The sequence below is a fragment of the Lolium perenne genome, chromosome 6 (genome assembly GCF_019359855.2).
Source record: "Lolium perenne isolate Kyuss_39 chromosome 6, Kyuss_2.0, whole genome shotgun sequence".
Classification (NCBI taxonomy): domain Eukaryota; kingdom Viridiplantae; phylum Streptophyta; class Magnoliopsida; order Poales; family Poaceae; genus Lolium; species Lolium perenne.
In genome coordinates, this window is record NC_067249.2 from 8357345 (window position 1) to 8429433 (window position 72089).

General features: G+C 46.0%; 2 protein-coding genes and 1 long non-coding RNA gene across 3 annotated transcripts; all 3 read left to right on the forward strand.

Moving 5' to 3' along the window:
* Window positions 1–35818: 35818 nt before the first annotated feature.
* On the forward strand, window positions 35819–38183 carry LOC127308981 (uncharacterized). Its single transcript, XM_051339945.2, has 3 exons — window positions 35819–36192; window positions 36396–37606; window positions 37843–38183. The coding sequence occupies exons 2-3, from the start codon at window positions 36415–36417 to the stop codon at window positions 37872–37874; spliced, it is 1224 nt and encodes a 407-aa protein (XP_051195905.1). The 5' UTR covers window positions 35819–36192; window positions 36396–36414; the 3' UTR covers window positions 37875–38183.
* Window positions 38184–49603: 11420 nt separating this feature from the next.
* Window positions 49604–51999, forward strand: LOC139829712 (uncharacterized). Its single transcript, XM_051339943.2, has 3 exons — window positions 49604–50002; window positions 50195–51429; window positions 51663–51999. Exons 2-3 carry the CDS (start codon window positions 50214–50216, stop codon window positions 51692–51694), a joined length of 1248 nt encoding a protein of 415 aa, XP_051195903.1. The 5' UTR covers window positions 49604–50002; window positions 50195–50213; the 3' UTR covers window positions 51695–51999.
* A 3905-nt stretch (window positions 52000–55904) lies between these two features.
* Window positions 55905–56459, forward strand: LOC127310890 (uncharacterized). Its single transcript, XR_007857416.1, has 2 exons — window positions 55905–56033; window positions 56176–56459. It is a non-coding gene; the product is annotated as an uncharacterized lncRNA (long non-coding RNA).
* The last annotated feature ends 15630 nt before the right edge of the window (window positions 56460–72089 follow it).

Below are 72089 nucleotides of genomic sequence, written 5' to 3' on the forward strand. Positions count from 1 at the left end.
TATTTGGTTTCTCTAAGGTCTAGATAATTTCTAGTTTTGAGTTTGAACAACAAGGAAGACGGTGTAGAGTCTTATAATGTTTTCAATATGTCTTTTATGTGAGTTTTGCTGCACCGGTTCATCCTTGTGTTTGTTTCAAATAAGCCTTGCTAGCCTAAACCTTGTATCGAGAGGGAATACTTCTCATGCATCCAAATACTTGAGCCAACCACTATGCCATTTGTGTCCACCATACCTACCTACTACATGGTATTTTCCGCCATTCCAAAGTAAATTGCTTGAGTGCTACCTTTAAAATTCCATCATTCACCTTTGCAATATATAGCTCATGGGACAAATAGCTTAAAAACTATTGTGGTATTGAATATGTAATTATGCACTTTATCTCTTATTAAGTTGCTTGTTGTGCGATAAACATGTTCACTGGGGACGCCATCAACTTTTCGTTGTTGAATTTTATGTGAGTTGCTATGCATGTCCGTCTTGTCTGAAGTAAGAGAGATCTACCACCATATGGTTAAGCATGCATATGTTAGAGAAGAACATTGGGCCGCTAACTAAAGCCATGCTCCATGGTGGAAGTTTCAGTTTTGGACAACAATCCTCAAATCTCAAATGAGAAAATTATTAATTGTTGGTATATGCTTATGCATAAAAGAGGAGTCCATTATCTGTTGTCTATGTTGTCCCGGTATGGATGTCTAAGTTGAAGAATAATCAATAGCGAGAAATCCAATGCGAGCTTTCTCCTTAGACCTTTGTACAAAGCGGCATAGAGGTACCCCTTTGTGACACTTGGTAAAAACAATGCATTGTGATGATCCGGTAGTCCAAGCTAATTAGGACAAGGTGCGGGCACTATTAGTACACTATGCATGAGGCTTGCAACTTATAAGATATAATTTACATGATGCATATGCTTTATTACTACCGTTGACAAAATTGTTTCATGTTTTCAAAATCAAAGCTCTAGCACAAATATAGCAATCGATGCTTTTCCTCTATGGAGGACTATTCTTTTACTTTCAATGTTGAGTCAGTTCACCTATCTCTCTCCACCTCAAGAAGCAAACACTTGTGTGAACTGTGCATTGATTCCTACATACTTGCTTATTGTACTTATTATATTACTCTATGTTGACAATATCCATGAGATATACATGTTACAAGTTGAAAGCAACCGCTGAAACTTAATCTTCTTTTGTGTTGTTTCAATGCCTTTACTTTGAATTATTGCTTTATGAGTTAACTCTTATGCAAGACTTATTGATGCTTGTCTTGAAGTGCTATTCATGAAAAGTCTTTGCTATATGATTCACTTGTTTACTCATGTCATATACATTGTTTCGATCGCTGCATTCACTACATATGCTTTACAAATAGTATGATCAAGATTATGATGGCATGTCACTCCAGAAATTATCTGTGTTTATCGTTCTACACTGCTCGGGACGAGCAGAACTAAGCTTGGGGATGCTGATACGTCTCCGACGTATCGATAATTTCTTATGTTCCATGCCACATTATTGATGTTATCTACATGTTTTATGCACACTTTATGTCATATTCGTGCATTTTCTGGAACTAACCTATTAACAAGATGCCGAAGTGCCGATTCTTTGTTTTGCTGTTTTTGGTTTCAGAAATCCTAGTAAGGAAATATTCTCGGAATTGGACGAAATCAAAGCCCAGGGGCCTATTTTCTCACGAAGCTTCCAGAAGTCCGAAGGAGAGACGAAGAGGGGCCACGGAGGGGCCACACCCTAGGGCGGCGCGGCCCCCCCCTTGGCCGCGCGGCCCTGTGGTGTGGGGCCCCCGTGCCGCCTCTTGACCTGCCCTTCCGCCTATAAAAAGTCTCCGTGACGAAACCCCCAGTACCGAGAGCCACGATACGGAAAACCTTCCAGAGACGCCGCCGCCGCCGATCCCATCTCGGGGATCCAGAGATCGCCTCCGGCACCCTGCCGGAGAGGGGAATCATCTCCCGGAGGACTCTACGCCGCCATGGTCGCCTCCGGTGTGATGTGTGAGTAGTCTACCCCTGGACTATGGGTCCATAGCAGTAGCTAGATGGTTGTCTTCTCCCCATTGTGCTATCATTGTCGGATCTTGTGAGCTGCCTAACATGATCAAGATCATCTATCTGTAATTCTATATGTTGCATTTGTTGGGATCCGATGAATAGAGAATACTTGTTATGTTGATTATCAAAGTTATGCTATGTGTTGTTTATGATCTTGCATGCTCTCCGTTACTAGTAGATGCTCTGGCCAAGTAGATGCTTGTAACTCCAAGAGGGAGTACTTATGCTCGATAGTGGGTTCATGCCTGCATTGACACCCGGACAAAGGACAGAAAGTTCTAAGGTTGTGTTGTGCTGTTGCCACTAGGGATAAAACATTAGTGCTATGTTCAAGGATGTAGTCACTAGTTACATTACGCACCATACTTAATGCAATTGTCTGTTGTTAGCAACTTAATACTGGAGGGGGTTCGGATGATAACCTGAAGGTGGACTTTTTAGGCATAGATGCAGTTGGATGACGGTCTATGTACTTTGTCGTAATGCCCAATTAAATCTCACTATACTCATCATGATATGTATGTGCATGGTCATGCTCTCTTTATTTGTCAATTGCCCAACTGTAATTTGTTCACCCAACATGATGTTCGTCTTATGGGAGAGACACCTCTAGTGAACTGTGGACCCCGGTCCAATTCTCTTTACTGAAATACAATCTACTGCAATACTTGTTCTACTGTTTTCTACAAACAATCATCTTCCACACAATACGGTAAACTCTTTGTTACAGCAAGCCGGTGAGATTGACAACCTCACTGTTTCGTTGGGGCAAAGTACTTTGGTTGTGTTGTGCAGGTTCCACGTTGGCGCCGGAATCACTGGTGTTGCGCCGCACTACATCTCGCCGCCATCTACCTTCAACGTGCTTCTTGACTCCTACTGGTCCGATTAAACCTTGGTTTCTTACTGAGGGAAACTTGCCGCTGTGCGCATCACACCTTCCTCTTGGGGTTCCCAACGGACGTGCCAACCACACGCATCAAGCAAATTTCTGGCGCCGTTGCCGGGGAACTGAAGAAAAGTTGCACCACAGAGATCTCTAACTCCCACGTCAACTTTGCGCCAGCACCTCTCGATACAAGGTTTAGGCTAGCAAGGCTTTATTTGAAACAAACACAAGGATGAACCGGTGCAGCAAAACTCACATAAATGACATATTGTAAACATTATAAGACTCTACACCGTCTTCCTTGTTGTTCAAACTCAATACTAGAAATTATCTAGACCTTAGAGAGACCAAATATGCAAACCAAATTTTAGCATGCTCTATGTATTTCTTCATTAATGGGTGCAAAGCATATGATGCAAGAGCTTAATCATGAGCACAACAATTGCCAAGTATCACATTACCCAAGACATTAATAGCAATTACTACATGTATCATTTTCCAAATCCAACCATATAACAATTTAACGAAGAAGAAAACTTCGTCATGTATATTATGAGCTAAGAACACATGTGTTCATACGAACCAGCGGAGTGTGTCTCTCTCCCACACAAGCATTTATTCAAACAAAAACAAAAATAGAAACAAACAAACAGACGCTCCAAGAAAAGCACATAAGATGTGATGGAATAAAAATATAGTTTCAGGGGAGGAACCTGATAATTTGTCGATGAAGAAGGGGATGCCTTGGGCATCCCCAAGCTTAGATGCTTGAGTCTTCTTGAAATATGCAGGGATGAACCACCGGGGCATCCCCAAGCTTAAACTCTTCACTCTTCTTGATCATAGTATATCATCCTCCTCTCTTGACCCTTGAAAACTTCCTCCACACCAAACTCGAAACAACTCATTAGAGGGTTAGTGCACAATAAAAATTAACATATTCAGAGGTGACACAATCATTCTTAACACTTCTGGACATTGCATAATGCTACTGGACATTAGTGGATCAAAGAAATTCATCCAACATAGCAAAAGAGGCAATGCGAAATAAAAGGCAGAATCTGTCAAAACAGAACAGTTCGTATTGACGAATTTTAAAATGGCACCAGACTTGCTCAAATGAAAATGCTCAAATTTAATGAAAGTTGCGTACATATCTGAGGATCATGCACGTAAATTGGCTTAATTTTCTGAGCTACCTACAGGGAGGTGGACCCAGATTCGTGACAGCAAAGAAATCTGGAACTGCGCAGTAATCCAAATCTAGTACTTACTTTTCTATCAACGGCTTTACTTGGCACAACAAAACACAAAACTAAGATAAGGAGAGGTTGCTACAGTAGTAAACAACTTCCAAGACACAAATATAAAACCAAGTACTGTAGCAAAATAACACATGGGTTATCTCCCAAGAAGTTCTTTTCTTTATAGCCATTAAGATGGGCTCAGCAGTTTTAATGATGCACTCGCAAGAAATAGTATTTGAAGCAAAAAAAGAGCATCAAAAGGCAAGTATGAAACAAATTTAAGCCTAACATGCTTCCTATGTATAGGAATCTTGTAAATAAACAAGTTCAAGAAGCATAATGCAACAAGCATAGAAAGATAAAACAAGTATAGCTTCAAAAATTTCAGCACATAGAGAGGTGTTTTAGTAACATGAAAATTTCTACAACCATATTTTCCTCTCTCATAATAACTTTCAGTAGCAACATGAGCAAACTCAACAATATAACTATCACATAAAGCATTCTTATCATGAGTCTCATGCATAAAATTATTACTCTCCACATAAGCATAATCAATTTTATTAGTAATAGTGGGAGCAAATTCAACAAAGTAGCTATCATTATTATTCTCATCAAGTGTTGGAGGCATAATATAATCACAACAAAATTTACTCTCCATAGTAGGTGGTACCAAAAGACTACTATCATTATAATCATCATAAATAGGAGGCAAAGTATCATCAAAGAAAATTTTCTCCTCAATGCTTGGTGGACTAAAAAGATCATGCTCATCAAAACCAGCTTCCCCAAGCTTAGAATTTTCCATATCATTAGCAACAATGGTGTTCAAAGTATTCATGCTAACATGTTCCATGGGTTTTTTAATTTTCGCATTAAACCATTCATGTCTTGACTCAGGAAATAGTACAAAGAGCTCACAGATGTTTTCCATTATGCCTAACTAGTGTAAACAAGAAACAAAAAGTTGCAATTGCAGGATCTAAAGGAAATAGCTTCGAGTACTTACGACGCCGGGAAATAGCTTGGTAGCCGAGGTCCGGAGTGTGAGTACCTTTTACCTTTCCTCCCCGGCAACGGCGCCAGAAAATAGCTTGATGTCTACTTCCCCCTCCTTTTCCTGTAGACAGTGTTGGGCCTCCAAGAGCAGAGGTTTGTAGAACAGCAGCAAGTTTTCCCTTAAGTGGATCACCCAAGGTTTATCGAACTCAGGGAGGAAGAGGTCAAAGATATCCCTCTCATGCAACCCTGCAACCACAAAGCAAGAAGTCTCTTGTGTCCCCAACACACCTAATAGGTGCACTAGTTCGGCGAAGAGATAGTGAAATACAGGTGGTATGAATATATATGAGCAGTAGCAACGGTGCCAGAAAATAGCTTGCCGGCGTGTAGTTGATGGTGGTAGTATTGCAGCAGTAGTAACACGTTGAAACAAAGAAACAAGCAGTTGTAACGCAGCAGTATTTAGGAACAAGGCCTAGGGATTAGACTTTCACTAGTGGACACTCTCAACATTGATCACATAACAGAATAGATAAATGCATACTCTACACTCTTGTTGGATGATGAACACATTGCGTAGGATTACACGAACCCTCAATGCCGGAGTTAACAAGCTCCACAATTCAATGTTCATATTTAAGTAACCTTAGAGTGCATGAAAGATCAATTCGACTAAACCAAGTACTAACATAGCATGCACACTGTCACCTTCATGCATATGTAGGAGGAATAGATCACATCAATACTGTCATAGCAATAGTTAACTTCGCAATCTACAAGAGATCATGATCATAGCATAAACCAAGTACTAACACGGATGCACACACTGTCACCATTACACCGTGTAGGAGGAATAAAACTACTTTAATAACATTGCTAGAGTAGCACATAGATAAATTGTGATACAAAATACATTGCAATCATAAAGAGATATAAATAAGCACCTCACTATGCCATTCATCAGTGAATAAGTATTCTGTGAAATATAGCCTAAGAGACCCACACGGTGCACACACTGTCACCTTTACACACGTAGGACAAGGAGTCTCCGGAGATCACATAAGTAAAATTCACTTGACTAGCATAACGACATCTAGATTACAAGCATCATCATATGAATCTCAATCATGTAAGGCAGCTCATGAGATTATTGTATTGAAGCACATAGGAGAGAGATGAACCACATAGCTACCGGTATAGCCCCGAGCCTCGATGGAGAACTACTCCCTCCTCATGGGAGCAGCAGCGGTGATGAAGATGGCGGTGAAGATGGCAGCAGTGTCGATGGAGAAGCCTTCCGGGGGCACTTCCCCGTTCCGGCAGCGTGCCGGAACAGAGACTCCTGTCCCCCAGATCTTGGCTTCGCGATGGCGGCGGCTCTGGAAGGTTTCTGTGGGTTTCGTCGAACGCATCAGGGTTTTCGATCCAGGGGCTTTATATAGGCGAAGAGGCAGCGCAGGAGGGCTTCTGGGGGGCCCACACCATAGGGCGGCGCGGCCCCCCCTCTGGCCGCGCCAGGGTGTGGTATGGGGCCCCCAGGGCTCCCCTCTGGCGGCTCTCGGGTGTTCTGGATGGTTCCGGGAAAAATAGGAACCTGGGCGTTGATTTCGTCCGATTCCGAGAATATTTTGTTACTAGGATTTCTGAAACCAAAAACAGCAGAAAACAGGAACTGGCACTTCGGCATCTTGTTAATAGGTTAGTTCCAGAAAATGCACGAATATGACATAAAGTGTGCATAAAACATGTAGATAACATCAATAATGTGGCATGGAACATAAGAAATTATCGATACGTCGGAGACGTATCAGCCCCCCGTACGGCAGTGCCGGCGCCCCTGTCGGTGACAATTTGGGGGCGCTGATAGCGTTTTGGGGGGCGGAAGCGAAAATGGGCTCGCACCGGTGCGCCCCAAACGGCGCCGACAATTTCTCGAGCCCAATAGAATCACTGGCAACCCCGTGACGGCCCCTTCGCGAAGGGCGTGAATCGGGCGCGCTGGCGCCTCGCGGAACGCCGGTTTTCATGGGTGGGGGCGCCTTGTCAACGAGAGGACGCGGCGGTTCGCATCGAAAACGACGCGGGGAGGTTGGTCATCAGCGTTAATGGCCTCCCGCACGGAAACCCAAACGGTGAGTGTAGGGATTCGTAGCATAGAAAACAAAAATTTTCCTACCGCGAGAACGTAATCCAAGCCAAGATGCAATCTAGAAGATGGTAGCAACGAGGGGATGAACGAGACTAACCCTTGAAGAGTTCCAAAGCCTACGAGAGGAGGCTCTCGTTGCTGCGGTAGACGATCACTTGCCGCTTTCAAAAGCGCGTAGAAGATCTTGACGGTGCCACAATCGGGCAGCACCTCCGTACTCGGTCACACGTTCGGTGTTGATGAAGACGACGTCCTTCTCCCCGTTCCAGCGGGCAGCGGAAGTAGTAGATCCTCCTCGGAATCCCGACAGCACGACGGCGTGGTGGCGGTGTCGATGGAGAACTCCGGCAGGGCTTCGCCTAAGCGTATGCGGGAGAAGTGGTGGAGGAGGAGAGGCTAGGGTTTGGGGAGAGGGGGTGGCTAGGGCACCGGCCATGGGCAGCCCTAGGTGGTGCGGCCAAGAGTGGCTGCCCCCTCCCTCTCCTCCTCATTATATAGGTGGAAATCCCCAAGAGTTGTAGTCCAAGTCTTCGAATAAGACCCCAACAACAAAACCTCCCATAGGTGGGAAACCTACTCAAGGGGGGAGTCCTACCCAAGGTGGGACTCCCACCTTTCCCTTAGGTGGGGTGGCCGGCCACCTATGGTGGAGTCCACCTGGGACTCCACCCCTTAGGGTTTGGCTGGCCATGCAAGGTGGAGTCCCTTCGGAACTCCACTTTCCATGGTGATTTCTCCGAACTTTTCTAGAACCTTCTAGAACCTGCCATAAATGCACCGGATCATTTCCAAACTTGGAATATGACTTCCTATATATGAATCTTATTCTCCGGACCATTCCGGACCTCCTCGTGATGTCCTGGATCCCATCTGAGACTCCGAACAAAACTTCGAACTCCATTCCTTATTCCATATCTACTTAAACGACATCAAACCTTAAGTGTGTCACCCTACGGTTCGCGAACTATGTAGACATGGTCGAGATCTCTCTCCGACCAATAACCAATAGCGGGATCTGGAGATCCATAATGGCTCCCACATATTCAACGATGACTTAGTGATCGAATGAACCATTCACATACGATACCAATTCCCTTTGTCACGCGATATTTTACTTGTCCGAGGTTTGATCATCGGTATCTCTATACCTTGTTCAACCTCGTCTCCTGACAAGTACTCTTTACTCGTACCGTGGTATGTGGTCTCTTATGAACCATTCATATGCTTGCAAGCTATTTAGACGACATTCCACCGAGAGGGCCCAGATTATATCTATCCATCATCGGGATGGACAAATCCCACTGTTGATCCATATGCCTCAACTCATACTTTCCGGATACTTAATCCCACCTTTATAACCACCCATTTACGCAGTGGCGTTTGATGTAATCAAAGTACCTTTCCAGCATAAGTGATTTACATGATCTCATGGTCATAAGGACTAGGTAACTATGTATCGAAAGCTTATAGCAAATAACTTAATGACGTGATCTTATGCTACGCTTAATTGGGTGTGTCCATTACATCGTTCACATAATGATATAATCTTGTTATTAATAACATCCAATGTTCATGATTATGAAACTAATCATCTATTAATCAACAAGCTAGTTAAGAGGCTTTACTAGGGACTCATTGTTGTTTACATAACACACATGTATCAATGTTTCGGTTAATACAATTATAGCATGGTATATAAACATTTATCATAAACATAAAGATATATAATAACCACTTTTATTATTGCCTCTTGGGCATATCTCCAACAGTCTCCCACTTGCACTAGAGTCAATAATCTAGATTACATTGTAATGTACCTAACACCCATGGCATTCTGGTGTTGGTCATACTTTGCCCTAGGGAGAGCTTTAGTCAACGGTTCTGACACACTCAGAAACGTATGTATTTTGCAATTCATTTGCGTCTTCACGCATCACTCATTTTCCAAATGAGTCGGCATTAAATATGTTTGGTCTTCTGGTGGAACCTTAATTCCGCGGTCAGAAATATGTCACTAATATTGTCATACACAATATAGCTTCAAAGTTCTGACACTATCGGAACTACACCAAGTTCTCAAAGAACCTCTTGACTTAACATCCTCAGTCATTGTCAAAACAACGACATATTCTGCCTTCGTTTGTAGAATCCGTCACAACATTTAGAACTCTTCTAAATCTAGCATTGTGCTACCTTTTAAACAACACTTAGCCTAATTTTGAGATTGAAATTTTATTTTTATATGTGACAAAACCAATATCGGTGCAACACCTTACAGTGATTTGTTTGTCATTTCTCCATACAAAACTATTTATATATCCTTGGTTCTTCTAAAGTACACAGGGATATTCTTCATTGTCCAATGATTATCACATGAATCATTCTGGTATATGCTCCTAACATTTTAGAGCACAGGACATCTGATTGTGTACATATTAATTGTGATCTAAATCACTCATGTGTTTTTACTCATTGAGTGCCAGATACACTCAAGTTTTGTTAAAACTTCACATGACAAGAACATTTTCTTAATATTTCTATATTGAACTACTTCAATATCCTTTCTATGTATTTTGACTTAAACTTATTATGTGTTTCAATCTATCTTCATAGATCTTGACACTAAATATGTTTCAGTCCATATCCTTTCATTGAAGTTAATTCTCAATGAAACCTTTTATAATCAAGTATATAATTACATCATTTATAACCAACTATATGTATCTACATAAAGTATTATAAATATGTCTCAGCGCTCCCACTTAATTTCTTGCAAATGCAAGCCTCTTCATCGTTTCTGATGAAATCAAAAACTCTTTGACTATTTCATCCGGTGAAGATTCCAACTCCGTGATACTCACTTCATCCAATTGAAGTTCGTTTACCTATCTAGTATTCCACGGACTAGCAAAACAATTGGTTGTATCTTGTATACACATTTAATACACACTTCTGTTAAGTAATGTATTTTGCCATCCTACTATCATATCTCATGAAAGAAATATGTAGCGATTACTAGAATAATCCACATAGACTATAAGCATTGCTACGGAAGATCTAATCTTATCGTAGTCAACTCTTTGAACTTTGTCGTAAAGAACTTTTCGACAAGTCGAGCTTATTCAAGGATATTCCATCCAAGTTCATCAATTTTATAGATCCGTTTACTTTCAAAAAGTATTCATCTATCTTGGATTTCATGACGTATAGCCATTTTAACGGAGTCAGGGCCCATCATAACTTCTTTGTATGTAGTTGGTTTATCATTGTTCAAAAACAATCCTTTGTTCATAAATCATTTATTTGATCACAAAGTAAGCCATACCTACAAGGTTCAATAAGTACTTCGATCTCCATGACTATAACATTTTGTAGACATGGGAGCCATGATCGTCGTGGCCGCTTCCGAAACCAATTCCGATGCTGCGCTACTCTGATCATTATGCTCAGGTTCATAAACCTTATCAAGTTTTATTGTCCTCCCACTCAAATACTTCGCTAAAAACAATTTCTTGGAAATAAGTAAGAAACATCGACAAACACTTTTGTCTTTGTCTCCATAGTGGAAAGAATTCCCAATCAATTCTGTGGGATAACCAACAAAGACATTCATCCAATTTTGGTTGTAAACTTATTTACTTTATGCTATGCATTCCAAAATTTAAGAAAGGACTATTAGGGTTCATACCCATGCCATAACTCGTATGGTGTCATTTCAACGGATCATGATGATGCTCTATTTAGTGTAAAAGCGGTAGTCACTAAAGCATAATCCACAAAAATATAATAGCATCAATATTTTATCTCATCATTGACCCAAAAAGGTTTGGATACATCTCTCGGATACTCCATCATCACTATGATACTCCAAGAAACGTGAGTTGTAGAACAATTTCATAACTCTCTTAGATGTTCGCTAAAACTCGTAATTCAAATATTTCCACTATGATCCAATCATAGATATTTGACTTTTCTATTACGATGATTTCCACCTCATGCTGAAATTTATTTGAATCCGTTCAAATGTTTCAAACTTCTTCCTTATCGAATATATCCACATATATATACTCAATTCATTGTTGGAAGTTTTCATGAAGTAGAAGAATCTCCCACATAACCTATGCCCAGTGAACCACATACATCATCATGTATTTTTCCACTAAGTTAGTTGCCCGTTCAACTCTTGGCCTATGAACGGTATTTCAGTCATTCTCTTTAGAAAATATTTGCAAGCGCCAAACGATTCAAAAATCGAATGACTCCAAAAATCCATTTGCATGGAGTTCCTTCATGCGTTCCTTTCTAATATGACCTAAATTGCGGTTCCACAAATAAGTGGAATTCAAATCATTTGCCTTATGGCATTTTAGCGTCAGTATTATGTATGTGTGTTTCACCATTAAGATTTATAATAACTTATCCATCGTACATGGAGTAATGTCATAATTTGAACAACTCATTGTTTTCATTTGACCAGAGCAAAATAACAATTGTTAAGTTCTTTATTATAAATTCTAAGGACTAGATAGGATGCCAACGACGAACATAATAACACTTTATTTTTGTTCCAGAAGTGCATTCCTATCATATTCCTTGTCAGTCACTTAGGCCATTGTATTCTTGTATTGCGTTGTTTTGTATGACATTTCATACCAACCAATATGGTACTAATACCCAAGAAATTCTTTGTGTGACCAAACTAGGAATACAACCATAACATGTATATCATGTATATACACCTGAGCTAGACTTTCTAGTCTTCTCTTTTCTTTCTGCCATAATATCTTTTGTACTTTCTCTTTTAGCTTTCCTCATTATTCAGAAAATACTTCACCTTCAATAACTTCTAGGTTTGTTGGTCAAATACCAATAACCTTGAGGTTCTTACTTTGAAGTTGATCATCATATGACAAGTGTTTCAGATTTCACTATTAGTAACTTTGTAATATGATGAACAATTTCACTCATAATTTTATCCACCATATCATGACGACTTTTCCGAGACCATGTCTGTACATGCTAGGCTCGTAAAGTTTAACCTCAGTATTCACATGTGCAAATCTGGCTTGCACCCGTTGTATGCACACGTAGAATCTATAACACCCGATCATCACGTGATGCTACGAAACGACGAGTCTTAGCAACGGTGCATACTAAGGACGATCACTTCATGGATATGCGAATATCGTTAGTGCCCCAATAGTTGGAGGATTGGGACGCCTTGCGTCTTCAACCTTCCTACATTCCCATAAAACTTATGAGTTTATGTAGTCTCACCAAATTATATTCTATCATCTTGCAATAAGATCTTAGATATCACATATATCTCATACCTTGATTATTTCTGAAAACAAAATTTTCAGCTCCTTACTTTTCAAACAGATTTGAACTTCAAGTTTCATGGAGACAAGATAACTTTAGGTACTAATTGAAACCATAGCTCTTTGAATCAACAATGTGAGGTTTACTAAAAGTTTGCAATAGGACTTAATCATTTCTTGATTCTTTAACAATACGGTACCAGTCCGTAAAGTTTCTTGTCAGATTTTAACAGTATTTCTATCTCAATTACAAGACTAGCGCTTGGTAGAAAACGGATGCCAATACTACAAATTAATTCAAAATACTACTCAGACTATGTTTATGATAATTAGTTCATGTTTTAATCTAATTACTAATGAACTCCCACTTAATACAACATCCCTCATAGTTGTTAAGTGGTACACGATCCACATCCACTACACCAAAAACCGATCATCACGTGAGATGATGTAGCTTCAATGGTGAACATCAACATGTTGATCATATCATCCATATGACTCGTGTTCAACCTTTCGGTTTCCGTTGTCCCGAGGCCATGTCTGTACATGCTAGGCTCGTCAAGCAAACCCAAGTATTCCGCGTGTGCAACATGGCTTACACCCGTTGTATGTGAACGTTGAGTCTATCACATCCGATCATCACGAGATGCTTCGAAACGACGAACTGTGCAACGGTGCATACGAGGGGAGAACACTTTATTATCTTGATATTAATGTGAGGGATCATCTTATAATGCTACCGTCGTGATCTAAGCAAAATAAGATGCATAAAGGATTAACATCACATGCAATTCATATGTGATATGATATGGCCCTTTAGTCTTTGCGCCTTCGATCTTCATCTCCAAAGCACGGACATGATCTCCATTATCAACGGGCATGATCTCCATCATCGTCGGTGTAGCATCAAGGTCCATGGCGCCGTCTTCATGATTGCTCACCTCATGTAGCAACTATTACAACTACTTTGAAATACTACTCAACATGAAATTTAAAGACAACCATAAGGCTCCTGCCGGTTGCCACAATACAATAATGATCATCTCATACATATTCATCATCACATCATGGCCATATCACATCACCAAACCCTGCTAAAACAAGTTAGACGCCTCTAATTTGGTTTGCATATTTTACGTGGTTTAGGGATTTCGAGTAAGATCTAATCTACCTACGAACATGAACCACAACGGTGATACTAGTGTTGTCAATAGAAAGAGTAAATTGAATCTTCACTATGGTGGGAGAGACAGACACCCGCAAAGCCACTTATGCAATACAAGTTGCATGTCGAACGTGGAGCAAGTCTCATGAACGCGGTCATGTAAAGTTAGCCCGAGCCGCTTCATCCCACCATGCCACAAAGATGCAAAGTACTCGAACTAAAGACAACATAAGCATCAACGCCCACAAAACAATTGTGTTCTACTCGTGCAACCATCTATGCATAGACACGGCTCTGATACCACTGTAGGGATTCGTAGCATAGAAAACAAAAAATTTCCTACCGCGAGAACGCAATCCAAGCCAAGATGCAATCTAGAAGATGGTAGCAACGAGGGGATGAACGAGACTAACCCTTGAAGAGTTCCAAAGCCTACGAGAGGAGGCTCTCGTTGCTGCGGTAGACGATCACTTGCCGCTTTCAAAAGCGCGTAGAAGATCTTGACGGTGCCACAATCGGGCAGCACCTCCGTACTCGGTCACACGTTCGGTGTTGATGAAGACGGTATCCTTCTCCCCGTTCCAGCGGGCAGCGGAAGTAGTAGATCCTCCTCAGAATCCCGATAGCACGACGGCGTGGTGGCGGTGTCGATGGAGAACTCCGGCAGGGCTTCGCCTAAGCATATGCGGGAGAAGTGGTGGAGGAGGAGAGGCTAGGGTTTGGGGAGACGGGGTGGCTAGGGCGCTGGCCATGGGCAGCCCTAGGTGGTGCGGCCAAGAGTGGCTGCCCCCTCCCTCTCCTCCTCATTATATAGGTGGAAATCCCCAAGAGTTGTAGTCCAAGTCTTCGAATAAGACCCTGATACGTCCAAAACGTATCTACTTTCCCGAACACTTTTGCTATTGTTTTGCCTCTAATTTGTGTGTTTTGGATGCAACTAACACGGACTAACGCTGTTTTCAGCAGAACTGCTCTGGTGTCTCGTTTTTGTGCAGAAATCCAACTTTCGGGAAAAACCTCGGAATTTATGCAGAAGGCCCTATTTTCCCAGGAAACTAACGGAGCCAGAATGGCAATTGAAGTGGAGGCCCGAGGGCCCCACACCATAGGGCGGCGCGCCCGGGGGGGCCCGCGCGCCTGTGGTGTGGCCCTCGGCCGGCCTCCGACGCCCTCCTTCGGACTATTTATCGGCCTCGACCTAAAAACGCACGAGAAGAAGTCGAAGTCGCCAGAAACCCTCCAGAACGCCGCCACATCGCGAAACTCCGTCGCGGGAGCCAGAAGTCTCCGTTCTGGCACTCCGCCGGGATGGGGAATTGGAGGAGATCATCGCCGCCATCACCGCCAACGCCTCTACATCAACCAGCCATGTTTCCCCCATCCATGTGTGAGTAATTCCCCCGCTGTAGGCTGAAGGGGATGGTAGGGATTGGATGAGATTGGTCATGTAATAGCATAAGATTGTTAGGGCATAGCGCCTAGTGTCCGTAGTTGGTACTTTGATGATATTGTTGCAACTTGTTATGCTTAATGCTTGTCACTAGGGCCCGAGTACCATGATCTCAGATCTGAACATGTTATTGTTTCATCAAGATAATCATTGTTTATGGTCTTACCTATAAGTTGTATACACATGTCGCTGTCCGGAACCGATGGCCCCGAAGTGACAGAAATCGGGACAACCGGAGGGAATGGTAGCGATGTGAGGATCACATGTGTTCACGGAGTGTTAATGCTTTGCTCCGGTACTCTATTAAAAGGAGTACCTTAATATCCAGTAGTTTCCCTTGAGGCCCGGCTGCCACCGGCTGGTAGGACAAAAGATGTTGTGCAAGTTTCTCATTGCGAGCACGCACGACTATATATGGAACACATGCCTATTGATTGCTTTGTACTTGGACACCGTTTTATTATTATCTGCAAATGCCCTGCTATGATTGTTACATGAGTTTCTCTCATCCATGCAACGCCCGTCATCCGTCCCCGTGCCTACAGTATTTTAATCCTGCTGTTTACTAAAATCACTACCGCTGTCTCGTTACTCTGCTGTTATTTCACTATCAAGCATCGCTATAAACCTCACATTACTCGATAAACCCTTGCGAGCAAGTCTGTTTCCAGGTGCAACTGAATTGACAACTCCGTTGTTAAGGCTTCCAAGTGTTCTTTGTCTCCCCTTGTGTCGAATCAATAAATTGGGTTTTACTTCCCTCGAAGACTGTTGCGATCCCCTATACTTGTGGGTCATCAAGACTATTTTCTGGCGCCGTTGCCGGGGAGCATAGCTTTATTTGGAAGTTCACATGGATTAATATTGTTCGCTGCAAATTCTCCATCATGGGTAAACCTCGCGATACTAAGATTGCCATATTACCATCCACTACAAGAAAAGGTACAATTCTGAATACCTCTGCTGCTCTTGATTCACCATCTGTGATTGATAAACTTGTTTCACCGCCACATGCTTCGCATGCGGGTACATCTGCTGAATCTGAACACTCTCATAATATTGATAATGTTTCTGCTGTGCTTGATGATAGTGGTTCATTGGGATCTTTTCTAGATGCTACAATTGCTAGGTCTAGACAAATTGAAAATACTGAAACTCCTAATGCTACTACACCTGTTAGTTCACCTGAACTTGGTTATTTTAGTGATGATCCTGAGGAAGATTATGTGGAGCTTAATGATGATTTTATTGAAAAATGCAATGCTACTACTGATGCAAGAAAAATTAAAAAGTTGCTTGCAGAACATGCTGTTAGATATAAACTGTCTCCTGATCCTAAGTTTGCCACATTGATACGTCTCCGACGTATCGATAATTTCTTATGTTCCATGCCACATTATTGATGTTATCTACATGTTTTATGCACACTTTATGTCATATTCGTGCATTTTCTGGAACTAACCTATTAACAAGATGCCGAAGTGCCAGTTGCTGTTTTCTGCTGTTTTTGGTTTCAGAAATCCTAGTAAGGAAATATTCTCGGAATTGGACGAAATCAAAGCTCAGGGGCCTATTTTCTCACGAAGCTTCCAGAAGTCCGAAGGAGAGACGAAGAGGGGCCACAGAGGGGCCACACCATAGGGCGGCGCGGCCCCCCCCTTGGCCGCGCCGGCCTGTAGTGTGGGGCCCCCGTGCCGCCTCTTGACCTGCCCTTCCGCCTATAAAAAGTCTCCGTGACGAAACCCCCAGTACCGAGAGCCACGATACGGAAAACCTTCCAGAGACGCCGCCGCCGCCGATCCCATCTCGGGGGATCCAGGAGATCGCCTCCGGCACCCTGCCGGAGAGGGGAATCATCCCCCGGAGGACTCTACGCCGCCATGGTCGCCTCTGGTGTGATGTGTGAGTAGTCTACCCCTGGACTATGGGTCCATAGCAGTAGCTAGATGGTTGTCTTCTCCCCATTGTGCTATCATTGTCGGATCTTGTGAGCTGCCTAACATGATCAAGATCATCTATCTGTAATTCTATATGTTGCGTTTGTTGGGATCCGATGAATAGAGAATACTTGTTATGTTGATTATCAAAGTTATGCTATGTGTTGTTTATGATCTTGCATGCTTTCCGTTACTAGTAGATGCTCTGGCCAAGTAGATGCTTGTAACTCCAAGAGGGAGTACTTATGCTCGATAGTGGGTTCATGCTCGCATTGACACCTGGACAAAGGATGTAAAGTTCTAAGGTTGTGTTGTGCTGTTGCCACTAGGGATAAAACATTAGTGCTATGTTCAAGGATGTAGTCACTAGTTACATTACGCACCATACTTAATGCAATTGTCTGTTGTTAGCAACTTAATACCGGAGGGGTTCGGATGATAACTTTGAAGGTGGACTTTTTAGGCATAGATGCGGTTGGATGACGGTCTATGTACTTTGTCGTAATGCCCAATTAAATCTCACTATACTCATCATGATATGTATGTGCATGGTCATGCTCTCTTTATTTGTCAATTGCCCAACTGTAATTTGTTCACCCAACATGCTGTTCGTCTTATGGGAGAGACACCTCTAGTGAACTGTGGACCCCGGTCCAATTCTCTTTACTGAAATACAATCTACTGCAATACTGTTCTACTGTTTTCTGCAAACAATCATCTTCCACACAATACGGGTAACTCTTTGTTACAGCAAGCCGGTGAGATTGACAACCTCACTGTTTCGTTGGGGCAAAGTACTTTGGTTGTGTTGTGCAGGTTCCACGTTGGCGCCGGAATCCCTGGTGTTGCGCCGCACTACATCCCGCCGCCATCAACCTTCAACGTGCTTCTTGGCTCCTCCTGGTTCGATAAACCTTGGTTTCTTTCTGAGGGAAAACTTGCTGCTGTGCGCATCATACCTTCCTCTTGGGGTTGCCCAACGAACGTGTGAAATACACGCCATCAAGCTAAATTTCTGGCGCCGTTGCCGGGGAGATCAAGACACGCTGCAAGGGGAGTCTCCACTTCTCAATCTCTTTACTTTGTTTTTGTCTTGCTTAGTTTTATTTACTACTTTGTTTGCTGCACTAAATCAAAATACAAAAAAAAATTAGTTGCTAGTTTTACTTTATTTGCTATCTTGTTTGCTATATCTAAAACACAAAAAAATTAGTTTACTTGCATTTACTTTATCTAGTTTGCTTTATTTACTGTTGCTAAAATGGCCAACGCTGAAAACACTAAGTTGTGTGACTTCACAACCACAAATAATAATGATTTCTTATGCACACCTATTGCTCCACCTGCTACTACAGCAGAATTCTTTGAAATTAAACCTGCTTTACTGAATCTTGTTATGCGAGAGCAATTTTCTGGTGTTAGTTCTGATGATGCTGCTGCCCATCTTAATAATTTTGTTGAACTATGTGAAATGCAAAAATATAAAGATGTAGATGGTGATATTATTAAACTAAAATTGTTCCATTTCTTATTAAGAGGAAGAGCTAAAGATTGGTTGCTATCTCTGCCTAAGAATAGTATTGATTCATGGACTAAATGCAAGGATGCTTTTATTGGTAGATATTATCCCCCTGCTAAAATTATATCTTTGAGGAGTAGCATAATGAATTTTAAACAATTAGATACTGAACATGTTGCTCAAGCTTGGGAAAGAATGAAATCTCTGGTTAAAAATTGCCCAACCCATGGACTGACTACTTGGATGATCATCCAAACCTTCTATGCAGGACTAAATTTTTCTTCGCGGAATTTATTGGATTCAGCTGCTGGAGGTACCTTTATGTCCATCACTCTTGGTGAAGCAACAAAGCTTCTTGATAATATGATGATCAACTACTCTGAATGGCACACGGAAAGGGCTCCACAAGGTAAGAAGGTAAATTCTGTCGAAGAAACCTCTTCCTTGAGTGATAAGATTGATGCTATTATGTCTATGCTTGTGAATGATAGGACTAATAATGATCCTAATAATATTCCGTTAGCTTCATTGGTTGCACAAGAAGAACATGTTGATGTAAACTTCATTAAAAATAATAATTTCAACAACAATGCTTACCGGAACAATTCTAGTAACAACTATAGGCCATATCCTTATAATAATGGCAACGGCTATGGTAATTCTTATGGTCTTACAACAATAATAGGAATTCACCCCCTGGACTTGAAGCCATGCTTAAAGAATTTATTAGTACACAAACTGCTTTTAACAAATCTGTTGAAGAAAAGCTTGGGAAAATTGATATACTTGCTTCTAAAGTCGATAGTCTTGCTGCTGATGTTGATCTTTTGAAATCAAAAGTTTTGCCTAATGAGAATCATCATAATAAAATTACTACTACAGCAAATGCCATTCAAGTTAGAATTAATGAGAATATAAGATTAATGGCTGAACTGCGTGCTAGGTGGGATAGAGAAGAAAATGAAAAACTAGCTAAAGAAAAGAATATAGCTAAAGTTTGGACTATTACCACCACTAGTAATGCTAATGCTACACATGTTGCTGCACCTCCCACTAATACTAATAAAAGAATTGGTGTTAGCAATGTTTCCACTTCTAATGCAAAGCGCGAAAATCTGCCTGAAACTGCTAAAACTGCTGAAACTGCCTGTGATAAAGCTGCTGAAATTTTTTCCAACATTGGGGATGATGATCCCATTGCTTTAGATTATAATGGTTTGAATTTTGATGATTGCCACATCTCTGAAGTTATAAAGTTCTTGCAAAAACTTGCTAAAAGTCCTAATGCTAGTGCTATAAATTTGGCTTTTACACATCATATTACAAATGCTCTTATAAAAGCTAGAGAAGAGAAACTAGAGCGTGAAGCCTCTATTCCTAAAAAGGTAGAGGATGGTTGGGAGCCCATCATTAAGATGAAGATTAAAGATTTTGATTGTAATGCTTTATGTGATCTTGGTGCAAGTATTTCTGTTATGCCTAAGAAAATTTATAATATGTTTGACTTGCCACCGCTGAAAAATTGTTATTTGGATGTTAATCTTGCTGATCATTCTACAAAGAAACCTTTGGGGAAAGTTGATAATGTTCGCATTACCGTTAACAATAACCTTGTTCCCGTTGATTTTGTTGTCTTGGATATTGAATGCAATGCATCTTGTCCCATTATATTGGGAAGACCTTTTCTTGAACTGTTGGTGCTGTTATTGATATGAAGGAAGGTAATATAAAATATCAATTTCCTCTCAAGAAAGGTATGGAACACTTCCCTAGAAAGAGAATGAAGGTACCTTTTGACTCTATTATGAGAACAAATTATGATGTTGACACTTCGTCTCTTGATAATACTTGATACACACTTTCTGCGCCTAGCTGAAAGGCGTTAAAGAAAAGCGCTTATGGGAGACAACCCATGTTTTTACCTACAGTACTTTGTTTTTATTTTGTGTCTTGGAAGTTGTTTACTACTGTAGCAACCTCTCCTTATCTTAGTTTTGTGTTTTGTTGTGCCAAGTTAAGCCGTTGATAGAAAAGTAAGTACTAGATTTGGATTACTGCACAGTTCCAGATTTCTTTGCTGTCACGAATCTGGGTCCACCTCCCTGTAGGTAGCTCAGAAAATTAAGCCAATTTACGTGCATGATCCTCAGATATGTACGCAACTTTCATTCAATTTGGGAATTTTCATTTGAGCAAGTCTGGTGCCATTTTAAAATTCGTCAATACGAACTGTTCTGTTTTGACAGATTCTGCCTTTTATTTCGCATTGCCTCTTTCGCTATGTTGGATGAATTTCTTTGATCCACTAATGTCCAGTAGCATTATGCAATGTCCAGAAGTGTTAAGAATGATTGTGTCACCTCTGAATATGTCAATTTATATTGTGCACTAACCCTCTAATGAGTTGTTTCGAGTTTGGTGTGGAGGAAGTTTTCAAGGATCAAGAGAGGAGTATGATGCAACATGATCAAGGAGAGTGAAAGCTCTAAGCTTGGGGATGCACCCGGTGGTTCACCCCTGCATATATCAAGAAGACTCAAGCGTCTAAGCTTGGGGATGCCCAAGGCATCCCCTTCTTCATCGACAACATTATCAGGTTCCTCCCCTGAAACTATATTTTTATTCCATCACATCTTATGTGCTTTTTCTTGGAGCGTCGGTTTGTTTTTGTTTTTTGTTTTGTTTGAATAAAATGGATCCTAGCATTCACTTTATGGGAGAGAGACACGCTCCGCTGTAGCATATGGACAAGTATGTCCTTGGTTTCTACTCATAGTATTCATGGCGAAGTTTCTCCTTCGTTAAATTGTTATATGGTTGGAATTGGAAAATGATACATGTAGTAATTGCTATAAATGTCTTGGGTAATGTGATACTTGGCAATTGTTGTGCTCATGATTAAGCTCTTGCATCATATGCTTTGCACCCATTAATGAAGAAATACATAGAGCATGCTAAAATTTGGTTTGCATATTTGGTTTCTCTAAGGTCTAGATAATTTCTAGTTTTGAGTTTGAACAACAAGGAAGACGGTGTAGAGTCTTATAATGTTTTCAATATGTCTTTTATGTGAGTTTTGCTGCACCGGTTCATCCTTGTGTTTGTTTCAAATAAGCCTTGCTAGCCTAAACCTTGTATCGAGAGGGAATACTTCTCATGCATCCAAAATACTTGAGCCAACCACTATGCCATTTGTGTCCACCATACCTACCTATACTACATGGTATTTTTCCGCAATTCCAAAGTAAATTGCTTGAGTGCTACCTTTAAAATTCCATCATTCACCTTTGCAATATATAGCTCATGGGACAAATAGCTTAAAAACTATTGTGGTATTGAATATGTAATTATGCACTTTATCTCTTATTAAGTTGCTTGTTGTGCGATAACCATGTTCACTGGGGACGCCATCAACTATTCATTGTTGAATTTCATGTGAGTTGCTATGCATGTCCGTCTTGTCTGAAGTAAGAGAGATCTACCACCATATGGTTAAGCATGCATATGTTAGAGAAGTACATTGGCCGCTAACTAAAGCCATGATCCATGGTGGAAGTTTCAGTTTTGGACAACAATCCTCAAATCTCAAATGAGAAAATTATTAATTGTTGGTATATGCTTATGCATAAAAGAGGAGTCCATTATCTGTTGTCTATGTTGTCCCGGTATGGATGTCTAAGTTGAAGAATAATCAATAGCGAGAAATCCAATGCGAGCTTTCTCCTTAGACCTTTGTACAGGCGGCATAGAGGTACCCCTTTGTGACACTTGGTAAAAACAATGCATTGTGATGACCAGGTAGTCCAAGCTAATTAGGACAAGGTGCGGGCACTATTAGTACACTATGCATGAGGCTTGCAACTTATAAGATATAATTTACATGATGCATATGCTTTATTACTACCGTTGACAAAATTGTTTCATGTTTTCAAAATCAAAGCTCTAGCACAAATATAGCAATCGATGCTTTTCCTCTATGGAGGACTATTCTTTTACTTTCAATGTTGAGTCAGTTCACCTATTTCTCTCCACCTCAAGAAGCAAACACTTGTGTGAACTGTGCATTGATTCCTACATACTTGCTTATTGCACTTATTATATTACTCTATGTTGACAATATCCATGAGATATACATGTTACAAGTTGAAAGCAACCGCTGAAACTTAATCTTCTTTTGTGTTGCTTCAATATCTCTACTTTGAATTATTGCTTTATGAGTTAACTCTTATGCAAGACTTATTGATGCTTGTCTTGAAGTGCTATTCATGAAAAGTCTTTGCTATATGATTCACTTGTTTACTCATGTCATATACATTGTTTCGATCGCTGCATTCACTACATATGCTTTACAAATAGTATGATCAAGATTATGATGGCATGTCACTCCCGAAATTATCTGTGTTATCGTTTTACCTGCTCGGGACGAGCAGAACTAAGCTTGGGGATGCTGATACGTCTCCGACGTATCGATAATTTCTTATGTTCCATGCCACATTATTGATGTTATCTACATGTTTTATGCACACTTTATGTCATATTCGTGCATTTTCTGGAACTAACCTATTAACAAGATGCCGAAGTGCCGATTCTTTGTTTTCTGCTGTTTTTGGTTTCAGAAATCCTAGTAAGGAAATATTCTCGGAATTGGACGAAATCAAAGCCCAGGGGCCTATTTTCTCACGAAGCTTCCAGAAGTCCGAAGGAGAGACGAAGAGGGGCCACGGAGGGGCCACACCATAGGGCGGCGCGGCCCCCCCCTTGGCCGCGCCGGCCTGTAGTGTGGGGCCCCGTGCCGCCTCTTGACCTGCCCTTCCGCCTATAAAAAGTCTCCGTGACGAAACCCCCGATCGAGAGCCACGATACGGAAAACCTTCCAGAGACGCCGCCGCCGCCGATCCCATCTCGGGGGATCCAGAGATCGCCTCCGGCACCCTGCCGGAGAGGGGAATCATCCCCGGAGGACTCTACGCCGCCATGGTCGCCTCCGGTGTGATGTGTGAGTAGTCTACCCCTGGACTATGGGTCCATAGCAGTAGCTAGATGGTTGTCTTCTCCCCATTGTGCTATCATTGTCGGATCTTGTGAGCTGCCTAACATGATCAAGATCATCTATCTGTAATTCTATATGTTGCGTTTGTTGGGATCCGATGAATAGAGAATACTTGTTATGTTGATTATCAAAGTTATGCTATGTGTTGTTTATGATCTTGCATGCTCTCCGTTACTAGTAGATGCTCTGGCCAAGTAGATGCTTGTAACTCCAAGAGGGAGTACTTATGCTCGATAGTGGGTTCATGCCTGCATTGACACAGGACGATGTGAGAAAGTTCTAAGGTTGTGTTGTGCTGTTGCCACTAGGGATAAAACATTAGTGCTATGTTCAAGGATGTAGTCACTAGTTACATTACGCACCATACTTAATGCAATTGTCTGTTGTTAGCAACTTAATACTGGAGGGGGTTCGGATGATAACCTGAAGGTGGACTTTTTAGGCATAGATGCAGTTGGATGACGGTCTATGTACTTTGTCGTAATGCCCAATTAAATCTCACTATACTCATCATGATATGTATGTGCATGGTCATGCTCTCTTTATTTGTCAATTGCCCAACTGTAATTTGTTCACCCAACATGCTGTTCGTCTTATGGGAGAGACACCTCTAGTGAACTGTGGACCCCGGTCCAATTCTCTTTACTGAAATACAATCTACTGCAATACTGTTCTACTGTTTTCTGCAAACAATCATCTTCCACACAATACGGGTAACTCTTTGTTACAGCAAGCCGGTGAGATTGACAACCTCACTGTTTCGTTGGGGCAAAGTACTTTGGTTGTGTTGTGCAGGTTCCACGTTGGCGCCGGAATCCCTGGTGTTGCACCGCACTACATCCCGCCGCCATCAACCTTCAACGTGCTTCTTGGCTCCTCCTGGTTCGATAAACCTTGGTTTCTTTCTGAGGGAAAACTTGCTGCTGTGCGCATCATACCTTCCTCTTGGGGTTGCCCAACGAACGTGTGAAATACACGCCATCACACATCTCCTATAAACATTAGGGATAAAGATTATGATTTTTCTCTTGATCTATCTCATATAGCTATTGTTGAGAAAACACCCTTTTGTGGTACTGAAAAAGAAAGTGCTGTTGAACACATGACTGAGCTATCTACTCTTAGTAGCTTGTTTTCTGATGATGTTAAGATGCGTACTTACTTTGTTGCTAAAATATTTCCATTCTCATTAAAGGATGACGCTAAAACTTGGTATAATAATTTGCCACCTAATTCTATTAAAAGTCCGAAAGAATTGCTTGATGTTTTCTTCCGCAAATACTTTCCTGCTAGTGCTCAACATATTGCTTTGCAGAGAATTTATAATTTTAATCAGGGAGATGAAGAGAAATTGCCTGAGGCTTGGTCGAGATTCTGCTCTCTTATTAGAGCTCGACCTGAGCATGATTTGGAAAAGCATGATTTACTTGATATATTTTATAGTGGACTAACCATTGAGTCTAGGGCATACCTGGATAGTTGTGCTGGTTGTGTTTTCAGGAAAAGAACTCCAGGGCAATGACTGAAGAATTATTGGCTAAAATAAGCCGGAATCATGATGATTGGACTACGCCTGAACCGACTCCAACTCCAATATTGAAGAAGCGGGGTTTAATTAAATTGAATGATGAAGATATGAGGGAAGCCAAGAAGTCTCTCAAGGAGAAAGGTATTAAATCTGAAGATGTGAAGAATCTACCTCCTATTGAAGATATATGTGAGATAATTCCCCCTTCATCCATGATTGAGGTAAACTCCCTTCAACGCTTTACTAGGGAAGATATTCCGTATTCGAAACCTCCTGCACAATGCTTAGATGAGTTTGATAATTATATTGTTAAGCAAGAAAATTTTAATATGAGAGTAGAGAATCATTTAATGGAAAATTCTCAAGCTATTAGTGAATTGCATGATATTGTGGAGAGAACCTCCAATGATGTTAAGATGCTTGTTAAACATTTTCAAATGATTCAAACTCAAATTGATCAACTCACTAAAGTGCAAAATGACTTGTTAGGGAATAATTCTAAAGAGAAACATGCTTATGAAGTAACAACTAGAGGTGGTGTCTCTACCCAGGATCCTCTATATCCTGAAGGGCATCCCAAAAGAGTTGAACAAGATTCTCAACGCATTGAACCGAGTGCTCATTCTAGGAAGAAAAAGAAGAAGAAACATAAAAATGTTGTAGAATCCTCTGAACCTGTTAATGATCCTAATAGTATTTCTATTTCTGATGCTGAAACTGAAAGTGGTAATGAACATGATAATGATAATGATAATGATAAGAATGATACTCCTGATAAAGAAGAGGTTGAAGAAGAACCTGAAAAGCATGCTAAAAATAAAAAGTACACTAAAGAAGATTTTATTGCTGAGAAACATGGTAATGAAAGAGAACCTTGGGTGCAAAAGCAAATGCCTTTTCCTGCTAAGAAATTAAAATCAAAGGAAGAAGAACACTATAATAAATTTTGCGATTGGATGAAACATTTATTCTTGCAAATCCCTTTGACTGATGCTATTAAATTGCCACCTTATTCAAAGTATATGAAAGATATTGTTACTAACAAAAGGAAAATCCCCAATGAGGAAATTTCCACTATGCTTGCTAATTACTCTTTCAATGGCAAAATTCCAAAGAAGTTGGGCGACCCAGGTATACCTACTATTCCTTGTTCTATTAAGAATAATTATGTTAAAACTGCTCTATGTGACTTGGGAGCCGGTGTTAGTGTTATGCCTTTTTCTCTTTATAAGAGACTTTACTTAGATAAGTTGATACCTACTGATATATCTTTGCAAATGGCTGATAAATCTACTGCTATTCCTGTTGGTATATGTGAGAATGTTCCTGTTCAAGTTACTACTAACCGCTTAATATTAACTGATTTTGTTGTGTTGGAAATGCTCGAAGATGATAATATGTCTATTATTCTTGGGAGACCTTTTCTTAACACCGCAGGGGCTGTTATTGATTGCAATAAAGGAAAGGTTACTTTCAATGTTGATGATAGGGAGCATACCGTTTATTTTCCTAAGAAGATTGAGAAAGCGTTTGGAGTTAATACTATTTCTAATGTGAGAACTATCAAAGTGGGAACTATTGATTGTCCTATATATGAGCCTAAGGAAGAATATCAAATTCTCGTGATTGGATCCATATCAATACAATTCAAGGTAACATGATTGATTTGAGGTTTATTTCTTCTTATGCTATGTAAAATTTATTTGGTGACAAGACTTGATCAACCTTGTTAACGGATACTTTTTATATGCATAGAGGAGGTAAACAACATATCTTTCTTCCTCCACTTGCTCTAGTTGCTGTAGCACTTTTAATTTGCAAAGTTCTTTAGTTATTTGAAGATTTCGAAATTTTTCCTGGCCAGTAATAATAAACTAAATACCCAGAAATGTGCGTTTTTCAAAGTTTTCAAAAATTCACAAAAATTATACCGTTGGTCCTATTTTTCGACGAGGCACTGGGAACACCGAGAGGATGACCTGTGGGGCACCAGAGGGCGCTGGACCACAGGCCGGCGCGGCCAAGGAGGTGGCCGCGCCACCATGTGGTGTGGGCCCCCTCTGCCCCACTTTGTCATCTCTTTCGCCCGAGCAGTCTCTCTCCCGAAAAACTCGTACCAAGTTCCTCTCACTCGCGTTTTTGCTCCGAGCTCCGGATTTTTCGATCTCTTTGCTCAGCCCAGATTTCTGTCTGAAATTTGGCACATTTGCTCTTCGGTATGTGACTCCTCCACCCATCCAAGTAGAATTTCGTTTGGTTGAGTACATCTTGAATATTTTGCTGCTGTAGGTAACATGTTTAGTGAGCTTGCATGCTTGTTCTAAGTGGTAGAAACTAGTTTTGATGCATGATTAGTACTCTAGCAAGTTCCTATGGTAGTTTCCCTCAATTATATGTCACCAAATCAAAAAATTTTATGTCATTTGTTGAAAATTTCAGAGAAGCTATGAAGAAGTTTAGCTTTGGAGAGTTGTTCAAGAAGGGGACAACCAGCACCGGGAGGCCTTCTAGGGCCGCCACCCGGATTAGGCAATCATATAATGAAGATATCCTCGCGCCTAGCCACGCTGAAGAGGACAACGGTCCTCCTAATGCTTCTACTTTTCCATGTTATGATTTTCTAAGGAATGCAGGGATACTGGAGGATTTCTTAACCCTTGTCAACAGGGCAGGGTTAACCACTTATATGGGCGATGAAAGGGAGCAATACTACTTGCTCACCAAAATCTTCGTCGAGAGTTTCCAGTTCAACAACAAACACTATGAGCCAACAGTTGCATTCAGGATTTATGGTAATACTGTAACTATGCCATTGAAGGATTTTTGTTGTGCCTTGGATATTGCCCCTGTAGGTACAGCAAGTAGGATTGATGACAACCCCCGGGACTTGCTGGAGCTCTACCGTGGGATCACCGACGATGATTGTCGCACCATTCAGCGGGGCAAGATAAGGAACATTCAACTCCCCGCCATTAAATATTTTGCATACTACATTGCTACTAGCATTCTTGGTAGGGAGAACACTAGTAATATCTCTAGCTACCATCTTGCTTTCCTGAATATTGCACTTACTGGTCAAACCTCCTATCACCTTGGTGCTCTTATTGCTCGCCGCGACTACCAGGGGGCCTATTTTTGGAGGAACCATTGCATCGCTGCGTTTTAACTTATCTTAATCTTCCTATTGATCCTAATGATGTGCCATTGGCCCCTAGGAGACTTGATATTACTGCTATGAAGAGTCATCATTTTGTTACTACTGACTCTACTTTAGATAGTATGGTGTATAGAATGTTGTTTTCTGACGGGGAGGAGAAGGAAATCCCTCTTCCCCAACCTAGTTTGTTGAGTATTGACAGGCAGTCATGGTCGTGCACTAAGGAGGAGGTGGATGAACATTTGAAGATAAGAGACTTCCACCAGCAACATGACTCCGAGGACGTCGGGACCTCCTACGACCACACCGTCACATATCCGGGTGCTTCTTCTAGCACATACCCGGAATACGACCCATCTTCATATTACGGAGACACTACTTCATGGGATCGATGGGATTGAACTCCACTTAGGCCAAAAGCCTAAGCTTGGGGGGAGGTATACCGGCATCACTCATTATTTGCATATTATGGTTGCTGGATACTCGCACATACTTGTTTTGTTCGTTTGAGTGGCTTTCTAATGAGAGGAAGATGATATTTGGGGAAATGCTGCCTGAAAACAGATTCTGGAACGTTACTGTAAAAATCGTCAAAAATAGCCAGAGCGTCATTTTGAGCTGCAAATTTTTGTGTAGGTTCCCCAGGTTGTTATCTAACTTTCATTAGTTGAACACTTTTCGATCTGAGCAACGTAAGATTTTTGTTAAAATCGATTTCTGTACTGCTGTCAGGTTTTGGCAGATTTCTGCCATCTCGCTTTTCTGTGTTTCTTTTAGTTTGCTATTTCTTGATTTCGCTTTGTTTCCTTCCCAAAACACAAAAAGACCAAAAATATTTCTGTTATTTCTCTTCACCATTTGTTTGCTTTAGTTTCTTGCATTTGTTTCACTTTATTTGCTATTGCTAGTTTGCTATAAGAAAACCCAAAAAGATTTTGCTTTGTTTGTTTGTTTCCTCTTGTTCTTATTTGCAATTTGAAAACACCAAAAATATTTGCTGTTCTTCTCTGGTTTGTAAAGTTCTTTATGAGTTCAATGGTCTTCGGTGGCTGGAGCGTGGTTTTCATTTCATATTATCCAAGCTGCACAAGTGAAAAGGCAATAATGACGATCTACGACAATCTGATTGTGGTGAGAGGCTGGTATGAACTCTATTTGTTTTCATTTTTGTACATATACTCATCCATGTGAGCATGCTTAGTTGGTTCATGTGAGGTATATGTTATTTGAGAAAGTCTAGTAGTTCATGATCTCTCATGTTTAGCTCCAATTTATTAATATGAGTAGCATGTCATGTATGTTTGTTTGCATTGTTTTATTCATAAGTAAGTATGGCATTGTGGTATCCTCCTCTGAATAATTCATTTATATCGACTTGGCACATGCTCACGCATGCATATGACTGAACAAAAAGTCAATTAAGCCTCGATGATTTATATTGCTTCAGAGTTCTTGTATCACTTTTATGCCTCCGTTAATTTATTTTGCCGCAAGCATGATTATGACGATTCTTGCTCTCTTGATTTGTCGCTCCCTAGTCTATTGCTAGCCTTCACTTGTACTGAGCGGGAACGCTGCTCGTGCTTCCAAACACCTGAAAACCAAGTTGTTCCAAAAGTGTCCACCATAAATACCTATGCATGGCATTTCAAACCATTCCAAGTAAATTCTCATGCGCTACCTTTAAAACCTTCAAAATGCTTCTCAATTTGTGTTTATGTTTCATAGCTCATGAGGAAGTATGTGGTGTTTAGCTTTCAACCTTGTCATTTACTTTTGACGGACTCTCATATGGACTAGTGGCACATCCGTTTATCCAATAATTTTGCAAAAAGAGCTGGCAATGGGATTCCCAGTCCCGAATTAATTAACTTAATTAGACACTCCTCCATGGTTTGTGATTGTTGGACGGCACCCGAAGGATTCGGTTAGCCATGGCTTGTGTAAGCAAAGGTTGGGGAGTGTCATCATCATAATAAAACCAAAATAAAAAAGGCACTCCTTCATGGTATGAGATTGTTGGCAGGCACCCGAGGATTCGGTTAGCCATGGTTTGTGAAAGAAAGGTTGGAAGGAGTGCCAAATAAATATGCAATAATTCATGGGAGCCGCTCTTGAAAGTCCGGTTGGCGAGGTAGTTAGTGTACCCATTACCATTCATTGACAACAACAAACACCTCTCAAAATAATTTTACTCCTGTCTTTATAAAAATGAAAAGCTCTAGCGCATGTTAATCCCTGCTTCCCTCTGCGAAGGGTCAATCTTTTACTTTTATGTTGTGTCTCCATTATTTCTTTGAGCACTATCTTGAGAGCACAACTGTCATTCTTAGTACAATATGCTTGTCTCAAAATATGATTGATTGTGGTATAACTTTGATGCATTTATCTTTTGACAATCACTACTTCTAGTCTTTCTATGAACTCCGAGGTGCCGGGCATTTATGTTTTGCCAACCAAATACAGGCCAGAGATACCACTTTATCATACTCTCTTATGAACATTGCAATCTTGCTTATACACATGATTCATGATGCTTCTTATTAATTGTTGGTACCTCTCCATGATTGACATAGCTGTTAGATGATCTTATTTGCATATATCTCATTATGAACTGCTCGAGTATTAGCCATAACATGAGAATATATACATCATATGAGCAAATGTGTTCGTGAAAGTTCTTTTATCGCTCAGTTGTTAACTGAATTGCTTGAGGACAAGCAATAAGCTAAGCTTGGGGGGAGTTGATACGTCCAAAACGTATCTACTTTCCCGAACACTTTTGCTATTGTTTTGCCTCTAATTTGTGTGTTTTGGATGCAACTAACACGGACTAACACTGTTTTCAGCAGAACTGCTCTGGTGTCTCGTTTTTGTGCAGAAATCCAACTTTCGGGAAAAACCTCGGAATTTATGCAGAAGGCCCTATTTTCCCAGGAAACTAACGGAGCCAGAAGGGCAATTGAAGTGGAGGCCCGAGGGCCCCACACCATAGGGCGGCGCGGCCCAGGGGGGGCCCGCGCGGCCCTGTGGTGTGGCCCCCTCGGCCGGCCTCCGACGCCCTCCTTCGGACTATTTATCGGCCTCGACCTAAAAACGCACGAGAAGAAGTCGAAGTCGCCAGAAACCCTCCAGAACGCCGCCACATCGCGAAACTCCGTCGCGGGAGCCAGAAGTCTCCGTTCTGGCACTCCGCCGGGATGGGGAATTGGAGGAGATCATCGCCGCCATCACCGCCAACGCCTCTACATCAACCAGCCATGTTTCCCCCATCCATGTGTGAGTAATTCCCCCGCTGTAGGCTGAAGGGGATGGTAGGGATTGGATGAGATTGGTCATGTAATAGCATAAGATTGTTAGGGCATAGCGCCTAGTGTCCGTAGTTGGTACTTTGATGATATTGTTGCAACTTGTTATGCTTAATGCTTGTCACTAGGGCCCGAGTGCCATGATCTCAGATCTGAACATGTTATTGTTTCATCAAGATAATCATTGTTTATGGTCTTACCTATAAGTTGTATACACATGTCGCTGTCCGGAACCGATGGCCCCGAAGTGACAGAAATCGGGACAACCGGAGGGAATGGTAGCGATGTGAGGATCACATGTGTTCACGGAGTGTTAATGCTTTGCTCCGGTACTCTATTAAAAGGAGTACCTTAATATCCAGTAGTTTCCCTTGAGGCCCGGCTGCCACCGGCTGGTAGGACAAAAGATGTTGTGCAAGTTTCTCATTGCGAGCACGCACGACTATATATGGAACACATGCCTATTGATTGCTTTGTACTTGGACACCGTTTTATTATTATCTGCAAATGCCCTGCTATGATTGTTACATGAGTTTCTCTCATCCATGCAACGCCCGTCATCCGTCCCCGTGCCTACAGTATTTTAATCCTGCTGTTTACTAAAATCACTACTGCTGTCTCTGTTACTCTGCTGCTGTTATTTCACTACTGCTACTGCTATAAACCTGTTACTACTGATAAACCCTTGCGAGCAAGTCTGTTTCCAGGTGCAACTGAATTGACAACTCCGTTGTTAAGGCTTCCAAGTGTTCTTTGTCTCCCCTTGTGTCGAATCAATAAATTGGGTTTTACTTCCCTCGAAGACTGTTGCGATCCCCTATACTTGTGGGTCATCAGACCCCAACAACAAAACCTCCCATAGGTGGGAAACCTACTCAAGGGGGGAGTCCTACCCAAGGTGGGACTCCCACCTTTCCCTTAGGTGGGGTGGCCGGCCACCTATGGTGGAGTCCACCTGGGACTCCACCCCTTAGGGTTTGGCTGGCCATGCAAGGTGGAGTCCCTTCGGGACTCCACTTTCCATGGTGATTTCTTTCGGACTTTTCTAGAACCTTCTAGAACCTGCCATAAATGCACCGGATCATTTCCAAACTTGGAATATGACTTCCTATATATGAATCTTATTCTCCGGACCATTCCGGACCTCCTCGTGATGTCCTGGATCCCATCCGAGACTCCAAACAAAACTTCGAACTCCATTCCTTATTCCATATCTACTTAAACGACATCAAACCTTAAGTGTGTCACCCTACGGTTCGCGAACTATGTAGACATGGTCGAGATCTCTCTCCGACCAATAACCAATAGCGGGATCTGGAGATCCATAATGGCTCCCACATATTCAACGATGACTTAGTGATCGAATGAACCATTCACATACGATACCAATTCCCTTTGTCACGCGATATTTTACTTGTCCGAGGTTTGATCATCGGTATCTCTATACCTTGTTCAACCTCGTCTCCTGACAAGTACTCTTTACTCGTACCGTGGTATGTGGTCTCTTATGAACCATTCATATGCTTGCAAGCTATTTAGACGACATTCCACCGAGAGGGCCCAGAGTATATCTATCCATCATCGGGATGGACAAATCCCACTGTTGATCCATATGCCTCAACTCATACTTTCCGGATACTTAATCCCACCTTTATAACCACCCATTTACGCAGTGGCGTTTGATGTAATCAAAGTACCTTTCCAGCATAAGTGATTTACATGATCTCATGGTCATAAGGACTAGGTAACTATGTATCGAAAGCTTGTAGCAAATAACTTAATGACGTGATCTTATGCTACGCTTAATTGGGTGTGTCCATTACATCATTCACATAATGATATAATCTTGTTATTAATAACATCCAATGTTCATGATTATGAAACTAATCATCTATTAATCAACAAGCTAGTTAAGAGGCTTTACTAGGGACTCATTGTTGTTTACATAACACACATGTATCAATGTTTCGGTTAATACAATTATAGCATGGTATATAAACATTTATCATAAACATAAAGATATATAATAACCACTTTTATTATTGCCTCTTGGGCATATCTCCAACAGCGAGGGCGGCGACTTGCCACGCGACATCCACCTACCTTACCCACGCGCCTTCAATGCGCGTCCGCCGCCTCCCTTAAAACCCCACTGGCGCACACTACTCGTGTTTCCCCGCCGTCCAACCCTAGCCGCCGTCGTCCAACCTCCGCGCAAACTCCCACGCACCCAGCCGACGATGGCACACAACGACCAGGCCGGCGGCAGCATGCTCCGCTCGACGCAGCTTAGCTTCGACGAGGCCGACGTACTGTACTGGCACCATATCCCCGTGCTAGTACAGTTCAAGTTGCCGCACAGGTGGCACGTCTCCAACAGCGGCTTCGTTGTGCCGCTGCCGCCACCGCCAGGAGCACAGATGTGGGCCTTTGGCAGGGAACGGCGGAACCAGATGACGCCGGAGGAGAGGAGCCTACCGGACAACGCTCTGGACAGCCCGACCTGGGCATTGCGTTTTGAAGACGAGCGCTCCGTCGAGCTCGCGCGGACGGCCAACCGCTCGGGGGGGCCGCTTCAACACCGTCAGCCGCCGTGCCTGGTGGTACGACCGCGACGTCGACGACACGCTCCGCCAGTACGGATTCCGTCCGCGCGTCCGCGGGCAACGGGAGCCGGTGTACTTACAGCAGGCGGTGGGCATGGCGGTGGCGCCGACCCTGCAGAGGGCGCCGGAAAGGACCGCGACGTCCGGAAGCTCGCGCACCGGATCGTCGTCTGCCGTTGCGCGCACGCGCACGCGCTCGATCGCGCCCGCTCCTCCTCCGGGAGGCGTCGTCATCCGCGACGAGGCGAGGCGCGCGTCCTCTGCTCCGGCCCGTCGGACGACGGGTCGGGCCGCTGCCCTCGCGTCAAGGAGGAGGACGCCGCGGCCTCGCCACCACTTCTTCTTTTTTTGAAGGTGAAACAGTGGGTGAACCCACTGCAATTTTTATATTAATCATAGTTGTATCAATACAGAAAAGAGGGAGATCCTCTTTAAAAAGAAAAAAAGAAGGAAGAAACAGAAAAACAAACTAGTCTAAATCTGAGATTGTAGCCATTCTTTAAAAGTATCTGCATGCTTCTTCTTCATTCTATAAATGAGCAACTTTGCTTCTTGGAGGAATATAATTTTCCAAGTTTCAAGACTTGGTGTCTGATTGTTAATTGTTGAAGATTTTATTATTCCTTGAAATCCAAATGCCCCAAGCTGTCAGAATAATTATTTCCATTGCAAAAGGATACCTCAGTTTCGTTTTTATATCAGAAAAAGCCTGGAAAATAGTCCCATCCCTTCCGTCGGTGAAGAAGAAATGGTGGGAGAAGGAGGCCGAGGCGTAGGTGGCCCTCCGTGGCGACGGCGACGAGGAGGAGTTCCCCGCCCTACAGTACATGGTCGGCCGCTCCGTCGATGAAGACTACTGGCATATCGCAATCGACCCGCGGGGGCGACAGTGTGGTCCGCCAGGGACCACGACGCCAACTGTCGACCTCGCCGGACCATTCGAGCTATCGGCGCCAAAGGAGGATAAGGCCGACGAAGACGATAGCTGGTCCTTCAGGCCATCCAGCGACGGCGGCGACGACCTGGATTTCAGCGCCTTCGACTCCCGGCGCACCTAGATGCTTTATTTAGTGTTTTAGTTTAAATTTGCGATAAATTTGTACAAATTTCGTATCGTTTTAAAATTTTGATTTTAAATTTTAAAATCTATCGAGGCCATCAGTTTGGGGGCGCCAGCGTGGGAGCAGCATTCCCAAATAGAGGATGCTCTGCCGGCGTCCCCATACGGCAGTACCAAGACGTCTATTTGGGGCTGCCGGTAGAGATGCTCTAAGCAAACCAAGTCAGTTTGGTTTAAACGGAGGCACTAGTGTACAAATTTTTTGGAAGAGTCATGGCTATAATCCAAACAAAGAACTTGCCAAAATTTTGGTCATGCCACACCAAACACACCCTATGTCTTTGCCACTACGGTTACAATTTTGTGGCACCTTTGCAGACCAAACTCCATCGCCTCTCTCCTGCACAGGGATGCCGTTGCGCCGCCTCCCGGCCTGCCGCCGGCGATCGCTCCCCCTCCCCTGTTGCTGCGCCGCCACTTCTCGTAGCTCTACCTCCTTTCCTGCCTAATCCGCGCCATCCCGCCCACCGCCGGCCGCCCCCTGGTGTTCTGCCGCCGCATCTTGCACTTTTCCCCACCCTAAACCCTCGCCTCCACCGGCCAATTTCCATATCCTTTGGTCTCTCTCTCTCGGATCCGACATCGTCTCCCTCCTGGCTCTGGCCTTCACCTAGCTGCTGGAGTGGATCGGAGGGGATCCATCGCTTCTCTTCTCCTCTAGGTAAGGAAGGAACCCTCCGTCCTCATTCTTTCCTTTCCATGGCAGTAAGCGAGCTGTACTCCTTGAATTGGATACATCATATATGGTCTGCTGCCCGTTCCGATCACCGCACACTAGGTGCTTATCGGAATGCCCCGACGAACTCGGCCCTCCTTTTTTTTCAGTTTATGCAGTCTCATTTTGAATGAATTCTGTTTGTGCAGGTACTCGCCTCCACCGAGCATGTCGCCGCCACTGCCGGACGAGCTTCTCGAGGAGGTCTTCCTTCGCCTCCCGCCGGACGAGCCGGAGTGCCTCGTGCGCGCATCCCTGGCCAGCAAGCTCTGGCTCGACACCCTCTCCGGCCCTCGCTTCGGCGGTCTCTACCGCAAGTTCCATGGAGCTCCGCCTATGTTGGGCTTCATTTACTGCCCGCCCATTTATTCCTCGGGATACAGAAGGGACGAGTACGACAGGGTTCCGTACTACGAACCCGCCACAAAGTTCCGTGCGCGCATTCCCGACGATGACTGGGGGTGCTGGTTCTATGAGCCGTGGGACTGCCGCCATGGCCGCGTTCTCCTTGTGGATGCAACTGCATTAGCCGCCGAGGGGTTAGCCGCCAAGTTCCTCGTTTGGAACCCCTTGACAGGCAGCCGGAGGGAGCTGGATGGGCCCCAAGCTCGAGATATCGTGGAATCCCAGAGCCTTACGGCCGCAGTGATTTGCGCCGTGGCCCGCTGCGACCACCGCGCATGTGAGGAGGGCCCCTTCCGGGTGGTCTTGGTCACCCTGGACAAGAGTGATGTCGGTTGTGTTGCATGCGCATACATATCCTTGCCGCAGATGGGTGAAGGGAGCAAGCCATGCCCTGATCTCTCTCTTGCAGATGAGTGGACTGAGTTGTCCGCTGATCTTGATCTTGTGGGTGTGAGTGCATGCATTGATTTTAAGCCCCAGGTCCTCATCGAAGAAGCACTTTATTTAGTGATTAAGAATGGTGATAGTGGCGTGGCGATAGCTATTCTCAAGTGTGACTTGGCATCTAATTGCTTATCACTGATTGATGTGCCGCCGCTGGAGACTGGCGCAGACGGTGATAGTGAAACTATCCTCATGGCGACGGAGGATGGTAGTTTGGGGTTTGCACGATTGGACATGTTAAACCTCCACCTGTGGTCAAGGCAGATGGGTTTCGACGGGGTTCTGTCATGGAATCAACATAGAGTCATCAATCTGAAAGAACTCCTCCCCATCCAAAATCCCAAGTTAAGACTTACACTGGTTGGATCTGTGGAGGGTAGTGATACCATTTTCGTGACCACAGATCTTGGTATATACGGGATTAATCTCAAGTCACGAAGTGTGAAGAAGCTATGGAAGAGAGAAATCTTTCATTATTTGATGCCATACATGAGTTTCTACACTCCTCGAGGTATGTGTGTATGTCCTTTGTTTTATGATCTGGGAATAATTCTCAAGTAATAACATAAATCAGATCAAAAGTTACATTTCATGTTTCAGTCGTGATACATATATCTTTTAAGCAAACTATGAGTGCTATGTAACACCCGAACGTAACACCTAATTATGCTTATGTCTACCTAATAGGCAATTTTTTAAAGTCATGTTTTCTCCTTTTTTAAATCTCACTGACAACTTTATTTCCAGAAATGGTGAACCCCGCCAATGCGACTCCTTGACTACATATGGTTGGAATATTAATAAGAGAAGCAGGCCACTCTCACCCTGTTTAGGAAAGATCACCACTTGGAGGTGACATGGGTCTTATGATCCGTTGAGTCAGTATTTAGTAGCTGCTTTTGTGCAGCGGTACTTGTTTTCCTATAGTGTGGTGTTGGCTTTTGTCATTAATCTCGTGAATTTAGCTGCGTCATTGCCCGTTGGCGTATGTAACCGGGAATGGATTATCTTGTAATGAATCTCTAATTTCTTGCAGTGTCAGCTACATGATCTGTTGTTTAATTAGCTTAAAAACACATCTTCAGACAGCAGCTCAGTCTTCCCATTTTTAAAACTTTACAGTTTGCTGTACCAGCTTTGATCCAATCTCTATATTATCCCAAAAGAGGTAGCATAGCTAGTATTTTCGGTCTCTCAAGGGATGATGATGTTTCTGCAGTTCTGCATGATTTCTTGCTGACATGTCTTAATTTACGTTGTGAACTTAATTAGTGCTATGTGTCAAGTACCATTGTTACTGTAGTTTTTTAGCAAGCAATGTTACTGAAGAGTATAACACGTAAACTGGAATCTTGAGCTGTACATGCTGATGTGATATGGGCAAATATCTCGTAGAGATTTTATGCTTCAGTAACTCCACAAAAAGTGTTAGGTATTTTTTTTTTTTGAGAAACAAAGTACAAACGCAGACGCTCACATACACGCGCATACACTCACCCCTATGAACGCACACCCTACCCCTATGAGCACCTCCGAAAGACTGAGCCAACGGATTGGATCTTGAAATTGACGAAGTCACCACAGGCGCCTCGCTGTCGACGGGAACATCGCCTCCCACTGAATGAATATTCCGCCTTTATGAGACACACAGATGTCAAACCTGGGATTTGAACTCTGGTGGGCTGAGGATACAACCATCCTCCTAACCACCCAACCTCAGGTTGGTTCTCAGTGTTAGGTATTTGTTCGTTATTTGTTGCATATTTTTTTGGCCTACCATGGACATAATAGTAGACTTCATTGCCCATGTAGTGAGATGAAGATCTTCATATGTTTGGTCATAGAGTGCAAATCTATAGCGATCATTGCAATTATTTTGGTTTTCCATAATTTCTAGATTGATTCAAAGAGTGTCCTTACTTCTTAGACAAAATGTTTCACTCAAAAGAATCAGCACAGATTTATCTGTGCTTCCTGTGCCTATACATATGGAAGAGGTATTGCTCTGTCAGAAATGCCTGATAGCTAATTAACTTTGTTCGCCCTTCATGGGCACAACAAATTGTATTGTGAGCTGGCTGGTTTTCTGCATGTCATGGAGATAGCTTTGATTTACATGGCACGCCTGTCTCTCTTTTGCATTTCCTTCATATGTGGGTATTTTTCTTCTTCTTTACAGCAGGATATAAATTTGTATCATGTTATTCATTGTTGGAGAATCCTTGTTATGGTGACAGAATCTGAAGAGCAGGATGCCACCCTAGTCAACAGGAAAGGGGATAACTTGGAGGCAGCATGGATCTTGTGATGAAACATGTCACTAGCTCTAGCTGGTAGGTGTTTTGTTAGTGCTTTATTTCCCAATGCTGTTGTTGGCTGTTGTTAGTAAGTTTGGTAATTTTTCTCCGGTTGCCCGTCTTAAGGGTGATCTTTTGATCATGCCATGATGGGCATAATTCCCGATTAAGGTTTCAGAACTTTAGTTACATGGTACAATGCTAGGGTACTGATAAATTTGGTTGACGCCATGTAAGTAGCGAGGTCACGGTAGATAAATTAGTTAGATTCTTAAGCAGTACACGGCGCAAGTAAAAGGACAAATGCAGTAACGTGTAACAAGTGTGGACGTGTGGTAGGAGCTGTAAACTGCGCGCGCGCGCGGGAGCAGACGCTCGAAAACGCAGCGCGTGGTAAAAAAATTAACGCGGGTGGGATTTTGCGCCATCCTACGCTTCTAGTGCATACTATTAAATGAGTGCACACTATTAAATGAGGCGCGCGCGCACCCAACCGCTCCACCTCACCCGCGCCCCGCTCCACCTCTACTCCACCTTAGGCCGCACGTTGCTCCACCGTGATGACTCCCCGCCGCCACTTGAGCTCCAGGTACCGCAGTGCGGAGATCTGGAGTGGCGACTAGCGCATCGGCCTCGGCACGTATGAGACGACAAACGAGGCGGCGCGCGCGAACGACGCGATGGCCTGGCGCATCGGCCATCCTCACCGTTCGATGAACTTCACCGATGTTTCGACGCACTAGCAAGCCGAAGACCTCGCGCCGCTGCCGTCCATCACGCAGGAGGCGAGGCAGCGCCAGCGTGAGCTCGAGCAGCGCCTTCTCCTCGCCGAGCGGGACGAGGGCATGCGCCTCGAGTGGGCGCGACGCTTCCCAAAGGATGTGGCCGCGGAGGTCGCCTTCTTCGCCGAGAAGGCAGAGATGAAGGCAGCGAAGAAGAAAGATCGGGGGGCGAGGAGGGCCAAGAAGGAGGCCGCGAAGAAGGACAACGAGGAGAAGGCCGCGAGGAGGAAGGAGGAGAAGAAGAAGGGCGCCGTTCCGTGGACCATCGCCGTTGACTCTTCCTCCTCTGAGTTCAAGTGGTCGTCGACTCCGGTGTCGTCCACAACAACGGACTCCTCCGAGTTCGAGTGGTCCGATTAGTGTAGTCTATCTTTAGTATTAAATTCGGTTGTACCAAATGTGGGTTGAACTATCTAATATATTTATATTTGCAGTCTATTTTTAGGTTTTGTTTGATCCATTTAGATGTGTAATTGTGTGAAAATGTGGTTTTTGGGGCTGCATTTTAGCGCATCTGCAAAAGGACCGTTTCAGCGCTGGATTTTGGCGCGGCGATTTACAGCACCCGGCGAAGCTCTCGCCGGCGCCGCGCGCTGCATCCACATAGCGCGCGCTCTAAAGCCGATTTATAGCGCCGCGTTATATATCGCCTGTTGGAGATGCTCTAAGGTGAGGTTAATTCTTCTATGGCAAATAGCAGAGACCCCCTGAGGGCTAAATCTATTGATTAGGATTGCATGTTACAGTACAAACATTTAGCATGTACAGACTACAGAGCATCACATAAGATCAAACTCATGGGGAAAGGCCACACAGGTTATGCTCCAGGCTGTTACAGATAATTGCGCATGATGCATTGTGCTGAATCCTAGCATTTCTCCATGTTATTTTCTCTGCTGATATATCTCTGTTTTATTTCCATGTTCTAGCATTCCTTTTCGATCAAGAGGACAACAGGCCTGATCTGCAAATCTATTCCGTAGTTTGCAATATCTTCAGATCGAGTCAAGGGTCTGAACAACCTATGGCTAGTTTTCAAACAGAAAGAGGTGTCGCTGAAGATTGAGCTTGTGAGCGATGTGTGTGTGCCTTGAAATAGGCAAATTAACTTAAGCATTGGAAGTAGATGCTGCAGAGCCATGAGTTGCTTGCACATGGCAATTTTCCTGGAGAATAGGGGAGAAACAAATTAATAAGTGCAGTTAAATACCCGCTATATGAGAGGAATGATGAAGGCATCGGAGAAACATGCGGCTTGAGGCATCTGCTCGTTCTATTGCCAGAGGTGCCTAGTGTTGGTCCTGCTCAACTCATATGGGAAAATATAAAAGGATTTCAGAGGCTGGCTAATCTATTTTAGTTTCTCTAGCCATTCTTCAGTAGTAATGTCTTTTCTGTGACTTGCAGCTTGCGGTTGCCGTATTGTTTTTTTTAGATAAAAGGCATGGACTGCCCGACTTTAAATTAATAAAGCCCTCAGGTTCAACACAACAAGTTAAGAGATACATGCTGCGGCACAACAGCTTTGGCCAAAAGAACTAGTCCGAGCTAAACAACGGCCTACGAAGAGCACATCACAAACACCAGGGGTAGCTCCAGGGGCATTCAGGCGACTTGATCAGGCCTTCTTGGATTGGAGGCGGCGTGAAGAAGCTTGAGCTCGGCAATCGCGTGCTCGATCCATGGCCGGTCCAGGGGCTTTGCCAGGGGCATCCACATCTGAAGAAACAGCATAGTTTTAAAGATGATGTTAGCGGGGTGGTTCATGAATTTTGATTCAATGGTCATCTTATTTCTAAAGAGCCAAAGGGCCCAGGATTGCGCCACGAAAAGCAGCCACACACATCTTCTAAATCTACCCGAAAGACTAGAGATGATGGCGTATAATTGAGCAAAATTGGCTGGGCACCAACTGCAGCCCAGCAGCTGGCGGGCAACGCTCCAAGCAAAAAATCGCCGGGGAGCACAAAAAGAAGATATGTGCCGCGTCTTCCGGTCTGCCACAGAGCTTGCAGCAACCGTTGCCTGGCCCCTGCCGAGTGGCAATGTTGATGCAGGAGGGCAACTTGTCGAGGACTAGCTGCCACGAGAAAATCTTGATCTTAAGAGGAAGGCGAGCCGCCCAAACGTCCCGGAAATGAGCAATGGAGGCTCCCTGGGCCAGCTTCAGGTACATGGATCTGACGGAGAAACATCCCGAGGGTTCCAGGGACCAGGAGACCCTGTCCTGACCTTGGGAAAGGGCGGTTTGCTCAATGATGGCTCTCAGTTGCTGCCAGTCCTCCAAATTCTGGGGATCTAGCGATCTTCGGAAGGTCAGAGTGCCCCTCGGACCACACACCTGAGCTACTGTGCTCATCTGCGCATTAGCGATGTTGAACAACTCTGGAAATCTATCCTTGAGGGCCCCATGCCCTGTCCATTTGTCCATCCAAAATTGGGTGCGTCTACCATCACGAATCTCAAACTTGGCCCCGAGCTTGAAAAGGTGTTTGATCTTGTGGAGACTACGCCAGAATTGGGAGCCCCCTTGTCCCGTTCCCTCAAAAATGTTGTTGGCGGAGTTGTACTTTCCTCTGATGATCTGCGCCCAGATAGGGTTATCAGCTTGGTATAACTTCCAAATCCACTTAATCATCAGAGCCAAATTCATCTTTTTGGAGTTAAGGAGCCCCAAGCCTCCACACTCCTTGGGTCGGCAAACAGCAGGCCAATTGACCAGGTGATAGCGCCTCTTCGGACCTGTGCCTTCCCAATAGAATCTGGCCCGGTGTGAGTCGAACTTTGCATGGATACCATCTTGAAGCAGGAATAAACCCATCGCAAACTGTGGCAAGCTAGCTAGGCAGGAGTTGGAGAGGATGAGCCGCCCTCCCGACGACATAAACTTGCCCCACCATGGCTCAACCCGGCCAGCCAGCTTGCGGACCAAGAACAACCATTGCTCCATGGTAAGCTTTCGGTCGGAGATGGGGAGACCCAAATAGATGAAGGGGAAGGAGCCAAGTTTGCAGTTGAGCCTATCAGCAATCTGCTGCTTCCGGGCAGTTGAGGTCCCCATGACCACCACCTCAGATTTGTGATAATTAATCTTGAGGCCTGACATATCCTCAAAGCACATGAGGAGGAACTTTAAGTTTGCAATATGAGAGTCCTCATCTTGGATCATAATGAGAGTATCGTCCGCGTATTGTAAGTGCGTAATCCCCCCGGGGATCAAGTGTGGAACCACTCCCGCAATGTGTCCGGCCGCTGCCGCGGAGGAGAGAATCTTGGACAGCGCCTCTGCCATGAAGTTAAAGAGCAGGGGGGAGAGGGGATCCCCTTGTCTGACCCCTCTCTTGTTTCTGAAGAATGGGCCCACTTCTCCATTGATAGCAATCGCAGTTTGTCCCCCCATGACAAGTTGCGAGATGCGGTGTACGACCCCAGCGTCGAAACCCTTTGCCCTAAGGACTTCCAACAAAAAGGACCAGTTAACACGATCATAGGCTTTCTCGAAGTCCATCTTTAACAAGATGCACCCCTGTTTTCTAGCTTTCACCTCGTGGACTATCTCATGAAGGGCCAAGATCCCGTCAAGGATGAATCTGCCCTTAATAAAAGCCGTTTGGTTTGGGCTAATGATGCGGTGCGCGATAGGATCAAGCTTGGTTGCGAAGGCTTTGGATATGATTTTGAAGATCACGTTGATCAAAGCAATAGGGCGGAACTGCGTGATTCTGTTCGCCCCTAGGACCTTAGGAATGAGCGAGAGAATCCCGAAATTGAGTCTCGCAATGTCAATCCTACCCAGGATGAAGTCGTTGAGAATGTGGAGCACTCCCATCTTGACAAGGCCCCAGAACTTTTTGAAGAAGAACACCGGAAACCCATCCGGGCCTGGAGCTGTATCCGATTTCATGTCCATGACTATAGCTTCCAACTCTTTCTCCGTAAAGGTGCGCATCAACCTCTCATTCTCTTCTTGGGAAACTCGAGCGGTTGGGCCCCAAGCATTGGGGAGAAGCCCGCAGACCCTGGCCTCCTCCGACCCGAGGAGCATACGGTAGAACTCATAGATGTGTTGTTGTATGAGCCTTTTGTCGGTGATCACCCCTTGATCCGACACCAGGGAGGAAATGCAACACTTCCTGCGGCGCCCATTTGCCATCGCATGGAAATATTTGGTGTTGGCGTCTCCTTGCAGCACCCAGCGAACACGACCCCTTTGTCTCCAGTACTCCTCTTCCGCACGGAAAACCTCCAGCAGCTGATCCTCCAGATGGTAGCGGAACGCCCACTCTTCTTCATCAATACCCACCGTATCAGCTCTGTCATCCAGGCTCTTGATTTGAGTCAGCAGGTTTTGCTTGATCTGCCTGGTCTCTTTGCCTTTGTTTGCATTCCAGCCCCTGAGATATTGGCGCAGACCCGTGCTCATAAAATTCCACCAATCGATGATGTCTCTCCCACCCACCCTGTTGGCAAGGGAGAGCCAGACTGTTTCCAGGGCCGCCTGAAAGCCCTGAGACTCAAGCCAACTCGACTCGAAAAAGAATCGGTTGCTCTTAGGTGGGTTCCCTTCACCAGAGTCAAAGATAAGCGGGGTATGGTCCGAACCCAGGCTAGTCTCAGCCGCAACTGCACAGAGCGGGAAGTGCAGCTCCAACTCAGGTGAAATGAAGACACGATCCAGCACACACCTGACTGGATTAAGCTGTTTGTTGGTCCATGTGAAGCGCGCCCCAGTGCGCGGAATCTCTCGCAGGCCCCAACATGCGATATGTTCATTGAACAGGTCTATCCTGGTCCAATTAAGCCTGTCATTGTTCTTGTCATGGGCCGCCCTGATGAGGTTGAAATCCCCACCCATGATGACGGGGGTATCCGCGCTGTTCACTTTGTTGGAGATCTCCTGTAAGAATTCCGCCGAGCGAGAGTGATCAGCAGGACCGTAGATACCCATAACTCTACACCGCAGCCGGTCCGCGCGACAGATAACATCAGTACAGATGAAAAATCTGCCCCTGTCGATGGCACCCACATCGAAACAGCTGTCACGGAAACCAAGGAGCATTCCCCCTGAATGTCCATTAGCTGGAAGCCAACACCACACAAACTTGTCCCCAGTCTCTAGGCTCGAAAGCTCTTGATCTGTGAATTCCTGCTTGATGGTCTCTTGCAGGCAAACGATGTCGATTCTGTGTGTCCGAAGATAATCTTTGAGCAAAGTTCGGCGTCCCCTAACACCGAACCCGCGGATGTTCCAGAAAAGGGCCCTCATTGATCAACCACCTTACGACCCCGTGCTTGGCGGGTTAGGATCCTTCTCCCTGTCACCAGCGCTTTTTTCTGGATTTTCTTCTTCTTTACTTGTCTAAGACCCATCGCCCGGCTCGCCCCAGACCCAACTGGAGGAGAAGGCGTGGCGGTGGGTTGCTGAGCCTCCTGGCCATGATCGTCCTGCTTCTCAGACACCTTCTTCTTAAGAGCTTCCTCCGCCGCTCGGTCCCTTGCTAGGGCGAGCTCCGCCTGAGCCAATTCGCGTGCCCGCAGCATGGACAGATGGGGAGCAGGGTTTCCCGCAGTAGAGGGAAAGACAACACAGCTATCTCGCGCAACCGCAAGTAAAGAAGCATCGGGAATATCTTGCAGAATGGCGAAATTGTCAACCGATTTGGACGTACCTGGGGTCTTGTCTTTCGCGAGTTGGATCGCCTTCTCCAAGATCGGGGTCGCGGAAGAGCTTGCTCCACGGGCGCTTGATCTAGCCGCAGCCACCGGCGACGCCTTACTCCTTGGCGCCCTGACGATCGGAGCCGCCAGTTCTGCCACCACGGAACCCTCCGCGAACAGTTCTCCTTCCAGCGCCTTTTCTTCAATCCTTCGCGCCTCCCCGCCCTCCCTTTCCAGTGGCTGCTCCTCTTCTTCAGTGAAGCTCAGCTGCTGAGCCACCATCTTTAGCGCCAGCGAGGGGCGGTCGGCGTTGGCCTTGCTCCTTCTCTCTTTTGAGCGCATAGCCGCCGGGTCAGACTCCCAAGTCACTGGAGTGGCGATGCCAGCCTCCACACGATCCTCTTCCGACAAACGTTGCGCCTTCCATAGAGAAGGACGGCTTTTGACAGATTCGTCGCCCACCTGCGGGGAATCTTGGAAGGACACCAGCGAAGGCGAGAGCTGGTCACCTCCAGATTCCACCATCTCCCCAGATGGTTCCTTCCGCGGCTTGGCGGGGTGAAGAATCTCAGCAAGGACCGGAAAGATATATCGGTCCTTGCCGTATTTTTTATGTAGCAAACACCTGCTTTTGCACGGATCTTCCCGTTGAGAATAAACATCAATATATCGGTCTCTTTAGCATTCAAGGGACAACGGTCTGTATCTTAGGTACGTGTAACATTGATATTTATGCGCAAACAAGCCTAAGACCAAAAGCAAATAACGGTCTGTAACATTGATATCAATGTTTTTTTTCTTTGATAGGAGTACGTGCCAACAACGATTTAACGCTCTATTTTCTGTGTAAAGCCAACAACATTTTGCTAACAACTAGGGGAAGTGAAAATGCTCCAGATTCTTCTAATCAAACGGCTGCCGTATTTTTTTTTTTTTGCAGATTTGCAGTATTTTCACCTGATACGTTTCCTAACAACTACAACTAAAAAACATCCTGTCAAAGAGAGAACAACTACTAGAAATATGTTTAATGTTTTGGTGTTCAACATACTGCAGTAGTCGCTTATGATTTTGCTATCTCGAGATTTTTTTTTGTTTCTTCTTGCCTGCATTCTTTAAATAAACATTGTTAACATTTCTTTTGATTGAATTGGAATCAGATTAAGCGCTAGCCAAGTCAGTTTGGTTGCAAACCAAAACAGAGGCACTCGTGTACAATTTTTTTGGAAGAGCCATGGCTATAATCCAAACAATAAGTTTGGTAGACCGGGGCAACAGAGAATCACTATCTCCACTCATACATGTTGCCCTTATACAAGCTCAGCTCAGATTTTATCCCTTATTTGTTAGCCTGGATGTGGTGAAACAAGCTGGACTGACATGTTGTTTGGTGAAATAATCTGGACTGAGATTTTCTCCCACGTTTTTTTACAAAGAGGACCTGGGACAGAAAAGGAAAAAGCAATCGGGTCCTTACATAGAAAAACAAAAAAGCAATCTGGTCCCTGTTCGCCGGCGCCGCTCACGTCCTCCAGCAGCACGTCAACCGGAGCTCAGAGGCGACCCTGGCCGTCGTCCCTGGCCGTGCACGAGCTCGCGCTCGACGAGCCGGAGAAGCCCGTCGTCCGACGCTGGCGCAAGGGCGCGCTCCCGCCGCACCGCGCCGTGGTCGTCGTCCGCTTCCGGGTACCTGACGATGACCATGGACAAGCAGAGGGCCCTCTGCGTCGCCGTTCTTGGACCCGGCGTTTAAGGCCAGCATCCGCCGCCGCGGGGTCCGCATGGGCGACGTCGCGTGCCTGCCCATCTCGCCGGAGCACGGGGAACAACCTCGCACGGTGTGGTCGCCAGGGAGAGGAGGGATAGAGGATGGTGGGGAAAATGGGAGAGAAAGAACGTGGGGGTCAGGGGTCTGGGGCGCGGGGATTGGCGGGGCCACGACTACAGTGTTCTGCGGGTTGAGTTCATCTAGGATGAGTAGGGAAGCTCGATTCGGGCTTCGCTCTCGGGCAGGGCTAGAGCCCTTTTCCGTATGAGATGGGCAGACCCGAGCCGACCTAACAAACAACTTCTCTTAAGGGCATCTCCAACGGCGCGATGCAAACGGACGCTGAGCTACCGTTTGCGTCTGCGGGACCGGAAATGCGTCTGGCACCCTCTCCAGCGGCGCGACGCAAAGTGACCGGGCCGTCCACGGAGACGCAAACCTGCCGCAAATATGCGCCAGGTTTGCATCTCTGCGGACGTTCGGCGGACGCGGAAATTGTCCGCTCGCTTCCCCACCGGGCCCGCCTGGCAGCGAGTCTGCATCGAGGGCATCGCTTCAGGCGGTCAGCGCTTCCGCGTCTGCGCCGCAGCCTTCACCATCAATGGCACGGCTGCCTGTTCTGCACGCGCACTGGCGGGCGGCGGCTGGGCTTCTGCGCCGCCTTCAATGGCATCGTCGCGCGGCCGCCCTTAAAAGACAACCGGCCGCGTTCCTCCTTCCCCCACACCTCCACTCGCACCACCACCGCTGCAGCGCCATGGGGAAGAAGAACGACTTCGAGGCCTCTGGCAGCGGCAGCAAGAGGGTGCCGCTCCCCGTCACGCTGGGGAGGCTCATGAACGGCAAATGGTTGCCGTGCGAGGCCTGGTCCGGCGTGCAACTGCCTGGCGGCTGGCGGCTTAGCTGCCGCCGAGTGCCCATTCCGCCCGTCCCTGCGCGCGAGCCTAATCTGACCGCGGAGATCCGGCGAAGGAGGCAGTACCTGCCGCCGGACCTCCGCGCCGATCCGGCGTACGCCGTCGACTCCGACACCTGGCGTACATATCTGACAACCGAGACGGATAAGAGAAGAAGGGCGGGCTTCATGGGCGACAGGGATTTCCCCTTCGGGGATGCACCGCCGACTCGTCCATGAAGATAGGAGGCGCCGAGGCGTCGTTAGCAGGCGGCGACGCGCGCGCAGCACAACGACGCCGACGATGACGACGCCGCCTACTACGACGATGACGACTACATCGAGGCGCTCGCGTACCAGAACGAGGAGGCGAAGGACGACAGCGACGACTACGTCGCGGCCGTCTTCCACGAATGGCAGCAGGCCGTGGCGGAGGGCCGCGTTTTCGAGTTCCCGGAGAACATGACGGACGACGAGATGGCGAAGCGCGGCGTCCTCGTCTCCGAGAACGACGCGCCTGTGCAGCCGCCGATGCCCCGCTACGCCACCGGCGTCATGCCGCCGGGCCTGTCGGAGGATGAAGCCCTTCGACTGGCACTACAGGACTCGGCGGCACCACAACCGCAGCCCTGGACGCCTCCTCCACCGCCGCCACAGCCGCATCCCTGGGCGTCTCCTCCACCGCCGCCACAACCATATCCCTGGGCGCCTCCACCGCCGCCACAGCCGCAGCCTCCTCCACCTCCAGGACCGGCGGCGCGCCCGGCGTACGCTCCCCCGGATGGCTACTGGCCGTGGGTGATACCGGAGCTCATCGTGCTCGACAGCGACGAGGAGCAGCAGTAGGCGTTAGGTTTTTTTTTCATGTTTTAACTATGTAAATTATGTTTCATGTATTAAAAAAAATTCAGCCAAAAAAATGCGTCGTGCCGCTGGAACCACCCCCAGACACAAACGGACGCGCGGTCGATTTCGACCATTTCGACCGACGCTAACGGACGCGCGCGGAAGCTAAAATACATGTCACCCGCTGGAGATGCCCTAACAAAAAGTGGGATGAGATGAGAAAATCTGACCTCCCCCAGTCTACCAAACACGCCCTAAGACCTTGCCAAAATTTTGGTCTTTGCCACTACGGTTTCAATTTCGTGGCACCTTTGCAGACCATACTCACTCGCATCTCTCCTGCACCGGGATGCCGTTGCGCCGCCTCCCGGCCTGCCGCCGGCGCTCGCTGCCCCGCCCCTGTTGCTGCGCCGCCACTTCTCGTAGCTCTACCTCCTTTCCTGCCTAATCTGCGCCACCCCGCCCGCCGCCGGCCGCCCCCTGGTGCTCTGCCGCCGCATCTTGCACTTTTCCCCACCCTAAACCCTCGCCTCCACCGACCAATTTCCATATCCTTTGTCTCTCTCTCTCTCGGATCCGGCGTCGTCTCCCTCCTGGCCCTGGCCGTCACCTAGCTGCTGGAGTGGATCGGAGGGGATCCATCGCTTCTCTTCTCCTCTAGGTAAGGAAGGAACCCCCCGTCCCAATTCTTTCCTTTCCATGGCAGTAAGCGAGCTGCACTCCTTGAATTGGAAATATGGTCTGCTGCCCGTTCCGATCTCCACACACTCGGAATGCCCCAAACGAACTCGGCCCTCCTTTTTTTTTCCTTCAGTTTCTGCATTCTCATTCTGAATGAATTCTGTTTGTGCAGGTACTCGCCTCCACCGAGCATGTCGCCCCCACCGAGCATGTCGCCGCCACTGCCGGACGAGCTTCTCGAGGAGGTCTTCCTTCGCCTCCCGCCGGACGAGCCCGAGTGCCTCGTGCGCGCATCCGTCACCAGCAAGCTCTGGCTCGACACCCTCTCCGGCCCTCGCTTCGGCGGTCTCTACCGCAAGTTCCATGGAGCTCCGCCTATGTTGGGCTTCATTTACTTCCCGCCCATTTATTCCTCGGGATACAAAAGGGACGAGTACGACAGGGTTCCGTACTACGAACCCGCCACAAAGTTCCGTGCGCGCATTCCCGACGATGACTGGGGGTGCTGGTTCTATGAGCCGTGGGACTGCCGCCATGGCCGCGTTCTCCTTGTGGATTCAACTGCATTAGCCGGTGAGGGGTTAGCCGCGAAGTTCCTCGTTTGGAACCCCTTGACAGGCAGCCGGAGGGAGCTGGATGGGCCCCAGGCTCGAGATGTCGTGGAATCCCAGAGCCTTAGGGCCGCAGTGATTTGCGCCGTGCCCCGCTGCGACCACCGCGCGTGTGAGGACGGCCCCTTCCGGGTGGTATTGGTCACCCTGGACAAGAGTGATGCCGGTTTTGGTTTTGTTGCATGCGCATACATATCCTTGCCGCAGATGGGTGAAGGGAGCAAGCCATGCTCTGGTCTCTCTCTTGTGGATGAGTGGACTGAGTTGTCCGCTGATCTTGATCTTGTGGGTGTGTCTGCATGCATTGATTTTAAGCCCCAGGTCCTCATCGAAGATGCACTTTATTTCGTGATTAAGAATGGTGATAGTGGCGTGCCGATAGCTATTCTCAAGTGTGACTTGGCATCTAATTGCTTATCACTGATTGATGTGCCGCCGCTGGAGACTGGCGCAGACGGTGATAGTGAGACTATCCTCATGGCGACGGAGGATGGTGGTTTGGGGTTTGCACGATTGGACATGTTAAACCTCCACATGTGGTCGAGGCAGATGGGTTTCGACGGAGTTCTGTCATGGACTCTACATAGAGTCATCAATCTGAAAGAACTCCTCCCCATCCAAAATCCCAAGTTAAGACTTACACTGGTTGGATCTGTGGAGGGTAGTGATACCATTTTCGTGACCACAGATCTTGGTATATACGGGATTAATCTCAAGTCACGAAGTGTGAAGAAGCTATGGAAGAGAGAAATCTTCCATTATTTGATGCCATACATGAGTTTCTACACTCCTCGAGGTATGTGTGGATGCCCTTTGTTTTATGATCTGGGAATAATTCTCAAGTAATAACATAAATCAGATCAAAAGTTACATTTGATGTTTCAGTTGTGATACATATATCTTTTAAGCAAACTATGAGTGCTATGTAACACCCGAACGTAACACCTAATTATGCTTATGTCTACCTAATAGGCAATTTTTAATGTCATGTTTTCTCCTTTTTAATCTCACTGACAACTTTATTTCCAGGAATGGTGAACCCCGCCAATGCGACTCATTGACTACATATGGTTGGAATATTAATAAGAGAAGCAGGCCACTCTCACCCTCTTTAGGAAAGATCACCACTTGGAGGTGACATGGGTCTTATGATCCGTTGAGTCAGTATTTAGTAGCTGCTTTTGTGCAGCGGTACTTGTTTTCCTATAGTGTGGTGTTGGCTTTTGTCATTAATCTCGTGAATTTAGCTGCGTCATTGCCCGTTGGAGTATGTAACCGGGAATGGATTATCTTGTAATGAATCTCTAATTTCTTGCAGTGTCAGCTACATGATCTGTTGTTTAATTAGCTTGAAAACACATCTTCAGACAGCAGCTCAATCTTCCCATTTTTCAAACTTTACAGTTTGCTGTACCACCTTTGATCTAATCTCTATATTCTTCTCCCAAAAAAGGTAGCATAGCTAGTATTTTCGGTCTCTCAAGAGATGATGATGTTTCTGCAGTTCTGCATGATTTCTTGCTGACATGTCTTAATTTACGTTGTGAACTTAATTAGTGCTATGTGTCAAGTACTGTTGTTACTGTAGTTTTTTAGCAAGCAATGTTACTGGAGAAACATCATCAGTCTTCCTATTTTTAAAACTTTACAGTTTGCTGTACCACCTTTGATCCAATCTCTATATTCTTCTCCCAAAAGAGGTAGCATAGCTAGTATTTTCGGTCTCTCAAGAGATGATGATGTTTCTGCAGTTCTGCATGATTTCTTGCTGACATGTCTTAATTTACGTTGTGAACTTAATTAGTGCTATGTGTCAAGTACTGTTGTTACTGTAGTTTTTTAGCAAGCAATGTTACTGGAGAGTATAACACGTAAACTGAAATCTTGAGCTGTACAGGCTGAAGTGATATGGGCAAATATCTCGTAGAGATTTTATGCTTCAGTAACTCAACAAAAAGTGTTAGGTATTTGTTCGTTATTTGTTGCATATTTTTTTGGCCTACCATGGACATAATAGTAGACTTCATTGCGCATGTAGTGAGATGAAGATCTTCATATGTTTGGTCATAGAGTGCAAATTTATAGCGATCATTGCAATTATTTTGGTTTTCCATAATTTCTAGATTGATTCAAAGATTGTCCTTACTTCCTAGACAAAATGTTTCACTCAAAAGCATCAGCACACATTTATCTGTGCTTCCTGTGCCTATACATATGGAAGAGTTATTGCTCTATCACAAATGCCTGATAGCTAAGTAACTTTGTCCGTCCTTCATGGGCACAACAAATTGTATTGTGAGATGGTTGGTTTTCTGCATGTCATGGAGATAGCTTTGATTTACATGGCACGCCTGTCTCTCTTCTTCATATGTGGGTATATTTCTTCTTCTTTACAGCAGGATATATATGTTTGTCTCTTGTTATTCATTGCTGGAGAATCCTTGTTATGGTGACTGGATCTGAAGAGCAGGATGCCACTCTAGTCAACAGGAAAGGGGATAACTTGGAGGCAGCATGGATCTTGTGATGAAACATGTCACTAGCTGGTAGGTGTTTTGGTAGTGCTTTGTTTCCCTATGCTGTTGTTGGCTGTTGTTAGTAAGTTTGGTAATTTTTCTCCGGTTGCCCGTCTTAAGGGTGATCTTTTGATCATGCCATGATGGGCATAATTCCCGATTAAGGTTTCAGAACTTTAGTTACATGGTACAATGCTAGGGTACTGATAAATTTGGTTGACGCCATGTAAGTAGCGAGGTCACGGTAGATAAATTAGTTAGGTTCTTAAGAAGTACACGGCGCAAGTAAAAGGACAAATGCAGTAACGTGTATACAAGGAGTAAACCAACTTGCGCTTCTAAGGCTGGTGCCAACGCGGGCGGCAGTGCGGGCGATAGCGCCCGAGGCGGGGCGAGAGCGAGGCGGGAGTGGGGCGAGACGGCAGCGCCGGGCGGTGGCGCGGGCGCCCGGCGTTAGGGCGCGGTACCGCCCGCCTATAGCCCGCGTTGGAGGCGAGAGCGGGGTGAGAGGGAGGCGATAGCGGTGCTAGTGGGGGCGGTAGGGAGGTGGTAGGGAGGAGAGAGAAGTGAGAGCTGACACTATAGCCCGTGCACTGGCACCGTGGGATGAGAGTGAGGTGAGAGTGGGGTGAGAGTGAGGGAAAAGCTGACGTGGCGAGGCTATAGTGGGGTGATGCATTGGCACCATCCTAATATAGGCCTGAGTCGCACTAGTGTAGACGTGTGGTAGGCGCGCGCGGGAGCGGACGTGGCAGGCACGCGAAAACGCAGCGCGCGGTAAAAAATTAATGCGTGCGGGATTCTGCGCCATCCTACGCGTTAAAACTAGCGCGCCGCTTTCACATGATATTAAACAAGATGTGCTCGCACCCAACCGCATGAAAAGTTTCCACCACTCCCCCTCGCTCCGCACGCCGCTCCGCCTCCGCTCCACCTTAGGCCACGCGTCGCTTCGCCGTGATGTCTCCCTGCCGCCGCTCAAGCTCCCGGTACCACGGTGCGGAGATCCGGAGTGGCGACGAGCGCATCGGCCTCGGCACGTACGAGACAGCGCATGAGGCGGCGCGCGCGTATGACGCGATGGCCCGGCGCCTCGGCCGTCCTCACCGCTCTATGAACTTCACCGACGTTTGGACGCGCCAGCAAGCCGAAGACCCTTGTCACGCTGGAGGCGAGGCAGCGCCAACGTGAGCTCGAGCAACGCCTCCTCATCGTCTAGCGGGACGAGCACATGCGCCTCGAGTGGGCGCGGCGCTTCCCGGAGGACGTGGCCGCGGAGGTCGCCTTCTTCGCCGAGAAGGCAGAGATGAAGGCGGCGCAGAAGGCGGGAAGAAGAAAGATCGAGAGGCGAGGAGGGCCAAGAAGGAGGCCACGAAGAAGGACAAGGAGGAGAAGGCCGCGAGGAGGAAGGAGGAGAAGAAGAAGGGCACCGGTCTATCGACTATCGCTGTTGACTCTTCCTCCTCCGAGTTCGAGTGGTCGTCGACTCCGGTGTCATCCACAACAACGGACTCCTCCGAGTTCGAGTGGTCCGATTAGTGTAGTCTATCTTTAGTTTTAAATTCGGTTGTAGCAAATGTGGGTTGAACTATCTAATATATTTATATTTTTAGTCTATTTTTTAGGTTTTGTTTGATCCATTTAGATGTCCAATTGTGTGAAAATGTGGTTTTTGGGGATGCATTTTAGTGCATCTGCAAAAGGACCGTTTCAGCGCTGGATTTTGACGCGGCGGTTTACAGCACCCGGTGAAGTTCTCGCCGGCGTAGTGCCGCGTTATACGGCGCCTGTTGGAGATGCTCTAAGGTGAGGTTAATTCTTCTATGGCAAATGGCAGAGACCCCCTGAGGGCTAAATCTATTGATTAGGATTGCATGTTACAGTACAAATATTTAGCATGTACAGACTATAGAGCATCACATAAGATCAAACTCATGGGGAAATATTTGCGCATGATGCTCCAGGCTGTTAATTACAGATAATTGCGCATGATGCATTGTGCTGAGTCCTAGCATTTCTCCATGTTATTTTCTCTGCTGATATATCTCTGTTTTATTTCCATGTTCTAGCATTCCTTTTCGATCAAGTGGACAACAGGCCTGATCTGCAAATCTATTCCGTAGTTTGCAATATCTTCAGAGTCAAGGGTCTGAACAACCTATGGCTAGTTTTCAGACAGAAAGAGGTGTCGCTGAAGGTTGAGCTTGTGAGCGATGTGTGTGTGCCTTGAAATAGGCAAATTAACTTAAGCATTGGAAGTAGAAGCTGCAGAGCCATGAGTAATTGCAGTTAAATACCCGCTATCTGAGAGGAATGATGAAGGCATCGGAGAAACATGCGGCCTGAGGCATCTGCTCGTTCTATTGCCAGAGGTGCCTAGTGCTGGTCCTGCTCAACTCATATGGGAAAGTATAAAAGGATTTCAGAGGCTGGCTAATCTATTTTAGTTTCTCTAGCCATTCTTCAGTACAAATAACGTGACTAAGTCAAACGGGGAGAAACTTAATTACTAGTACTAGGAAAGACGATAAAACACTTTTACAGAAAAAATTAAACGTGTACATTAATGGACACATTATGCATGGTAAATACTTAATACGGTAGTATTGCTATCCGGGAAGCGTTGAATGACAATTACGAAAATAAGGTAATCCAGATATGCACAATCAATCGAATTAATTTCTTACCAATTCTGTACCGCATCTCCGTCTATATAAACAGCGTCCAAGGATTAATCCGCATCAACACACATTGAGAGAGCAGCAGGAGCAGAAGAAACAAAAAGGTTGCCTATACCATCTCCTCATGGCGTTCTGCAAGAGCAGCACCATTGTTTTGTGCGTTCTAGCGCTCATGGTCATGGCGCCCACTGTGTTCTCCGCTGGTACCTTTCTTTTTTTCTTTCTTTCTTTCTCCGCTGGTAGATCATAGATTTCTTGTTATGCAGTAGATATCCTAATCCTTGGAGATATTTATATACATATACTTTGTGTGAATCTGAATGTTTTGATGAATTCTCTATGCAGAGTACTGCGCCAGTCTTCCGAACTGCAGCCAGCCGGAGTGCTTCAACCAGTGCACGCACGAGGATGTACCATCGTCCAAGGCCTATTGCCGGCAGCCAGACCAATGCTGCTGTCCCCCAGCAGCAAAATCTTAGGAGATGACACGACTACCTCGCTAGCTGCTGCTGCTGGTCTGTCAGAATATAAATCAGAATATGTCTGCGAAATGATGGAATTTGTAATGAGTAAACGTTTTCTTAGATGATGCACAATAAAAAAATTGATCGTTGCATGAGTTAAGCATATCTATTGCAGTAATTAAGCAGTCTTTCATATCTGATTCTTAATTGCCTGCTGATGAACCTAGCAGGTAGAGTACTTACCGATTCTCATATTTCCGAAATTGTAGAAATATATGCTCATGGACTATCTTGTGAATTAAAACATCCTGTAATGCAACAGGCAGAATCATTAGTGTTCTTGTTCGGTTCATGGAACTTATGGTTGTTCCTGCCAACCCTCTCATCCTGGTAATACAGGCAGAATCATACTCCTATGCCTTGCTCTTGCCGTTCTTGGGCAAAGCTAACGAAAAACCGGACAAAAACCGGTACAAATACCCTCGCCGATCGTCATGGAACACGACCATTGCGATTGCATCCTAATGGAGAAAAGAAGGTAGGCTACGGCCCTAATATTTTGTTTTGAGAAATCTTCACCACTTTATTGACTGTTTTGCGTACATATTTTTCACAAACACCATCCCGGTGGTAAGACATGCCTACCAGCAGCAAGATGAATAGAGCTCCTCGCTAGATTGCGTGCATCCACATTTGCTGTCCTCTTGGCATTCTCAAATGGCCCGATTCTTGCTTTAATTTCCTGAACGGCATGGCCATAAGACCCCATGCCCTCCCCTCTGACGTTGCGCACAATGTTGCCGCCAGTCTGAAACGCTGAACAAGCAGGCCAGCTGCCGCTGCTAAACCTTTCGTACGGGCAATAGCTTCAAGGGTCTCCGGGTATGTAACTCCAACCAGAACCAGCCAGATCTTAGGAGATGACATCCAGCAATGGGAGTAGGGGAATGGCAGGGGAGCAGGCACATTCAACCAAAATCTTGTAGAGTATCCAACTAAGAGCATCTCCAGTCGCGTCCCCCAAAGCGTCCCCCAAAGGGATTTGGGGCGCGCCGGACAAAAAAAGCGTTCCAGCCGCGTCCCCCAAAGCCCTTTTTTGTCCGGCGCGGCCCTACACGGTGTCCGGCGCCCCGAGCCCGTCCCCGTCCCACAGGGGACGCTCCGGGGACGCCGGACACAACGAAAAGCGAGGCGGGGAGTGGCGGGGCCGACCCGTCAGCGGCACGGAAGGCTAAAACCCCGTCGCCTACCTTTGGTCAAGCGACGTTAATGGCGTCCTTGTTTTCCCAGGCGACGCAGGGACGCGTCTCGTCGTGCATGGCCGCGTGGCCGTCCGCGCCGGAGTTATTTCGTGCAACCACCCGCTGCCGCCGCTGTTTTAAGACGCCCTGCAGTTATCGCCGCTCATAATCCTTCTCGTCGCCGCCGCCTCCCCCCTCCCAGATCCTCTCCTCGCCGCTCAAAAAATGTCGAGCTCGTCCTCCCGCAAGATCGCCGCGGCGAACGGCTTGGGACGCGGCAGCCTCACCGTGGCGGAGGCGTGGGCGCTGTACCACGCCCGGTATCCAGTCCCGCCGGACATGCGGCTGCCAAGCAGCGGCGGCTGGAAGATGGCCGTGAATGGCATTGGCGTTCCGCCGCCGCCGAAGCCGCGCACGGACCAATGGTGGGACGCCGTCAAGGCCCGTCGGGCTCAACTCACCCGCCAGGAGCGGTTGGATCCGACGTGGGCGGTCGACAACAACGACGCCTGGTGGACGTCGTACTTCCAGGCGAAGTACGACGTCGAGATGCACAGCACCGACGGGCTCGTCGGCGGCCCCAATAGCTGGAACAGGGAAGGCCGCGCCCTGTTCTGGGGCGTTCCGGGGCGCACCCTCGAGAACGTCATCCGCGGCCTCCGCAACGGCGCTCCAAGGCTGGAGATGCCGTCGTCGCCGCCGCCGTCTCCTCAATGGCAGCCGAGGAGGACGACGTACTCGTCCTCCTCGCACTCTTCTTCCTCGGGACCGGCGCGATCGACGCCGTCCTCGTCGTACCGGTCGGCGCCCTACACCGTCCCCAAACGGGAGGTCAAGGAGGAGCCGGCGACGCCCGTCAACACGAGGCGTGGCGGCAGCGGCAGCGGGCGGCAGCAAGAGAGGCGCGGCGGCGCCCTCCTCATCCCGAAGCCGGAGGTGAAGGAGGAGCCGGAGGAAGCGTCGCAGGCGACGCTGCTGGCGGAGTACGAGCGGCAGCAGCGGCTCATCGCCAGCAGCGACGACCCCGAGGACTGCCCAGGGCTGCGGGCGGCGTTCATGGCGTCCATGGACGACAAGGACGCCTGGAGGGGCGACCTGGACGCGGCGATCGCCATGTCCATCCGCGACTCCGGCAAGCCGCTGGTGGACCTCACCGACGACGGCGAGGCAGGACCAAGCGGCTTGGTGAAGGACGAGCCCGTGGACGAGCCCGTCGACGAGCGCGGCAAGCAGGAGGTCGTCACCGACGAGATGTACAACTTCCAGCAGTACTACGACGCCTCCGGCCGCCGCAAGTGGTTCTAGATTAGGTTTAGTTTTAAAGTTAGTCAAATTTCGTTCGAATCTATGTAAGTTTGGACGAATCTAATCGAATCTAGTTAAGTTTAAAATTTGCGAAATTTTGTTTGGGGGACGCGACTGGGGAGCGACGTCCCCCAAACGCGGCACGAACGAAACACGTCCCCCAAACGCTCAATCCGGCGCGGTTTGGGGGACGGTTCGGGGGACGCGACTGGAGATGCTCTAACATAGCAACTACCTAACCCGGCAGCATCTTTCCCAAAATCGAAAACATTATTTTCCATCAGCGAAACAAATACTAGATTGATGAAATTCAGTCTTAAGAGTTGTTGCACAACGAATTATTATGGAGTAGTACAGATTGAAATTCAGTCTTACGAGTTCTTACACAACGAATTATATAAAATAATAATGGGACAAGCACATCATAGCAACAATGCAGTCCAATAGCATCCGAGCAGCTGATTATTCTCTAGACGATTTTCTCATAGTCACCTCCTGCTCGCCTGACAATGCCCTGTCGAAACCTTCGACGGCCTGATCTTCCTACTGCAATAATCGGAGGGTGCGTTGCCGCGACACACTGGTGGAAAAAGGGGCTTTGGTCGCGGTTCGCAACTGCCATTAGTCGCGGTTGCGCAACCGCGACCAAAGTACCGCGACTAAAGGCCCCCCCCCTTTAGTCGCGGTTTCTTACGAACCGCGACTAAAGGCCCGTCCACGTGGGCCGCAGGCGAGCACCAGGGCGGAGGACCTTTAGTCGCGGTTCTTCTGGCCAACCGCGACTAAAGGCCTCCGCAGGGTTTAGGGTTTAGCCCCCCTCCCCCTAAATCTGGTTTCTTTTTAATTTGTATTGTTTTATTTCTTTTGGGTTTTAATTTTGAAGGAGTTTCACATATTCTACGGCACTACATACATGCATATGAATGTACAATTTCAAACAAATTTGAAATTAGAACCAAAAAGAATTCAAGAGGAATATACAATATATATTCAATATCGGATGACCATATACAATTTTGAACAAGTTTCCATCCATAATTTAGTGCATATGAAGTTCTACGTCATCGTAATGGTGTTCTCCTCTAGGATCGATGACTTCCCTCACCAACCATCCAGCTAGTTCCTCTTGAAGTGGTCGGAAGCGACCTTCTGGACTAAGCGTCTTCCGGAGGTTATTCCTCATGATGTTGTTCTCACACTTCTGGTCCCGCTCATTGCAGTATCTCCGGATCCTCTCACAAACATAGTATCCACATAGATTGGTCCCCGGTGGCTGAATATCCCCAGTCGTCCGCACTGCCATTTTAAATTGTAGCTCTTTTTTGAATTCACCGACCTTGGTATCTACGAACCGTCTCCAAACCCTATGAGGCAAGGAAAATTAAATGAACAAGAGAGTTATTAATTAGTTACTTGATATTAGGAAATGATGAACGAAATAGGCCGATCGATATAGAGCGCAAATGAATGAAAATAATTACTTTTGCATCATTTTTCTCATGTCGGCCCAAAGCGCCGGATCCATATTCAGAGAGTCGTGGACGAGAACTGAGGAGGTGTGAAATTGAATTACCATAAGAATCCAGTGGAACCTGCGGACACGATACATGCACAGTCATGCATAACTCATCGATTAGCCACATACCATGCATGGAGTAAACAAAAGAGAATGTGCTCAAGACAGAAACACTCACCCAAAATGGTAAGGAAATAGAATATCACTTTTGAGTTCCTGCTTTGAAAGAAACCGCCACAGGTCTTCCTCCACGTCGTCGGGGTGGTTTTCTAACACATATGAATTAACGATTTGTGGGTCAATGAACCCAACATCATGGATGTTCCTTATTCGCATTTCCCGCTTCTTCATTCTGCATAATAGCGTACACAACAAGATAGTTAGGACAATATATATATATCGACGCGGATTTGCTACCATGGTGGCTAGCTATGCACCCATCATTGGCCATTGGATATAGTGTGCAACAAAATCAAGGGATCAAGATTGCTATGTCTATAGTGGAATAAGCTAACGGAAATATGAGTGGGACGTCTACAACCGTTAGTGTGCTGGCCGAATTGGTGGTTGTATCTACCCTGTAGAATCTGAGCAAATAAGTGAAGTGCAACTTCAACTGTAGTACAAAATAATATACGTTTGATAATACACATAATTTAGACATTTGTTTCTACAATTTAGAATCTAAGCAACTGCTACGGCAATCTCGATTGTAATAAAAATTAATCTACATTTTAGAATACACATGATGAAGCAACGTTTGAGAACACATGATGAATCTACGTTTGAGAATACACATGATGCATGCGTTTGTTTTTACACTCTCACTGAGGATTGGCAAAAATGGTGAACTATGTGCCAGTCGCTGCGACCGATTGTAGTCCGACGATCATCGATGAAGATCTTCTGGCGTGACGCACGTACAAACAAACCTCTATTGCGTCGCGATTTGCACGTACGCTCGATTCAGCTAGCACCTAATTAAGCAGCTACACAAGCATGTCGATCGATTTCAGCTAGTTTTAGGTGTATATGCACGTACCAAGCTAGCTAGTACTAGTCGATTGATTGATTCTGTAGTAGCGCTGAAACTACTCACGCGTACACAAAAGCAATTGGATCGTCACAGGTGCATATCGCACCTGTTATAAACTTGTATTGATTTCATGATGTTACAACCTATATCTATTACATGGGTATGAACACTAGGCAAAACGTCGCAGCAACAATACGAGTCGCACTGCTGGCTCGTGGAGCATCTGCAGGTGTGCCTGGTTGTTCCCGCGAGATGGACGCTTCTCCAACCTGGATTCCAGCTTCAAGCTTGATAGGTGCTTCCTCCGGCATGACGACGCCGACGAGAGGCAGGCCAGCTTCAAGCTTGATGACGGGCGCTGCATTGTGCACGCCTGTGCCAGAGACTTGCCGCCGCGGTACTGGCTGACGAAGTCGGTAATCGCTGCCGGCGTATATATCTCCGCTCATCTTCTCCCTGTACACACACATGCATGCACGTGAAAATTCAAATATGAGAGAAAACATTATGCTAAATTAAGTGCTTATTTGTAATACAAGTAAACACGCAAGGCCTAGATCCACTTGCTTCTTGAGAATGCATAGTACCTTAGCATAATCTGCATCACGTGGAACATCATACGCTGTGTGCAATATTTCCTTCAAGATAACAGAATATCGATGATGATATAACTAAGACATTTGATGGCCATGAGGTGGTCTTATTCTGTCATGAAGAAGACTCCAAGCCACTATTTTGTGGCTCTGCTTGCAACTCATATACTAGTTGCATTTTCTTCTACATACCATACTGAGGAGTTTCATAGAACGGTAAAGTGTATTGCAAAGTGTATTGCAAAGGGTTTGATAACTGAGCAATATGTGTATTGCAAAGTGTATTGCATGTAATTGTGTGGATTCAAAATTTGAAAAGTGTACTCCTGGACAGCTGTGTGAGAGACAGTGTTATCTTGATCCGTTTGCAAGCTGTGCTCTCAAGTGTACATCTAGTATCATATGCAGTATATCCGACGGCTTCTGGGGCGTGCACAGCTAGCCACCATGGTATCCCACTATTTTGGATATATATATATATATATATATATATATATATATATATATATATATATATATATATATATATATATATATATATATATATATATATATATATAGTGCAGGCAATGAACGAGATGGGGTAGAAATTAATAAATCACTTACAGAACGTAGCAACTGATGATAGATTTGTCGAGGTCGCGCAGATTGAACAGCTGGAACAATTCACTCCGATGAATTTGTATATAGTAATGTTTGAAGTGATGCTCATATCTAACTTCCGCATAAATATATTCTTTGGCGTTTTTAAGTTTTATGTAACCCTTGTACCAATTTAGCAGACCTTTCATTTGTCGAGGTAGATCCTCTTCCTGCGCAGGCTCGACGAGACGGCCATTCTTCACATATGTAAATACTACGTCCTTCATTGGCGCCTCATCAAGGCCTAACAGTGCACGAAGAGTGATACCTAAGTCGGCCGCTTGTTCTCTGGCACTCGTTACAGTCAATCCATGTGCTGCCGTAGCTGCTATGATATCGGGGGCATCCGGACCGGCGGCTTGCACTATGAGCGGGGCGATCGATTGTTTACTTTGTTCCCCGAGCTGGGCAACTTCTTTCCCCCTTTCTAATTTTGTCTCGGCCTCCTCCAAGGCTTTCTTCTCCGCCAACTCTTGGTTCCTCTTGAACGCGAGTGCTTGCCTACGAAGTTCACGTAAATAGTCGTCAGGCAGATGCTTCGCGGCTTGGGACGGTGTGTTCAAAAATGACTTAGCCCACTGCTTTTGCTTGTCAGAAAATACTGGCTTGGGCTCGCCCTCTCTTTTCTTCTTGCACTCCTCCTTCCATTTCTCATGCTGAGCAGCCACGGTCGCTGCATTTTCCTCGACACTAAGTTCCCAAGGCCTCGGGATGAGAGGCTTCAGTGATGGCTCTGGTATCTTTGTGGTTCTAGGTACATAAGGGTTCGGGTTAATAACCCAGGACTGCTTCTGCTTCTTCGCCGGAGGTGGATTGGGGGGCGGTGTCTGCTGATCACCCGCCGGACGAGGACTGGGGGGCGGCGTCTGCTTACCCGCCGGAGGTGAATTGGGGGGCGGCGTCGGCTGACGTGAAGGAGGTGTAGGTGAAGCACCACCACCACCACCGCCACCGCCACCGTCACCGCCACCGCCACCGCCACCACCACCACCGTAGGGGGGTGGACTTGTTGGCGCCTCGCCTGGAAACTTGATAAATTTCTTCTGCCATAGAATGAACTGGCGCTTGACATCTCCAAGTCTTTTCACCCCTTCAGGTGTAGCAATGTCAATGTCCAGGTCCTCAAACCCTTGGACTATCTCCTCCACCGTGACACGAGCATAGCCATCTTGAATGGGGTTGTTGTGGTGGAGTGCTCCAGGTGGTAAGGCACTGCCGTTGGCTACCTTCATGGACATGTTCCCGATAGGATAATACAGATGACATGCTTTCATCTCCTTTATATCGTCCACGGGGTAGCGAGGAGGCTCCGGTGCAGTAATTTCGACCACCAGAGGCTCCGGTGCAGTAATTTTGATCGTCGGTGCACCAGCCGGTGAGGCCTCCGTGGAAGCCACGCTGCTTCTTCTCCGCTGCTGGCTTCCGAGATCCATTGGATGATCTTCATGCTGCCCCCGAGCTGCATCTCTTTCGGCGACTAGTACACTCACGGTTTTCTTCATCACATCCATTTCCGTTACCAACTTCGCCACAACATCTGCATCCCGATCCATCTTTCTCTTACGGCTTCTGTAACCGTACGGGTCATCGTTCTGGGGGAACCCTACTTTCCACGGAATGGGCCCCATGCCTCGTACACGTCCTCCGTGTTCAGGATTCCCGAGGGCTTTTGTCAGGGCGTCGTTCTCTCTGTTGAACTTGATCCTCCCCTCTTGAGCATCCCTCATTGCCTCAATAAGCTTTTGGGTGGGTGTAATTATTTTGCCCTGATAAACACACTCCCCTGTCTCCGGGTTCAGCGATCCCCCATGCCCGTACCACCAGCTTTTGGCCCTTGGGTCCCATCCCTCCGTACCTGGACGGATTCCTCGCGCCCTCAGCTCGTTCTCCATCTTCTCCAACTTAGGCTGCCAAAAGCGATACCCTCCTGGCCCCATAATATGATTGTACTCCTTCTTGGCCGCATTCTCCTTATTTTTTTCGATATTTCAAGGAACTGCTCCGATTTCTTTTGCTTCACAAATTCTGGCCAATCATGTTGCAGTTTCTCATATTGTCTTTTGAAATCCGGAGTCTTGCCCTGCTTGACAAAGTCATGGGCTAGATTTTGCTTGTATTTCCGGAATGCGTTGGCCATCTTAGAAAGAGCGAACTGTTTGACTAGCTTGCACCTCTCCTTGTTTTCCTGAATCTTGTTACCCGCCTCATCGTATTTGCGGTATTCCGGAGGTAGAACGAAATGTTCCATAAGCTTGTTGAAGCAATCTTTTTTTGTTCTCTTATCGACAAAAGTGAAACCAAGACGTGCCTTCTTTGGCTCATTCCACTCCTGGACGATGATCGAGACGTTGTCTCTAACAACGGCTCCGCATTGGCTGATAAACTTGGTGGCGTTCTTGCTGGGCTCCAGCGGCCTGCCGGTTTCTTCATCGACAACCTCGATGGTGCATGTTTCGTTTGGTTTCATCGTCTTGGTTGCGCCACGCTTTGACGACGTACTCGATTTTTTCGACGATCCGGCCGAGGGCTAAAATAAGAAAGAGAGTCGCGCGCGTTAGTACACACACATTTATTCAAATCAGTTAGTTTGTATCACCAGAGGCTAGCTCAATATGTATATATATACCTCGGCGCCGGAGGTGGTTGCTACTTCCAATTCAAGATCGTCGTTTATCGTCGTTTCTTCGGCATCATCTTGCTGACGGCGCCCTTCATCTTCACCGTCAAGGTTCAGATAAGAAGAGATATCATCTTCTTCTTGTCCGGTCGGCACATATAGAATATCGCCTTTTATGATGCCGAACATATGGTCTTCAGCGTCCGGATCATAGTTGTCCAGAATCGGGTCAGCTCTATCGTCCGCCATATGTCAGTCCTGAAAACATGTAGTCAAAATAAATTAATTGTGTATATGCATTATCACATCTCTTCTACATATAAACAGAGAGGGCGACGAGCGGGAGGCGAGAGGGGGGACGCAGTGACCGCGTGACCGAGAGACCGGTGGCGGTGGCGAAAGGGCGGTGGTGAAAGGGCGGTGGCGGTGACGAGGAGACATAACCCTCGCGGTGGCGGTGGCGCGTTGACGGCGTTGGCGTTGGCGCGTTGAATAGAGGCGGTAGCGTTGACGGCGTTACATTTTTATTAAGTCAAAATTTTAGTTCTTTTTAAGTTGGCGACGGTACGGCGGCGTTACATTTTTATGAATAGAGGTAGCGTTGACGGCGTTGACGGCGTTGGTGACAGTACGGCGGCGACACCACGGCGACAACGACGAAGGAACGGCGCCGCGCGCGCGGCGGGGACAAAGAATCGGGCGGGGCGCGCGACGGGACGTACTGGGCAGCGGCGGCGGCGTCACGGCGCGCGTCGAGGGCGCTGGCGAAGCGGGCGGCGGCTGCTCGGGGCGGCGGCGTCGTTGGCTCGGGGCGGCGGCCAACGATTACAAAATTTAAGTTTTTGTTAAGTTTTTATATATGAAGTTATAGTTAATTACAAAATTTTAAGTTTTTGTTAAGTTTTTATATATGAAGTTATAGTTAATTACAAAATTTTAAGTTTTTTTTTGTTAAGTATAGTTAAAATTAAAAATAACAAACATAACATAAAAAAAAGAAAAAAATCCGGCGGCCGGCCCTCTCGATCTCTCGATCTCTTCCTCTCCCTTCTCTCTGTATGCGGCGCGCGGTCGAACGGGGCGGCGCCGCCTCTCTGATCCCTCTCTCTGTATACACGCGCGCGGCGGCGCCGCCGCCGCCCGGCCATCATATGGCCGGCGAACGGCCGGGCAGGGCGCGCGGCGCGCAGGGCGCGCGCGGCCGGCGAGTGCGCCGAGCGAGGCGCAAGGCGGAGAGCTCGAGCGCGCGCGCGAGCGCCACTGAGCGTGCGGCGGCGGCGGCGGCCCGGCCAAAAGCAGCACCACACGCGGAGAGGCCGGCTAGGACGACGTCGCAGGGCGGAGAAGGAGGAGGGGCGCAGGGCGGAGAAGGGCGGCGCGGAGACGAACGGCGGCGTGGCGCGCTCCGGCGGCGTGTGTACGGCGGCGTGCAACGATCCTCCAGGCGGCGTGGCGACGATCTCCGCTCCTCCGGCGCGCGATGAAGACGAGAATGGCGAACTGTTCGACGCGGCCGTTCAGCGCCAGTTATATAGGGATGCCCCTTTGGTCGCGGTTGGTGTGGCCAACCGCGACTAAAGGGTACCCTTTAGTCGCGGTTGGCGACCAAAGGTTATTTCGGCGGGTTTTTCCGGTTCCCGCGCGCAGAGACCTTTAGTCGCGGTTGGCGAGGCCAACCGCGACTAAAGGTCTTTTTTCAAATTACTTTTCTTTTTCAAAATCATAAAATACAAATAATATATCAAAAAATTCAGAAAAATAAAACTAATTCAATTCAAAATATTAAAAATACAAATTATATATCAAAAAAATCAGAAAAATAAAACTAATTCATTTCAATATGTTAAAAATACAAATAATATATCAAAAAATTAAGAAAAATAAAACTAATTAAATTCAAAATGTTTAAAATACATATAATATATCAAAAAATTCATAAAAATAAAACTAATTCAATTCAAAATATTAAAAATACAAATTATATATCAAAAAAATCAGAAAAATAAAACTAATTCATTTCAATATGTTAAAAATACAAATAATATATCAAAAAATTAAGAAAATAAAACTAATTCAATTCAAAATGTTTAAAATACATATAATATATCAAAAAAATTCATAAAAATAAAACTAATTCAATTCAAAAGTTCGTTGGCCCCCTCTTCTCGCCTCTTTCCGCCGACCCCCTCTTCCCTCCTCGTCTTCCCGCCATTTCTTCCCTGTCTTCCCGCCTCTTTCTTCCCGCCAATTGTTTCCCGCCAATTTCTTCCGGCCTCTTTCTTCCCGCCAATTTTTTCCCGCCAATTTCTTCCCGCCACTTTCTCCCCGCCTCTTTCTTCCCGCCTCCTGTCTTCCCGCTCCCATTTTTCCCGCCATTTGTCACTACATATAGGTAGCCCGGCTTGGCTAGCATTATCACATCTCTACAATCTCTCATCACTCATGGCTTCCACCGCACCCACTCTAACCTACCAGCAGGTGGAGGAGCTTTGCGCCTCGAACTACCCTTGCCCTCCGGGCTACCGCGTCCCTGCCGGCTGGAGCCTAAGCGCCGGCGGCGTGCCGGTCCCTCCCGTCCTCGAGTACTGCGCGCCGAGGCGGCCATCACGAACCACTACTACCTCGACCTCACGCCGGAGCAGCGGATGAATCCCCGCTGGCATCCCGATAACCAGCATACTTGGGACGCCTTCTTCATCAATCGGCGTGAGAGGGCGCTCGCCAGGTATGAGGAGGACGGTCTGCCTCCTGGAAACTTCCACGAGGCCGGCCGTCGGCTATGGTGGTACGGCCGGACTCTGCAGAGCGTCATGGACTACATCACGGCCGGCGATATCCCCCGCCTGCGCTACCCTCAGTTCGAGCCACGAGCGCCGCCCGACGACAGCGACGACAGCAGCGACGACGACGCCGGCAACTTAGAAGGCGACGACTACCAGTACAACGGCGGCGGCTATGAAGACTACGAGTATGCATATTATACGCCTAGGCAGGAGTATGACTAAATCACTCCAAATTTCATGTATGCAGGAGTATGACTTAGTCACTCCAAATTTCCTATATGCAGGAGTATGACTTAGTCACTCCAAATTTCATGTATGCAGGAGTATGACTTAGTCACTCCAAATTTCCCGTATGCGGGGAGTATGACAGAATCACTCCAAATTTCATGTATCATCAGTGCTATCTCGAGTCAATTGAATCATTCGAAAATGGACACCAAACACATCACGGGTAATATAATTCACATGATTCATTCAACAAAGTTTGGTACAATAAATTATTACACATCATTTCTTCCCTTGTGTCCCTGCTTGCTTACGATTGTGCCGTATCCATGGAGCATCCTCATCATTTAACTTAATGCTTGGGTCGGTGTTCACTTTGAAGGGCGGAATTTCAGCAAACATATTATAATCTTCTGACATGTCTGTCTTGTCCTCCACTCCCACGATGTTTCTTTTCCCTGAAAGAACAATGTGGCGCTTTGGATCATCGCATGATGTACTGATCGTATTCTTATCTTTCCGTTTCCTCGGTTTGCTACTCATGTCCTTCACATAGAAAACCTGAGCGACATCTTTCGCTAGGACGAATGGTTCATCAAGGTAACCAAGATTGTTGAAATCCACCATTGTCATTCCGTATTGCTGGTCCACCTTTACCCCACCTCCTGTTAGCTTGAACCATTTGCACCGGAACAAAGGGACCCTAAAGGAGGGTCCATAGTCAAGTTCCCATATCTCCTCTATGTAACCATAATATGTAACCTTTTGCCCATTCTCGGTTGCTGCATCAAAGCGGACACCACTTTTTTGGTTGGTGCTCTTTATATCTTGGGCGATCGTGTAAAATGTATTCCCATTTATCTCGTACCCTTGGAAAGTCGTTATAGTCGAAGATGGTGTCTTGGCCAACATGTACAGCTGATCTACAACCTTATTGTCATGCATTAAATGTTTTCTCAACCAACTGCCGAAAGTCTCCATGTGGGCCTTCCTAATCCAGGATTCAGGCTTCCCAGGGTTGTCCGAGCGTAAAATATTCTTGTGTTTCTCAAAGTACGGAGCCACCAAGCTGGAATTGGTCAGAACTGTGTGGTGTGCTTCAGTCAGAGAATGGCCGTCCATACATATCGTTGATTTCCTTCCGATCGTACCTTTTCCACTTAGTCTCCCCTCGTGTCGCGATTGAGGAAGACCAATCGGCTTAAGGTCAGGAACAAAGTCAACACAAAACTCAATTACCTCCTCATTTCCATAGCCCTTGGCGATGCTTCCTTCTGGCCTAGCACGGTTACGAACATATTTCTTTAATACTCCCATGAACCTCTCGAAGGGGAACATATTGTGTAGAAATACAGGACCGAGAATGGAAATCTCATCGACTAGGTGAACCAGGAGGTGCGTCATAATATTGAAGAAGGATGGCGGGAACACCAACTCGAAACTGACAAGACATTGGATCACATCGTTATGTAACCGTGGTAGAACTTCTGGCTTGATTACCTTCGAGAGATTGCATTGAGGAATGCACATAGCTTCACAATGGCTACTCGAACATTTTCCGGCAGAGCCCCTCAAAGCAATCGGAAGCAATTGCGTCATAATCACGTGGCGGTCGTGAGACTTCAGGTTTTGGAACTTTTTCTCCGCCATGTTTATTATTCCCTTTATATTGGACGAGAATCCTGACGGGACCTTCATCTTGCTCAGGCATTCAAAAAAGATGACCTTCTCTTCTTTGGTCGGAGCGTAGGCTGGCACGACCTTGAAACCGTTCCGGATGCCGGTCATCGTGGTCTTTCAAACTTTGCTGGTCCTGCCGTGCTTCCTTTGTATCATTTGACTTCCCATACACGCCCAAGAAGCTTAGGATGTTCACGCAAATATTCTTCGTAACGTGCATCACGTCGATTGCAGAGCGGACTTCTAGGACTTTCCAATATTCTAGCTCCCAGAATATAGATTTCTTCTTCCACATGGCTACGTGCCCGTCAGCTCCCTTCGGAACTGATTGTCCGCCAGGACCCTTTCCAAAGATGACTTTCAAATCCTTGACCATATCAAATACCTCAGCACCAGTGTGTTCCATGAGCTTCGGTCGGGGATCTGCCTTGCCGTTGTAATGCTTGCCTTTCTTTCTTCCTGGATGACCTTTCGGAAGAAATCGACGATGCCCAAGGTACACGTTCTTCTTACAATTTGGCAAATGTACACTTTCAGTCTCATGTAAGCAGTGCGTGCATGCATTGTATCCCTTATTTGACAGTCCCGAAAGGTTACTAAGAGCAGGCCAATCGTTGATGGTTACGAAAAGCAACGCTCGTAGGTCAAATTCCTCTTCTTTGTGCTCATCCCACACACGGACACCAGGTCTGCCCCACAGCTATAAAAGTTCATCAACTAATGGCCTTAGGTACACATCGATGTCGTTGCCGGGTTGCTTCGGACCTTGGATGAGCACTGGCATCATAATGAACTTCCGCTTCATGCACAACCAAGGAGGAAGGTTGTAGATGCATAGAGTCACGGGCCAGGTACTATGGCTGGAGCTCTGCTCGCCAAAAGGATTCATGCCATCCGTACTTAGACCAAATCTTATGTTCCTTGCGTCAGCTGCAAAATCTTTGAACTCTCTGTCGATCTTTCTCCATTGCGTTCCATCTGCGGGGTGTCTCAACTCCCCGTCCGACTTACGGTCCTCTTTGTGCCATCGCAACAACTTGGCATGCTCTTTATTCCTGAACAGACGTTTCAACCGTGGTATTATAGGAGCATACCACATCACCTTGGCGGGAACCCTCTTCCTGGGTTTCTGGCCCTCAACATCGTCACCAGGGTCATCGCCTCTGATCTTATAACGCAATGCAGTGCATACCGGGCATTCATTCAAATTCTCGTATTCACCGCGGTAGAGGATGCAGTCGTTGATGCATGCATGTATCTTCAGAACCTCTAAACCTAGAGGGCAGACAACCTTCTTTGCTTCGTACGTACTGGCGGGCAACTCGTTATTCTTTGGAAACATATTCTTCAACATTTTCAGCAAGTTTTCAAATGCCGAGTCAGCTACACCTGCATGTGCCTTCCATTTCAGCAAATCCAGTGTGCAGCCCAGCTTTTTCAGACCATCATCGCATCCGGGGTACAGCGCCTTCCTGTGATCCTCTAACATGCGATCCAAATTCTCCCTCTCTTTTTCAGTTTCGCAGCGTCTCCGTGCATCAGCAATGGTCCGACCAAGATCATCAACGGGATCATCACGTGCCTCTTCTTCACCTTCCCCTTCACCTTCAGCATCCTCCATGAAAGTATCACCGAAATGAGCAAGATAGCTTTCATCGATGAAATCATCCCCTTCTTCATCTTCTTCCATTATAACCCCTCTTTCTCCATGCTTGGTCCAACAATTATAGCTTGGCATGAAACCGTGCCGAAGCAGGTGCATGTGAACATCTCTTGAGGAAGAGTAACCCTTCTGATTCTTACAGTTAACACATGGACAGATAACAAAACCCCCCTGCTTGTTCGCATTAGCCACTACGAGGAAATCTTTCAAACCCGTACTGAACTCGCCGGAGAGTCGGTTACCGTACATCCATTGTCGATTCATCTGCATTATTATAATATAAAATATATAATTAACCATCATGCATTTGTTAAACTAACTAGCTACAAACAATATAAATTAAACAATGAACTACACACACATGCATATTTTATCAACGACACATCAAATGTTCAAGTTGCTAACCGCGACCGAGGAGGAAAAAATAAATGAGAAAGCTCAAGTGTGGCTCCAACACTTCATATCATGTTTGTTTCATGCTCTTGGGGCATTTC

What these genes read in the sequence shown, in the direction of transcription:
- LOC139829712 (XM_051339943.2), top strand. Translation starts at nt 50,214, where the DNA reads ATGTCGCCCCCACCGAGCATGTCGCCGCCACTGCCGGACGAGCTTCTC. An exon ending in GAGTTTCTACACTCCTCGAG is followed by an intron (nt 51,430 to 51,662) that starts GTATGTGTGGAT and finishes CTTTATTTCCAG; the next exon opens with GAATGGTGAACCCCGCCAAT.
- LOC127308981 (XM_051339945.2), top strand. Translation starts at nt 36,415, where the DNA reads ATGTCGCCGCCACTGCCGGACGAGCTTCTCGAGGAGGTCTTCCTTCGC. An exon ending in GAGTTTCTACACTCCTCGAG is followed by an intron (nt 37,607 to 37,842) that starts GTATGTGTGTAT and finishes CTTTATTTCCAG; the next exon opens with AAATGGTGAACCCCGCCAAT.